General features: G+C 39.6%; 2 protein-coding genes across 4 annotated transcripts in view; both read right to left on the bottom strand.

Moving 5' to 3' along the window:
- IL22 (interleukin 22) overlaps positions 1–4,335 on the bottom strand; it is a 4,896-nt gene extending 561 nt beyond the window's left edge. The window contains exons 1-4 of the mRNA XM_030866934.2: positions 4,150–4,335; positions 3,172–3,237; positions 2,917–3,060; positions 1,927–1,992 (exon numbers count right to left, since the gene is read on the bottom strand). Of these exons, the coding sequence (XP_030722794.1) occupies positions 1,927–1,992; positions 2,917–3,060; positions 3,172–3,237; positions 4,150–4,335 (462 nt within the window). The remainder of the gene's footprint in view (positions 1–1,926; positions 1,993–2,916; positions 3,061–3,171; positions 3,238–4,149) is intronic.
- A 29,154-nt stretch (positions 4,336–33,489) lies between these two features.
- Positions 33,490–62,594, bottom strand: MDM1 (Mdm1 nuclear protein). 3 transcript variants are annotated; one of them, XM_030866349.2, is made up of 15 exons: positions 62,439–62,594; positions 61,274–61,388; positions 57,326–57,690; positions 56,081–56,215; positions 52,097–52,264; positions 50,726–50,829; positions 50,545–50,644; positions 45,658–45,687; positions 45,157–45,332; positions 43,791–44,084; positions 42,651–42,763; positions 42,458–42,555; positions 37,251–37,503; positions 35,570–35,629; positions 33,490–34,330 (listed from the first exon to the last, which is right to left on the bottom strand). In XM_030866349.2, the coding sequence occupies exons 1-15, from the start codon at positions 62,454–62,456 to the stop codon at positions 34,218–34,220; spliced, it is 2,142 nt and encodes a 713-aa protein (XP_030722209.1). In that variant the 5' UTR covers positions 62,457–62,594; the 3' UTR covers positions 33,490–34,217. The 3 variants fall into 3 exon arrangements, with proteins under 3 accessions (XP_030722209.1, XP_030722210.1, XP_030722212.1); XM_030866350.2 differs by lacking the exon at positions 45,658–45,687; XM_030866352.2 differs by lacking the exons at positions 33,490–34,330; positions 35,570–35,629; positions 37,251–37,503; ... (8 more) ...; positions 56,081–56,215; positions 57,326–57,690 and adding an exon at positions 58,079–58,155.
- Between the last annotated feature and the right edge of the window lie 9,495 nt (positions 62,595–72,089).

Raw genomic sequence — 72,089 nt, 5'->3', positions numbered from 1 at the left:
AAAATACCAAATGCATCCTATCCAGTTGCTTTAAGAGTAGAGGGCCAGGTACGACTTCTAACACCCCTTCCAAGCAGCAGGCAAATGAGGCTTTCAAACTCCATGGGTGAGGAAACCCAGGTTCAAGTCCAAACCATCCTCCTCAGAAATTCATCTAATCTATTAAATGTGCTCAAGGTTACCTCAAAGAAAACAACAACCCTAAGTCATCACTGTCATCTAGATCGCGGTCTCCTTTCTCTTCCTGCTTTCTTCCACCATTCCATCTTTCCATACTTCCTTTGACATAAAGCCAAGAGATCATTTTTATATCTCAAAGACTCCCAAGATTATAAAGAATTTTAAAGCTTCTCTTGCCCTACTGTGTGTCATCCGTTCTGCTATAGCCTGCTCTCTGCTTTTACCTCCAGTGACGGAATTACTACCCCCCAAGACAACCCTCCGTTTCAGACAGCGTTGACCAGTTTTCCCTCATGCTGCGATTTGTCTGAATAACATTCCTCTCACTATGCCTTCTGGAGCTGAAGGGAAAAACAAAAGCATAACCACTCTTCCACGTGGCAACCTGTTGCAAACGTGAAAGTCAATTCTCTCAAAATGGATTAAAAGATTTAAAATCTGTTTTCCCACACAGATCACCAGCAGATTTTTCTCTCCCACACTTCACTTTTCTAAAGACAACAAAGTAAGCCGACATGAGGGATTTTTCAAACCAGAAGCGCAAAGTACTTCTTGGCTATAGCATGCTAATATTCAGCCCTCCACGTCTAGCTAATGATTCTATAAAAAGAGAGTTGATCTTCACAATGAAAAACAACAAATCCTTCAGTTATCAAAGGAAGAGCCAGACACGTTCATTAAAGCATGTTCAGGAAGAAAGACTTTTTATAAAAAACATCAAGATGGAAAAAAGGGGGAATTGAGGTTACGCTTGTTCCTGAAAATTCCATCAACTAGAGCCTTCCTGTTTCTGAGGTTTCATTGTACCTGCTTGCCAAATCATCACTTTTGCTGCTACTAATCATACCTCTGGTTTTTGGATGAGTCACAGTTGCTGGCCTGAGCCTTCCACCATTGTTCTTTTCCTCAAATAGGCCACTTGACAGTATCTTTCACTGTCGAAATATACACTAACCTATACCAGATAGATGCTCACTAGGGCATTGTTGAAGGAGGGAGGAGACTAGAAAGGAAGGAAAATGAGAGAGGAAGAAAAGAGCGTTTCCAGCTCAGAGTATCATTTCCCTATAATGAATCCGTTACTAGTATTTTCATTCTATTTGAAACGGTGTAAAAGAAACTGGGGGTTGTTCACTTTTGCTTTTAAGTTAAAATCAATAGATATTGGGTATTATATTATAACAGTTAAATGTAGGTATCAATCATTCCAGAAATTCATCCTATATGCACATCCAGCTCTTTTGTTATGGTTGTTCTGGGTATATTTCTCCAAGTTTTAAATCTTCAAATGAATGACTTCAAAAATTATTTCAAATAAATTTACCCCCAGACACTTTTCTGGTTTTGAACAAATGCTTCTTCAGATTAAATGAATCAGTAGGACTCTTAAATTTCCCTTAGAATTAATGAGACTAAACATAATATCCATTGCTTCTGGCCTGGATGGGATTCAGAAGACCTGCATTCTATTCTGGCTCTGCCAGTGAGTGGCATATGGGGTGATGAGATTAGATGATTTAAGTTCCTAGCCAGTTCTAGAATTCTATGATTTGCAAAATTTGGAAATTGACTTATAAACATATAGACACATCTAAACACATATGCACCTACATAGTCAACCCAATGGCAGGAGAATCAAGTAAAAAGTCATGACATGGGGGGAAAAAAAGGAAAGAAAAGAAAGGAAAGGAAAACAACATTGTCTCTTCTAGCAAATGATTTAGCATTAACAGTTATCAGTAGTACCTTTTTCACTGTGTCCTTCAGATTCTGTACATTTCTCTGGATATTCTGGTTGTCACACTCCATATGCTACAAAATGAAAACCAGAGTAACAATTTTAACACAGCTGTACTGAAGCTTTTTGAACCTCAGCGCCCCTAAATGAGGTAAGTTACATTCACCTGGAATTAATGTGCTTAGCAATTTTGCCCACAATGACCTAGATTTCACCAGTGGCCTAGATTTTCTGAGCTCTTGAATTTCCTTGGACACCAAAGTCCAGTCATTTCTATTACATGGGACCTCACTTCACTTTTGGGAAACCCTACTGAGGTTGAAGTTTGTGGAAAGAGTGGAGTGGTTTATGCAAATCCTGTCAAGAATAAAACCATAATTGCACCTCATCAAAAATGCGTGCTCAGAACAAGAAACATACATAAAGCATCTTATGTGAACAGGGCCCTCCGCAATAAATACTAGGCCCCCTTTGCTCTGCTCACTCCACTCAAATCTTTTTTCATAGTTTTAAATGTTCAGAGGCATCGAGTTCACACACCTCTGATTTTGTCACTTCCCATATCAAAAGCGCAGCAGTCTTCACCCACCCACCACCAAATATTAAATCTTGTTTCCCTCTTTCTCTCTTTCCAGTTCCCTCCCTCCATCAACTTATACTCAGTGGATTCATTTGCACCAACTGGTATTTTTCCTTTCAGCTCCCAACTCCCTTCTCATCTCACATAACCCGAATTGGTTTTTTCCAGGGACAAATAAGCTCCATGTGGTCTTTCAGACCCTGTCCATCACCATCAACTCAAAGTGTGACTCAATTAAAGCAAAAATAAACATTCTGTGATTCCCAATGATTCCTGTAATGGTGTTACTGAGGCACTTCTAACTGCCAGCATGGGAGGGGCAACAAACGAGGGTGGGAAAGAAAAGGGCTCCATGCAGAAGAAAGAGAGAGGGTGGGCACCTGGGAGCGGGTGGACTTAGGTTGGGAAAGGAACTTACGCATTGGCCTAGCTTTTTGTTGAGCCTGGCCAGGAAGGGCACCACCTCCTGCATGTAGGGCTTGAATCTATTGGATTGGGGGAGCAGCACCTCTTCAAGGGCAAAGTTCAGCACCTGCTTCAGCATACAGCAGCGCTCCATCATCTGTTGGTGAAAGTGAAACAGCAGGGCTCATATTAGGCGACATTCAGAAGACCCAACCCATCCTCACCACCGCTCCAAATAACCACAAGTGGCATCATGCCTATGGCTTACCTTGACTCCCTGGAACAGTTTGGTCCCAATGAGACGAACATCTGTGTTGTTATCTGCCAAACTAGCCTGGAAGAGAAGAAAAGACTAAGTGCCTGGACGTCAAGGAGCTAGAAGAAATGTCTGTAAGTAGAGCTGTACTCTATCCCCTCTCCCCAGAGCAGCCACATAAGGACTAAAGAAAGGATTCAGATATGTGCATGAGTTTAAAATAATGCTCAGGTGTTGGGAGGAAGGATAAATGAGGAGTTTGGGATTAACATACACACACTACTATATATAAAGCAGATAACCAACAAGGACCTACTGTATAGCACAGGAAACTACATTTTGTAATAACCTACAAGAGAGAAGAATCTGAAAAAGAATATATATATATATACATACATATATCTGAATCACTGTGCTGTACACCTGAAACTAACACGACATTGTAAATCAACTAGACTTCAATAAATAAATAAGATATGCGGGTATAATGTACAGCATAGGTAATATACCTAATATTTTATAATAACTATAAATCCTTAAAAATTGTGGATCACTGTGCTGTACACCTGAAACTTAAATAATATTGTAAAGCAACTATACCTCAGTTTAAAAAAAAAATGGATTTAAAGCTCCTAGCATAGAGTTCATAACATAGTAAGTGCTCAATAAATGTCATTTTCTTTCTCTTCAAAAAATAAAATAAAGTAAAATAAAATAATGCTTAGAGGAATAAAGGGAAAAATAAATAGTAAGATGAGCTACTAAATGGCTCCTTTCAGGGTAAAACTCAATGTATGCATCCTAAAGGCGTACATTGGAAGATCTCCACAAAGTCTCAGAAGAGACAGAGAATATGATGGCTGGTCTACCAGTAGAGATAAATGTTGGTTTCTTAAAGATCTTAGATGTGCTCTGAAGAAACTTTAAGAACTATTCAGGTTCCAGGTAGATAAGGATGCAAAAGAAAGAGAGAAAGAGTGAGATGAGTACCTCATTAGCCAACGCGAAGGTGCGGTTGGTGATGTAAGGCTGCTGAAAGTTGGCCCTGTCGAGCCTGCACGGTGACACAATGGGCACAGCCGCTCCTCCCTGCACCCACAGGGCCATGAGGAGGAGGCAGCTGGCCGCCAGAGTCCCCATAAGGGAAGCGCTCATAGATTTCTGCCGGGCAGCCATTGTAGACAACACAAACTCGAGCAACTGGTGACTAGGGAAGGAGAACCTGGTATCAAGAGAACAAGAAGCAAAAACAACATAAAGGAAAAAAGTAAGTCTCAAGAAGTGTCACACCCAACAAACAAGCATGCATACCAAGTTTGTTGGAGGACTTACCTGTTGCTTTCAATGATTCTGCTTGTGATGGGAAGGTAGAAGATGCTGCTTTTATAGCGCCCAGGACACCAAATTGTGTGTGTGAAAAATATGACATCAGCAATTATCTAATTTCCAGTGCTGTCTTCTGAGAACTACCTAACCACCATAGGAACCCGCAAAGCACCACTTCCTAGCTTTCCCACCTTGATACGCCAGCATTTCCATAAAACGTCACTTTTAGGGCCCAGAGCATGCTTGTACAAACAAATCCCAGAAATTTTCCAAACCCTACATACTTTTCAAAGAAAACAATTGCTTTGCTTTGTAGGTTCCAGGTTTAGTATAATAGTTTTTGATTTCCTATAGTCAGTGAGTAAGCATTTTGGTCATGAACTCATTTTCCTACCAGCTTCATAGATTCTTATCTCATTGGAGGTGATCAAAAATAAAGCACTTACATCCTCTGCTTTAAAATAAACAGTAATGACAGCTTGAGGATAATTCCATTTTCAAAAAATAATTTTATCTCATTTTTTAAAATATGCTGAGTCCTGAAGAAGACTTACATTTTAAAAATAACAGTATTGGCTAATCTAAGCACTGTTTTCCTCCCGTTCTGTGACTTTTTTTAAGTGATCATAACAATTATACTAGATGCAAATATACCTTAAATGTTTTCATTAAATTATAATCAATATCAGTTTAAGTTTGGAAGTATTAATGCTGAACAATCTGATCGCTATTTTTCTTAACATGCAAGTATTTTAAGAATACAAGCAATTATACTTCGATAAAGATTGAAAAAAAAAGAATATAGTAAATACAGTAGTTCATTGTAAAATTTTACCTGCACTACTTCTAAACAACACACAAGTCTCAAAAAAATTTTCCAAAAACCTTATAACATTTTTTATTATATATATGAAGGTCTAAAGAAGAGAATCTTGCAATTTAGTTATTACATGTAGACTTTATTAAAAATACATTGAGGGCTTCCCTGGTGGCGCAGTGGTTGAGAGTCTGCCTGCCGATGCAGGGGACGCGGGTTCGTGCCCCTGTCCGGGAAGATCCCACATGCTACAGAGCGGCTGGGCCCGTGGGCCATGGCCGCTGAGCCTGCGCGTCCGGAGCCTATGCTCCGCAACGGGAGAGGCCACAACAGTGAGAGGCCCGCGTACAGCAAAAAAAAAAAAAAAAAAAAAAAATACATTGAATTCTATATAATACCTAAAAACTAGACGGAAACCCTCCCAATGGGTGGAGCAGGGAGCAAGTACACTGAACTATTGCTAAGGGGAAGGAATTGTGAATTCGTAGCATATAGTTTGATCATAGTTCTCTTGCACAAACGAGTTCTAGATCAGGACATCAAGAGTGGATATGAATAATTGTAGAAACTTGAGCATTTTGTGAGATGGCACAGTCCTAGGCAAGGATCCACAGTAAAGGCTTAGGACAGCATGAGGACGCTGAGCATTTGGGAAGGTGGTCTTAGGAAAAAGAGAAGGTTAAGGCGGGTAAATAAAAACTAGACCCATTGCCCACGTCTTCTTGTGGTTGTTCATGAGCCCAAGATGAGGAAACTCTTCTTTTCCAATTTCCTGTTAATAAGATATGACCATTTTTGTCCAGATCTCTATATAATTATATTAGCATTAGGGTTAAGAGTTAAGCTCTTAACTCTATGTAGAGTTAAGCCCTATGTATAGAGTTAAGAAATATAATGGATTAAATAGGCTTTTGTTTGTTTACCTGGGAACCTTACAAACATACATAATTTTGTTCCTGGGGAAAATAAGTTCTGATATTATTGAATTATATACTTTTTTTTTTTTTTTTTTTGTGGTACGCGGGCCTCTCACTGTCGTGGCCTCTCCCGTTGCGGAGCACAGGCTCCGGACGCGCAGGCTCAGCGGCCATGGCTCACGGGCCCAGCCGCTCCGCAGCATGTGGGATCTTCCCGGACCAGGGCACGAACCCATGTCCCTTGCATTGGCAGGTGGACTCTCAACCACTGCGCCACCAGGGAAGCCCTGAATTATATGCTTTTGAGGGAAGAGTCTCTCTCTCTCTCTCTCTCTCCCTCTCCCTCTCTCTCTCTCTCTCCCTCCCTCTCTCTCCCTCCCTCCCTCCCTCTCCCTCCCTCCCTCCCTCTCCCTCCCTCCCTCCTTCTCCCTCCCTCCCTCTCTCTCTCTCTCATCTTTGTATCTCCAATACTTAGGACAGTGCAACACATGTAGGAAGGACTTGGTAAGAGCATGTTGAATGAATAAATAGATTAAGTTAAATAATTTACTAAGTATCTTTGGGAATATGCATGGAGATAATTTGGGTACTGCCTTTATAGCACTTCTAACGTTGGGGTTTGACCCAGTACTACTTGCCAGCTTCCTGCATAAGGAATAAATAGCTGTGAAACAAAAATAGAATGCCAGAAATTTGCAAACCAGTCTTTAGTAGCAGTGATACATCTATTATTCATTATATGGCCCTGATGGACAACCGTTAATAAGATAGTGTTAATGGAGCAAAGATCTTAGGTTTTAGTGAACTTGACCAAGCACACTAAGGGGAAAATCTGTTCTAGAGCTGTATGTGGATTTCTAAACAGTCATACAAGGAGTCTCAACAATATTTGCTATTAGGAGAGATTGTAGATACAGCATAAAACGGCTTCTGTGAAAATAGCTAGAGACATCTGTGTGCTAAATAATTTCAGATCATTCATGGGCCTTCTTTGCTGTTGTTTCTTTGTGAATTTTCAGCTCTCTCCCAGAAGCCACCCCGGACAAAGGGCAACCCCAGCGTCCTGCTCCCCAGCCCCAGACAGACTGTACCCACGGTCAATCTTAGCTATTTGCAACAATCTACCTGGTCGAATGCCAGGAAGGGCTAACCAGAGTCCTCTGCCAGAAGTAGCCTTTTTTGTCTCATTCACCACAGCAGCCCCAGCACCCAGAACGGTGCCCGGCACACGACAGGCGATGGATATTCACTGACTGCATGATTACACTCCTTCCCAACCCGTTGGCCGATGCTTGGAAATCCACAATGCATTCCTTTAAAGTATACATCTCTCTAGAAGTAGGACTTTAGGTATCTCAGGTAAAAAGTTCTGTATTCATCATACTCCTCAGTACAACACACATGATCACTGTTCCATACAAGGTTCCTTCTGGGTGGGTGTGCGTGTGTGTGTGTGTGTGTGTGTGTGTGTGTGTGTGTGTGTGATCCTACCCTCATTATTCTCCTTCCCTTTGCACCAGTCACCCACCACCACCTCTAAGCCTGCCATAGACAACTGCTCTAATTTGACATACATTTCTAAATATATATGCATCCTTGTAAAACAACAAGTAGCAAGTGTTGTTTAGTGGCAGGGTGTATTTTTATTTTATAGGAATGGTTCTCTTTCTTAATCTTTCACTTGGCACTGTGGTCTTGCAATCTACTTGCGTTGCTGTGTGTAGCTCCTATTTCTAACGTGACGTGCCATACTGAGTCTCCACATTTTATTTATTTGTCCCCCCTTTGTTGGGCACCTAAACCACTCACAGACATCACAGCACTAAGCAACCCCTTCCAAGTCATTTTAATGGTAATTTTAGAGAATATCTTTGAAACAGTTACCCAGGAGTAGGTCCACTGGGTCATAGAGATAAATTCATTTACTAGATACATCAGATTGCTCTCCAGAAAGGCAGCATTGATTTACTCTCTCACATCAGTGAAGAAAGCTTTCTGCTTTCTTTTTTTTTATTATTATTTTGGGGGTAGGAGTTTATTAATTAATTTATTTATTTATGCTGTGTTGCGTCTTCGTTTCTGTGCGAGGGCTTTCTCTAGTTGTGGCAAGCGGAGGCCACTCTTCATCACGGTGTGCGGGCCTCTCACTATCGCGGCCTCTCTTGTTGTGGAGCACAGGCTCCAGACGCGCAGGCTCAGTAGTTGTGGCTCACAGGCCTAGTTGCTCCGCGGCATGTGGGATCCTCCCAGACCAGGGCTCGAACCCGTGTTCCCTGCATTCCCTGCATTCCCTGCATTAGCAGGCAGGGAAGCCCATTTTCTGCTTTCTTACATCCCCACCCACACTTGGCATCATCCAGCTTTAATGTTACCAGCTTTTGGAGGTTTAAAATGGTATCTCATTGTTGTTGTTTTTTGTTTTTTGTTTTTTTGCAGTACATGGGCCTCTCACTGTTGTGGTCTCTCCCGTTGCGGAGCACAGGCTCCGGACGCGCAGGCTCAGCGGCCATGGCTCACGGGCCCAGCTGCTCCGTGGCATGTAGGATCTTCCTGGACCGTGGCACTAACCCGTGTCCCCTGCACCGGTAGGCGGACTCTCAACCACTGCGCCACCAGGGAAGCCTTCATTGTTGTTTTAATTAGCAGTTTTCATACATTTGCAGCCACTTGGGTTTCCTTTTATGAATTGATTGTTTACATCAATTGCCCATTTTTCTAACGGGCTTTGGTCTTTTATTGTTGTTGTTGATGATGATTTGTAAGAGTATCGTGTATATTTTATATATTATTCTCTTTTTGGTTGTAGGCAACTCTTCTCCCAATTTGTGTCCTGTCTACTAACTTTTTCTACTTGTCCTTTGTTGAACAGAAAATGTAATTTGGATGTCATGTAAAACATTATTTTTCAGTATATGGCTTGTGCTTCTCAAGGCTTTGTGTAAAAATCTCCCTCCATCCCTAGGTCACAAAGATATTCCTCTGTCTTTTCTTTTATTTACCCTATAATTTTGCCTTTCACAATCAGGTTTTTAATGCCTTTGTGTAGATGATGGGAAGTAGGGAATCAGTTTTATTTTTTCCACATAGCAAGCCAGTTTTCCTAACACAGTTTACTAAACAGTGAGTCCTTTATCATATGTGAATTTCCCATTTATAAGTAGCTATCTTTGAGCTCTCTGTTTTGTTACACTGGTTTATTTATTTTTCCCTTTTTGTTCTTGAGCTAGTTCCATACTTTTTATTACTGAGGAGTGTCATTATATCTAGACAGGAAAGTCTACCTTCTTTACTTTTTCAAGGCTGGCTTAACTAACTATTCATGAAATTTTTGTATATATTTTACATAAATTTTATAATAGATTTGTCAAGTTTCTAGAAAAATGCAGCAGAAACTTTAGAATATCATTTAATGTAAAGATTAATTTGGGAAGAATTAGCATCTTTATAACATAAATTCATTCCATCCCAGAGCATTTACCATCTATCTCTCTTCTATGGAAGATTTTCTTTTATACCCTTTGATAGTCTTTCAAAATTGTCTCCCTGAGATCTGGTGTATTTTTTAAATTCCTAGCTACATTATAGTAGAAGTAAGATTTTAAGCTGTTATTTATCACTTTCACCTGGGTGTGAATGAATACCAAGATGGCTTGGAGAAAGAGACTATGTGGGTTACTCATCTCCTGAGAACATAAAAAACATGTACCTTTTTCAACTTCAGTAGAGAGGAGAGGAGAGATAGAGGTACCCAGCAAAGAACAAAGCTAGAGACTGGGGTTTCCAAATGTGAACTTCCTTTACTTTTCACTTCTGCTCAAGTATAACCCTGTCAGTACCCAGGACAACTTCCTACCATGTCCACCCTCCCTCTTAACACCCTGCCCACAAAGACACTTGTCAACCATAGCCACCTTTCTCTCCTTCCTGAGGACTAAATCGTGTGAATCTGTACTTTACCTCATCTTAAAGGGAAGACTATACTCACGGGGATGTGTCATAATATAAATGAGTACAGTTTCCTCTCTAGTAATACCAAGTACTGAAATTGATTTAAATGATAGAAGAAAGCAATATTTATGCAGTTCCTCACTACTCTAGGACATAAACACAGAATTTGACATTGGCTTCTTAATGTCCACCCTCTACTGTCAGATTTTTTTTAACCCATAGATCCATCCCAGTCTCTCTTTCCACTGATTATTTTGGCTAGTAAATAAGTCTTAAAACATCATAATTCACCCTTGCTTATATCACCAGATATTCTAAATCATAGCTAATTGCCTATTATCAGTGAAACTTTTATCCCAACTCTCTAATCAGTTTTAGGATTATTAATGTTTCTCACAGTCATTTGCACAGGTTAAATAGTATTTTAAAACATGACTTTAAAAATTCATATTAAAAACTCTATGTATCTTGGTGCAGTTTAACCAGACCCTCTCAGTCTCTGATAAGAAAATTTGGGGCCATGTGAACTAGACATTTCTTATATTCTCATGACCCTGTTGAACTTGTTAAAATACAACTGATCAAACACAGTTCCAATTCCTAGGTGATTTGGTTTTAAAATATCACAAACGTCAATCCTGAGAAAATGTCCCCTTTCCCTTTTCTTTGTCCTAATTCAAAAGCTGTGTGTGCTATAAATAGGACAGAGCATCACCAATTTAGGTCAGCTGGACAAGATGTCACTCAATCAGTGCAAGTCTGAAATGCAGTATGTTTTAAAAGAAGTACCATTTTGTTATTACCTCCAAATTCTTATAACCAGATAAACTAAGCTAATTTATTTCATTCTGTTTAACAAATATCTGTTTTGTTTCTATTGGAATATTTTACCAAGTAAGGGTTCTTGAACCCATGTTTAATACTTTTTAAAAATACAGTAACAGTTAACGAATTGCATTGTAGTAGCCTTAGGATTAACCTGAAGTGGGCTTACCTTTGAGAGGAAACACTGAAGTACCTAAACACTGATTAGAGAACTGGAATTGAGATTGAACTCATATTAGTAAATTAACATACCTTTAGAGAAATTTGACCTACAGGCCTTTATATGAGTAGGGAGGGAATTAAATGTAAGAACCAGATGGAAATAGTATTGTAATACTTAAAAGCCTAGAAAAGGGAGGAGTTAACAATACATAATAAAGTCATAGACAGCGGGATCATCTATTAGAACATTTAGTTGAATGTGTCCAAGAGGAAATATCTAAGTAGGTTTACCAGGAAATGGAGCAGAGACAAAGAGCTATGCACAGGTTGCTGAATGAGAGAAAAAGGGTAATTTGCTTTATTTATTCATTTCCTCATGCATTTCTTCATTGTAACATCAGCTCCATAAGAGCTCAGGCTCTATCTGACACAGTCCTTAGAACATCCTTTTCTATGTGTTTATTATGGTTTAATAAAAGTTTTCCTAACATTCTTCAGAATCAGTTACACCTTTTCAGCAGTGACCCTGTCCACATTTTTCTCTTACTTGGGCAATAATTTCCAGGGCGGCTTCTGCTCGGTTCTGTACTTCTCAAGAAGTGATCAGTGTCGACCTTCACTATCTGTTCAGAGTTCTCTTCTTAGGTCATGGACAAAACCAGGGCCACACCTTAATTTCTAGAGCTGATCCTACACATCCCAGATTTCGTCTCTTTTCAAGCCTACTCCCTTCCAAGCACGAGAATTCCTACTTCTTTATCTTGACAACTCAATGTATTAATGACTGCCGAATACCTGCCATGTGCCTAATACTGTCTCGGATTTTCAGAGATGCAAAATGACTAAGACATGGCCCTGGCCTCAAGAAGCTTATTAACACAACTGATTCAATAACATTTTTAATTCAACTGCTATGTCCCAGGTACTGGGCTGGACACTAGGGAGGCACAAATGAATAAGGTATATTTCTTTCCTTTGGAGCCCTCAGAGTATAATGGAGACGGTGATCACTCAAAGAGAAAAGTAATGATTCTTGTAGTATTATCCTACAAGTACAAAATAACATTAAATGAATAAAACATGCTACAATGGAATTATAACCATTACAGTAGAGGTGCCTGATTAGAAATTGATACTGGAAACTCATTCAAGACTTCAAGATGTTGAATTTGAGTAAAATTGTTAATACTATCAGTATTTGGATCAGTTTAAAGCATGGAAGAAGGGTTTCCCAACAAGAGGAAATGGCAGGGAAAAGAAACCTTGGAGATGGGGCTGGTGGAAGAGAAATGACTAGTTAGATTAGAATAGAATGATGTGGAGAAGTGATGGCAAAGAAGGGGTGGGGTAGATAGGGTAAGAGCAGCTTACGAGCAGCTTTGAATACCAGCCAGAATAGTCTAGACTTGAGACAATGGGCAATAGAGAGCCATTATGGACAGTTGTGCATGGAAGGGACTTGTATAAAGCAATAACTTAAAAAGACAGCCTGAGAGTTACGGGAAACGTGAATTGGAGAGGCGGAAACTGACATCAAGGAGATGAGCTAGGGGACTGTGACAGCAGCAGCAGGGGAAATTTAGCACTACTGGTGCCGTAAGAAACAATGAAGACGAAGGCCAGAATCCAAATATACCGGCGCCACCAGAGGGTAAGATTTAGACTTAACACTAGTTTGAGTTTGTGACACAAAATATTTTTTGAACACTTCAATTGAGGCAATTCAGTAAAAAAAAAAAAAGCTAATTAAGATGTTTTAGGAACTAGTGATCCTTGAAACATAGTCCCATACACTACTGGTGATCAGTTGAATGATCTGGTAAACAACTAGCACACCCAGAGTGCAGAGATGCCATATGGGGGTCCCTGAGAAGGTGCAGCCACTTAGGAGAAAAAGATAAATGGAATAGGAACCGCTGACTTTGAGGGAAATTTAGGCCAAATTTGAAGGCTTCAGGAAGAATCACCAAACTGCTGCCACTGATTATATCTGCAGCAGCCCAAAGGCTTCTAACCAACTTTCTCCTCATAACTGATTCATGAGCCCAAAGGGTCCCTTCCTGTCCTCAGGGATCACTCCTCCTCCCCCACTCTAGCTGAAATGACAGGTGGGGAACCAACTGAAGCCAAGATCAAATACGCTTCCCCCGTGGAATGGGGTGCAGTGGGGGGAAAGGATAAGAATGAGAATGCTGGGGCCGGGGAGATCGTATGTTTGGAGAGAGGGGTAAAAGGGACTCGGTGGCTCCTGGATTTTGCCCTCATAGAGATGGTCTACGCACCCAAGGCAGAGAACTGCTAGTGAAAACAAAATGATCACTTGGTTGACAAAGATTCTAGTTGCTTTGACAGCTTCTCGACAGAGCCTGAGCAACAGCGTGCAGTAAGACAAAACCCTTCTGCTCATCAGACACTCAATCTGGAGGCAACTGAGTCATGAGAGCTGATTTCTTCAGCTTCAATGTCGACTGCCCTCGTCTCCACACATTCCCAACAGAGAGAAGCACGTGGGAGAGTGGTTTCCGCTGACTTTGACCTAAAGGCAGAACTTTATCCAAAAACATCAAGGACGTCACTAGAGACGTTCCTGCTTGAGGAAGATCTTTGGTGTGACCTTTTTTACTCTATTTCATACAAACACCCAATCACAGTTCACCATTGGTCTCTTCTTCCCATTCCCAATCCTCCAGCCCCACCCAGAATCTCTCTTTTCAGGTTCCATAAGAATTGAGTTAAAATTCTTCAACTTGGCATCATCTTGGTCTCTGAATCTGATTTGTTCTGATAACCATATTCTCAGGCTGTTCTCAGCCAGCCATGAAAATGTGCTCCTGTTGGGCTTTCAGGAACTCCGCCAGATCCTTTGAGGAAAAAAAGGAAGTTTGATGATGTCGGTATAGTTTCTATTGGAAGGAAAAGAGGTGGTTTATATCTGTGGACAGCATAACACTGACTGAGTCACACACATTCTAGTCTTTCTTTCCTTTTCCTCGTTAACAATGGGGTCAATTATTCACATTTCTCAATGACTATTATCTTCAGTTAGAATGGATTTGAAGCAAAACTGTGGAATAAAAGAAGCGTGCTTTGGGACTGTCATCTCTTCCTTTCCACACCATTTCATTCACCATCGTCTCTCTCCTCTCCAGCTCCAACCTCTAGCCCAAACTGTTTTATATGCATACTAAGTGATAAATCATAAAACTAATATCATCCATAATTTTCATCTGTTCCCCCAGATTTTATCTCATTTGATCTTCATAATAACTTGTCAAATTATGTTATTCCAATTCTACAGATAAGAAATATGAGGCTCAGAAAGGACAAATAACTTTCTCCAAGTCAACTGTTACACAATGACAACTTCAGGGCTAATGAAGGGCTTTTTCCATCACCATGCTACCTCATAGTGAAGTGCCAAGCTAAATGCATCTCCAATTATGAGATTTCAAGTATTAGCAATCCAGGCAAAGGAAATACTTGGTCAGCAAAGAAAGTTTTCTGGAATCCATGAAACTATACCACTTCCTCTTCCACTAAGTCACATAGTACCTTGTGTGCACTCCTAACGTGGCACATGTGAATCTGAATTAAAATACCCTGGTTATCTCTCTATCTATCTCCCCAACTAGATGGCTGGCTGCATCACATCAGGGAGCATGGATAGGTCAGTTTTTATGTGCTTCTCCCTGTAATTCCATTAAATACCGTGGTCTGTCTGTCTCTCTCTCTCTCTCTCTCTCTCTCTCTCACACACACACACACACACACACACACACACACACACACACACTACAACACTTTATGTTTTGCCTAGGGATGACCTGAAGTAAAGTGAAAAGAACAAGAAGTGAGGATATGGCTATTCTACATAACATTTAATATGTTACATGATAACTCAAACTGAACATAGAGAGTTTTTTTATGGGAAATCTCCCTCTTACATTAGGAAGAGAGATTGAGAGAGAATGGCAAGGAAAAAGAAGGGGAGTGCCATGGGCACCAAAGGGAGAGGAGGAGCAAACTGCCCACTTCCTTATTTTATGAAGGATAAAGCCGGCACGCACGTGAACCCAGCCTCTCTGTGGTTCATTCTTTGAGCTAAGATCAGACCTGGAAGATTCGCTGAAAGAAGGTCGGGTTGGGAAGGATGCTGTCTCTGTGTCTCCTGAGGGTTATCCAGTTCCTCCTACCACAAGCAGACACACATGCCCCCAGAGTGACCCAACTTCAATGACCACCCAAGTTCACCGCTTTTCTGCTTTCTCCACAGTTGCAAGGCCGTCCTGAGGGCACTCTAGATGAAAAACTGAAACTGTGAGTAATTATTAGTCAAATCCTTTTCACCTGCCTTCACTAATCAAGCTTGTTTTAAGACTTGCATGTCCTCCAAGCGGCTTGTGGCCTAAACAATGGGATGTTTGCCCAAGTGGTTTTCCAGGAACTTGGGGTCAACTGTGTCTAGTAGGAGTTGAGCTGGTTATGACTGGATAGGACCATGGACCCTCCCACTGGGCATGAGCAAGGGTCCCCTTGTGACCTTTTGACCTCAGAGAGCCAAAAACTCTACCCTCAGATGCTGCTGAGTGCCTCCACATTTGAACGTGCAGAGGCCTGGAGCGTAGTTACACCTGCCCAGAACCACAATCACTGCACCTTTTTTCAATCACCTTTCCCCATGCTCCCCACACTCCCCATGCCTCAAACCACCCTGCAGCTTCATTCCTCATCCCATAAATACCCTGAGCCCCTCGCCTTTGGGGAGGTGAATCGGAGACTTGTTCTCCCATCTCCTTGCTTGGCTGCCTTGGGAATAAACCCTCTCTTTGCTGCAAACCTCAGCACCTCAGCATTTTGTCTTGCTGCACCCAAGCAAACAAGCCTGGCTCGGTAACAAACCCACAGTGGCAGCCACGCTCACCTTCTTTACTACACCTGTTCTCCTCCACTCTTCCGCCCTTATGTTGACCCCCAGACTGCTCGGGGTTTCCAACGTTTCCCCCATGGAGGCATAGCCTCAGCAGAAACACGCCATGCCCTGGTCCTTACCTCCTGCCCCAAACCTTATCAAAAATTATTCTGACCTGTATTGCTACTACCCACTGTGACACCAGGTAACTGAGACAATAATGGCTAACTAATCCACACCTAGGCATTAATAGCTAAGAAATTCTACATGCAGATAGGTATTTTTGCAGGATTCTTTAATATCTTAGCTCAAAGGAACAACTGGCGGGAAACTGGTACAAAATGACAGGCTTATAGAGGAAAGAGTTTGGGTATGTGTCTCTGGGCAACTTTCCGTGCCTCTTACGCATGTGTTGGGCTACGCCCTACCCTGACCCCCTGACTTTCTTATAACATTATCATTTCTGTGACCTCTTTGGAAATATTTGTGATTGGCTGCATTCACTGTAATTGAGAACGAGTACAGGGTTTTTTATATTTTCACATAAGATCCCAAAACGTATGATTGCATTTTTGGCACCAGGTTGACCTGGGGGACTTAATAGCACGCTCACTACCAGATAGCCATGAATTAACTCCCCCAGGAGGTCCAGAAAACCTCTTCCAGGGACGCTTCTGAGAACATGTTCTAATATGTTTGCCTATGGGGTTCCCCTGAAGCACCCTGGTGGTTTAGTGTTCTCGACAATGACTTACACAATGAAGGGTATTGAGGGAAAGAACTGGAAGCCAGCATCACTTTACCTCAAGAGCCACAAATGCTTCCTTCTTTCATTTTTCACACCCACAAAAAGAACCGAAACTCTACCTTGATCTTTTGAGATAATCCACTTTCCTAGATGTCTACATTTGTCACACGATGTTGCTAGGTGCTGGCAAAAGCATCATTCATCATCATGAATTAAATTAATTAAATTAATTTGAAATAAAATAAAAGTTCTGACACTCGGATAGAAGTTATGTCCTGAAATCCTGATCTATCCAGAAAGGACTTTTCCATGAGTTTATGAAAAGCCACTTCTCCCCATAAGTCAGTGTCTCACAAGAGCATTTATTGAGTGACTTCTGCATGCCTGACCCTGTGCTGGTCCTCATTATGTAGGAGGAAAGAAACGTAAGGAACACCTCCTTACCTTATATTTGAATCAGTGAGACAAACACAAAGAAGGAGCAATTAGGAAACATGAAAGTAATGGTCAGAACAGTCAGTGTTGACATTAAGTATGATAGAAATTCAGATCAGGGTGAGTGTTGGGCTGCACCCCAGAGGCCTGCAAGCCCTGTGTTTGCCCAGCCTCAAGACCAAAGAAAGAGCCCCCGGAGCCAGTGACAGAGACATCAGTGGTTGAATGGATGGGGGATCTTACTTGTCTGAAGCAAGGTCCTGGAGCGACGCCCCACCGTGTGCGCAGCAGTCTTCGCTATGGGGAGAGGGAAGTTGCCAATTACAGGGGGAATTGACTTCAGGTTGATTTATCGGTTACCAGGGAAACCAGCAGAGGAGCAGACCCCTTACTGCCCTTTCGATAAGCTATCATAGTGGAGCCCTTCTGATCTAAAGTTTAGAACAATCACGAACTGGGGCTGGGGGCAAGTATGTAGGCATTTACTTGTTAGGCTGTATGATTAAGAGAGTTTAGTCTTGTGAGTAGGGTGTGGGTGAAACAGGCACTGGTCGAGCAGGGCATGTACAGACAGCAAGAGAACAGCCATCTTAAATGGCCTGACCATAGTGAGAAACATGTACGTGTGCAAATTTCTTGTTAAAAATGCCTCTTTTTTAAGAAATTTTGCCATCTTCCTTTTTCTACCCCTATTAGAGAAGAGAAAGGAATTTGACCTTCAGGGTTCCAAGTGAAGCTAAAAAGTTATCCTTGCCTGTTCACAATTTCTGCTCTGAGCCACAGTCATAAAAGGAATCTGAATGCAGTATAACAACATGACTTTGGAATAATAGCCTTCTAGGCCAGCAGAGAATCAACCCAAAACACAGGCACTCCCTTGGATGTCCAGGCCCCAAACACTGAGAGAACGAGCCAGAATAATTTGAAATTAGAGAATTCCATTTTAGCAGAGAGTGGAAGTAGTGTAAGAACCGTACACTGCTTTGAGTTGTCATCAACAGAGAATTAATAGAAAGTTATAATCTCTTGACTGGAGGTGGTAGTAAGACTGCATACATTTGTCACAATTCATAGAACTGCACTTCAAAAAAGGATGGATTTTACTATGCATACATTATATCTCAGTAAACCTGATGGAAGAAGAGAAGAAGGAAGGAGGGAAAGAAAGAAGAAAGAAAAAGGATGGGAGGGATTGAGGGAGGAAGGGAGGAAGGAAAGAAGAATTTGGCTAACATTTGTCTCTCGTATCCTAAAATCTAATTGTGTTTGAAAAAATAAAATGGGGCTTACCCAGAGAAGGTATTAATCCCCAATTTTGCCAGTTTCAAGGCAATTGTTTTCTCCTAAATAGACTGTTCAATAATAGAATGGAATGCACTGTCTTATAAAGGAAAAAATTCCTACCACTAGAATGTGGCCAATACTTATTTATATAAAACTTACTCAGCTAGGTGATTTACATAGCCCATTTATGATCTTTAGCATAATCTTCCAAGGGAGGTATTTTACAGATGAGGAAACAGAGACTCAGAGCATTTATGTGACTGCTATTTGGTGACGGAGGTTGGTCCAAGCAGGAGCAGAATATCTTCTTGCACTTGATACATATGCATTGAGTTCCTACCAAGTGTCCATTGCTCTGCTGGGTACATGTTATCACTGTGATAGATCTGGCCCTATCTTCACAGAGAGTACCATCTACCTAATGAAAAACCCCCCAAAAAGGCCATCATCTTACAGTGTGTCAAGTGCTATGGGGGTGGGGTGGGGGGAGAGGGGACAAAAGGAAGCACGAGGAAGACGTACTTTCCCCGGACTAGACAGATATGAAGAAGCGGCATCTAAGCTAAGACCTGATGGCTAAATGAGGAGTTGATGAGGAGGTCGGCAGTGGGAGTGGGATGGGTTGCAGTGGCAGGGAGGGGGCAAGGGTTGAGTTATGGGTGAAGGAAATAACATGTGGGAAGACCTGGAGTTAAGAAGGAAAATAGTGCATTCAAATAACTGAAGTAAGTTCCATATGACTTCAGCGCTATAGGAAGAGTAACAAGACATCTCCCAGAGATGTGCACATGACTCACTCCCTCATCTCCTTCAGGGGTTCTTTCTCTCTCCCTAACTTTAGGAGCAGTTTTTAGTTCACGGAGATTTTCCATGTACCCTCTGACTCCATGCTTAGATTCCCCATTATCAACATCCCACACCAGAGTGGCACATTTGTTACAGCTGATGAACCTCCACTGACACATCGTTATCACCCCAAATTCCTCAGGTGTTTGTTACAAAACTCCTTCTCAGGGAAGCCTCCCCAGCCACCCTGGTGACTGCCAACACCGCCCAACATATATATTCACTCTTTTCTTTTTTTATTAGTCAGCTACTGCTATGTAATAAATTGCCCCAAAACTTAGCACCTTAAAACAACAAACGTTTGTTATCTCATATAATTTCCAAAAGTCTAGCTCAGGGTCATTCATGATTTGTAGTTAAGAGCTAGGCCTGCAGTCCTCTGAAGACTCGACTAGGGCTAGAGAATCCAGTCTCTCTCCCACGACTGCTGTTGAAGTCCTTGAGGTGAGGAATCTGGCACATCATGGATGTCACAGAGGGATTCTTCCATCGGTCGCTGCATTTGAACTCCGGTCGTCTAAGGGACTTTCTGACTCAGGGTGTGGTCCATACTGGCATGGCACAAGCCCTCATCAGCTTCACTGCTGGAGACATGCCCCAGGGTTCCACCTACTGTGGAACTAGTCTCATAATTTGGAAATTATTTGCTGTAAGCAGTTGATAAGTTTTAGCTGTGGGGGGAAATTATGATTCACTGAATTATAAAAGTCTCAGACTTTTACAATATAATCATATCATTAAAGAAAAACGTGTCCCTAAATATGTAAACAAAAGATACACACTAGCCTGGGCTATGTTCTCAGGATGATATGCCATTCCTTTTTTAAAAACCAGGAACAATTGGATAGAGAAGAAACTAAGCTAGAAAACATTTTCCCTAGTGTCATGACAAAACAGAATAATGGCAGCAACAACAATGATTAGCCAAATTTTTAAATGATGTTTTAGACAGCACTGCCATGCTGAGGATGAAGAAAAGCAAAATAGCCCCCAGAATAAAGCTATAAATAAGAAATTTTCCTAGGATTTCCTGTACATTTTTGCATAGCAAAACCAGAAAACTGTAATGTGAAAAGTGAAGGTCTCTTGCAATCCTGCCCTCCAGAAAAATCCTCTTTAACAGCCTGGTGCATAGCCCTCCACATTCTTTTCTATAAATATGCTAACTCAGTTATTCTAATTTTACAAAAATGAGGTCATGCTACACACAGTTTTATATTTTTCTTTTTCTGTTTTATTTTTTAAGGTTCTGCTTAAGTCAATATATACCTTTTCTTAAAAAAAAAGAAGTCCTGCTTAAACCTGTTTATAACCATGTCTAAAAAATTATACCACAGGGAAGAACATTCTCTTTCCTTGGTAGCTCCAGATTATCATCCAACGAATAGGGTATTCGAGTCCCTCAACTCTGTGGTTAGCTTCACCAGGAGGAAAGACAAATCAAAATTTAAATATATGCAAGTCAAAATGATATGGCAATCCCATCTGTAAGTCCTTTCTTTTTTCACGAAAAAAAATCAGTGGCATAGGAACATTTTGCACCATGCAAACGTTATGTAAAAGGTAATGTGTTGCCTACTTTAAAGCTATTTGGAATTGTCTTCAATGCTGGAAATGGTTGTTGCTGCTGAAACTCAAGGAATGAGAGGAAGCGGAGCCAAGCTTAGATGTGTCTCTGAATGCGTAAGAAAGGGAGAGCATTATAAAATTCCAGAAATGTTGGGGGGGCTTGTTTTTGTTTTTTCAAAAAAAAAAATGCAGGCCCTGATGTGGTCAGAGGAACTAAACAGTTCCTCACATGACTTGTGATTCTGTCCATTGGTCAATTAAATATACACCAACTCATCATGCCCTTCAAAATTGGAAGTTCATTTCTTTACTCAGCAAACAGCTGTACCTCACCTCCTCCATGCTGGCATCTGGGCTATTTTCTGAGGATGGTACACAGTTCTTGTCTTCAAGGGGTTTACCTGTGAGACCGGTTTCCCCACCCCACCCCCCAATGCCGGGACTCAGGCCCCCAGGGCCTTTTTTAGCTTGCAAGACCTGTTTTGCCCAAGGCTGTTCCCCAGTCCTTTACCCAGATGGCTGTACTCTTGTCTTCTTGTCTCAGTAGGGTTGCTGGATCATACAGTAATTCTATTTTTAATTTTTTGAGGAAACTCCATACTTTTCCATAACACCTGCACCAATTTGCATTGCCACCAACAGTGCAGGAGGAGTCCCTTTCTCCAGAAGCTCGCCAACACTTGCAGTCTGTTGTCTTTGATAAGTGCTGTTCTGACAGGTGTAAGCAGTTTGACTCCCGCTGCTGTATAATCACCTTGGTTCTTCCATTCTCTCATTCCATTGCTCATGGTAACAGTAATATCTATACCCTAGAGGAGACACAGTAAATACTATACGTGGTGACTAAGAACTGAGCCACTACCCAGAGAAATCACTGCACTGGCATCTCAATGCAGGGGCCTTTATCTGTTACCTTCTGAGACATCTCAAGTTCTAAGAGGCTGGTGCTTTTCTGGGAATCTCATTTAGGGAAATCCAGCCTACTTAATTCCAAGGGTGTTTTTATGACTATTTTGCAATTTTTCAAAGGGGAATCAAATTTAGTAAGACCTTTATTGGAATCAATGCCCTTGACTGGCCTACTTTTGCAAGCAGTTTGGCAATGGTGCATTTTCAGAAATCAGCGTTTGCAATCAACGCGCATGCAAGGATGTTTATCAAGTCCTTAGTGAGATTGATTGAAGTATCAGAAAATGGGGGGAGCCTCCTTTGATCTGGAGAGGCAGAATGGAAAAGGCAGTGGAATGAAAGAGAGTGGCTTCACTGGTTTTGTGCTGAGGCCCAGAACTGGATCAACCTCGCTTTAAACTCCTCCTCTGCCCCCTGCTAGTTGTGAGGGCCTCAGAAATCTGTTGCAGTCAGATTAACTCTGGCATTTAACTATCAGTTGAAATGTCACTGATTTAAGAGAAGGCTGTAGGTGCCCCTTGTCCATTTCTCCACGGCATGGAGAGGAACACACAGGCTTTAGAGTTAAAAGAGCTGGGTTTGGATTCCAACTTATCTCAGCCTCAATTTTCTTACTGGCAGATGGGAGATAAACTCATAAGACCATTCTGAACATTTAATTGAATAACGTAAGCAAAGGACAAGTCACGTAAAACCCATTGATTCCTGTCATTTCGCTTCTAATAATGGCTAGCGTTTACTGCATGTTTGCTGTGTACAGGGCACTGTGTAGGAATCCTCTATGGACCTACTCAATTAATCCTTGAGGGAGGAACAAGGCTTAGAGAAATTCAGTATCTTGCCTAAGAGATGACATCAATATGTCAACGCAGAAAATCTGAACCCAGTCAGTCAAACTCCACAGCTCAGTTGCTTAACCACTGCACCACCCAAGCATTTTCAAAAAGAAATCACAAGTTAATTAATACTGTGTTGCTTTTACTTATCAAACGTTTAGAACTTTTACGAGAAGACTTGGGGAAGTGATTCTCAACCAGTGTATGCAGAAACAACCCAGATAGTATTACGACTTTCTTAAGAGTTCAAGTGGTGTGTATAAAGCTCAGGCTAGACGTCATGGTGCTTAGACGTGCAAAAAAGCCTAGAAGTGCAAAAAACACGGTTTTTCTCTATAATGGAACTTCACTTTCAGGTGGGTGATAGAGTGGAGTCAACTCCAGGTGATCAGAATCAATTAATCCCTCCCACTTATCTATTACATCTGGAGTTATCTCCATGTCCCTGCCCACCAGTGGGAGCAGGGAGGAACCTGGTCCTCTGTGGTCAGCTGTCCATCTTGTATCTACTGAGAGACAGATCTTCCTGACTGATCATTGATCATCAAAGAGCACAGGCTCAGCTCCATTTCAATTGCTTGAGTCCCTCTTGAAAATACAGGACAAATTTGAGCATCTCCCCTGTCCCTCTGTGGCCATGGGAAATTCTGGGATGCTGTCTCATAACCTTTCTGCAAAGACAATACACAGGCCACAGAGTCATTTCTATTTTTTGCTAGACATGGGGTGGACATGAGACAGATTTCCAAAGGTTTCCACCTCGCTGGATACTACCCAGGAAGTGAAGCAGAAGTCCCCTTTCTTCTCAGTAGATTCCAAACTAGTGGTGTGCTGGTAATTGTTTAACAATCGGTTCTCCATGGAGAAAACCTTGATTTGTCACAGTTGCCAATTCTGCAGTGTAAATACTCCTACTGTGGTCGATTCCAAGCTGTCAACACGAGAGCACTGAACATGGAGTTGGGAAGAGATGCCACCATTGGCTCTCATGAGCAGGTACAGCGGCTCCAGCACACCATTGCCCCAAGCTAACAAATGTCCACAATCCTCACTCACTCACTCACTCAACCCAGGGCTCCATCTAGAAGAGTCTCTAGGAGGGGCTCCTCCTCAGGAAACCCCCAACCTCCATCCCCTCTCCTTCCCTTTTCCATCCCCAGTTTGGCCACTTTGAGTCTCTCTCAGGGGCTAAAAACATTCAGTTTTATCTTTTGAAAAAACCCAAAATAAAATAACTCTACTACTCCCATTATTCAATGAAAATATAGGTAATACTAGCTTATGGTCTAGTTAGTGCTGAATTGGGAGAAAAACAGTTTAACAGAAAATACCCGGTTGGGGCGGGGAAGTGGGAAGGATCTATATTTACTATATCAAAATAATAGCTCACTACATTACAGAGAATTTCCTCACCTCCTACACTCCCACCAGCACTGCCTGCCAAGGATTATACCCCCTACCCATTCCCCAGGTGATGCAGGCATGATGTGGGTTTCAGTAGATGCTCAGGCTACAAGCTCAGGTGTGCAAGAAACACAATTTCATTTTTTTCTCGATTATGAAGATTAACTTTTTTTTTTCAGGATGGCAATACGACCAATCAATAAATATAAAATGTATACATTCTTTGACCCCCAAACTTCATGTTTTTTTGATATATACCTGTTATGGGCTGAGCTGTGTTCCTCTCCCCTACCCACCAAAATTTTATATGTTGAAGTCCTAACCCCCAGTACCTGAGGATGTGACTGTATTTGGAAAGAGAGTGTTTTGAGAGGTAATCAAGTTAAAATGAGATAATCTGGGTGGGTCCTAATCCAACATGACTGGTGTCCTCATAAGAAGAGGAGATTGATACACAGGGAGATACCATGTGAAAACATGGGAAGAAGGTGGCCATCTACAAGCCAAGGAGACACACCTCAGAAGAAACCAACCTTGCTGCCAACATGATGTCAGACCTCTGGCCTCCAGGAATGTGAGAAAATTAATTCCTGTTGTTTAAGCCCCCTAGTCTGGGGTAATTTGTTATGGCAGCCCAAGCCAACTGAAAAAGACTTGCACTTTTGACAAGGCAGGTATTTGTGGGACAGGACTCAGACTTGTAGAACTTGACTTCAAGGAATCAGGACAGAGGACAGAAGAACACAGCACTGCAGCAGACACTAGGCACTTCCCTCTACCTACCCCTCCACCTCTTAAGTGCACAGCTTGGCCTGAGGGCTATCTCATCCCTTCTACACAGGAGTTGCCAGAGCATTGATGCTACTGATGCTTATTCACTTTCCTCTCCATCCTGCCTCCTTCAGTCAGTGACTCCTTGGGAACTCCTTCGACCCTCAGCGCTCAGATACGAGCTCCCAGAGTTTTCCCAACTGTGCTGAGCTCCAGTCACCCAGCATGGTAGCTGGTTTAACAATATACCCCTTTACTGGATGTTTCTCTGAATCTCCAGGGTAGGTGCATTGCTGTAGTTGCAGGCTTCCGTGTGAACAGCATCCTCTCTCTTCTCTTTTTTTAAACTTCTCTTTCTAGTCCCATTTGGGTGGGTGGTAGAAAGGAGTCAGAGGAGATAATGTTCGAGGTCCAGACAAAAGGATGCCAATGAGCTGCTGTGCACCTCTTAAGGTTGACCCTCCTTGGCCCTTGGGCCACTGCCCTGACTTCCTGTCTCACTTGCTAATTAAAAATGTTTTAAATGCTAAGTGAGAATAACTTTCATTCCTCCCAGCCTCCCTCATTTCCAATAAAACTGAGCAATTTTAGGAAGTGAAGTAGAAAATAATCATTATAATTTTTGAGTTCTATGTGGCAGCATTAAGTGCTTCAGGTGCACAGAATTACTTAATTTTCACAGTAACAATTTGAAATAACTTATGCTTATTACCCTATTTAACATACTCATCAACTGGAGCTCAGAAATTAGGTAACTTGCCCAGGATCACACAGCTAACAAGTGGCAGAACCAAGATTCCAACATCCTCTCGCCTGACCCAAGAGCATAAGCTCTGTTTAAAACGAATATTTGGGAGTGTTTCTTTTTTCCAGCTTCATTGTAGTCTTGTTACAATTGTTAAAGAAAATCTACTGTAGGAAGACTCGTGGGGATTGCACCATTCACCCAGAGAAAAATATGGTAATATACTCCAACACATTTGACCTTGTGTCCTTGCCGCATCTGGATTTGAGATGGCCTGCAAAGGCCAAGGAAAAAGTGAGTTCTAGAGTAACCGGCACCTTGGAGCCCAGGAAAACCAGAAGGCAGAGACAGGGCAAATGTTCTTTAAAGCAGCTTGATTTGACAGAGGAAAAAAGATGCAAGACTTGTTATTTCTATCTTATTTAGTGTGCATAAAGTAACTGAGGTAGTGTGTTGGTATCATCAGTAACATACATGCAAACACATAGGTACACACACAAACCACTCATACCATATTTTACTGTAACTGATGAATTTGTTATTAGCAACTAGGAAAGAGTTGAACAAAGGGAACCTGACACAGGAAAAAGGAAGACTCGCTGGCTGGTTACGATGCCCTCCAGAGAAGGAAACGGAAATTAATTGTTATAGAAAATTTGAAATCCATGAATCATGAGTGGAAAATGATTTTTCTCCTTATATGGAATTAACAAAAAACCAATATCTAAATGTCTGGTAGATTATTTTGTAACTTGCAACTGTGACTTGTGTTTATCTTAAAGAGACACTAGGATTAACATTGTGCATAGCAGAAAATATCTGTGGAATTTTTGCATGCAGTTTTAATGAATGAATAAATGAATATAGTCACTAAATTTATAAAATAAGGATTGCCAGATTTTTAGGAGCTTCTCTAATCAAAAGTGTTCTGCTTCTAAGGTTTTCTAACATATTATTTAAATAATTAAAGAACTGTATGTGTTGATATTAGTCTTTACTGTCTTTTTTATATTCAAATTATAAACACAAACCTAAATTAAAATTTTTTTAAAATTTTTCTTCTTGGTCCTCACATGTTCATTCTGAATGATGAAAAAAACTGATTATGTTCTTAGAACCTTGACCTGTGATGTTTTTAAAGTCTTGGCAGCTACAATTCACAGTAATTAAAGTGATCAGGCTGGAGTGTTTGTTAATGCCAGGTTATACTCTCAAATTAGTATAGTACTTTGGACGTTTCATCTTTGCAAAATTACAAGTTAAACCTTATTACTGGTTCTTTATGGAACAAAAGTGTGAGTATTGTCATACAAACCTATTTTCAATTTTCTTTGGTTTTTTTCCAGAACCTTAACTGTTTTGACCTGAATAATTTTTAACGGGAACATTAACTGCTAAGGTACTCATTGTGGGCAAAATTTTCCTGGGTGACATGCTCAAAGTCTGACTGTAATTGAATTTATGAGTGTAATGTTTCTACATTTTCCCATAGTGTGTGGCATTTAGGTTAGTTTATATTTCCTTCTTGAAGTTACAAAACTCTGAGTTTTTATTTAATTCATCTCCAAAAAAATAATAACTTGTAGCAAAAGTAGGAAATCTTTGATATTGACTGTGCATTCATTCAGAGACCAACCTTGCCTATCTTTCCTTTCATCAGTAATTATCGTGGGTCCTTTATCTCTGCATGTCTGGCTCATACCTGATAACATCTCCAATTCATGGTTCCTCTAATACACTTTGCATATACCGAGTAATTGATTCCACCTTCTAGAATCGCTGAGTCACAACACTGTAGTCACAGACTTCTTTGCTTTACCACATAACGGAAATAGACAAATCATGTCAGCACCCCTGCCCCAAACTGCCTCTGTGTGAGCTGAATGTAGGTCATCGCACACAGGGCTGTGATGCGAGATGCCACGATTTCAGGATACACTGCCTCTGGCTTTTTTATTTAAATTCAGCCTCTCTAAAACACACCTTTCCCCTACCATTGTTTTAATGAAAATTTGCCTTCAAAATAACAGAACTAACATTTCCAATTGAATTGTAACCGAATCCAGGTTTGGCTATCCACAGCTCATATGCCAATAATTGAGAGGCAAATGTCAGTAGAAAGGAAAGATACTTTAATCAGAAAACCCAGCAATCTGGGGAGATGGTGGACTCATGTCCAGAGACAAATTCCAAAGATTCTGCTCAGCCATGACAGTTTTTAAAGGAAAAAATGGGGGGGGGGGGGCGGGGAAGAATCTCAGTGATTCATCGAGGCAGGAGGTTAGGTTCTATATCATTCTCCATTGAGTGTAGACTAGCTGACTCTCTCTTCAGAAGTTGTCTTACCTGTGTGATCTGCCTGCAGGATTGCTTAGGGGGCTGCTGGGGGTAGAGAGCTAATCATTTTTTAACTGCTTATTTCTTCATTCTTCTTTTTATCTAGGAAAAGAATCAATAGTTTAGGCAAGGCATGGTGTACGTTCAGGAGAGCATAAGTCAGGAGTTAGTTTCAACTGCTTAGTGATCTCATTCCTATAATTAGGTTTTTTTAAGGTTAGAGGGGAATAGAAATGGGCAAACAGGAAAGGGGCAAAGAGCTGCTTTCAATTCCCCACTATCAAGCATCATTCCATTTCCAAGGGATTAAGGGGAAGGTCTATCTTCTGTAACATCTTCATACTGACATAGGGCACCATATTCTCAAGAGTGGAAGATGTCAACCTGGGTCTGTAGCATCTCTTTGCTGACAATTTTAGTTGCCCGCTTACATATATGGGCAGAGCAAGCTACAATTATTTTGATGCCCACAAAGATATAGATTACTATGAGCAGTAATGTTAATCCCATTCTCTTGAGGCCAGTTTCTTGGAACTGTGCTAGCCATAGATTCAGAACTACTCAAGATGAAGAAGCTTATATCATGACTACAGTCTGGTCATCAGGCAGTTTTTTTTTGTTTGTTTTTCTTTCCCTTGGTGGCAGTTATAGTATCTGTAAAACAGCTCAGGAATGTGCATCAGACACTGAGTCTGTGACTCTATTGTCCTAATCATTAACTGCTCAGTTTTGTACTTGGGGGGGAGGGAGGTTCTGCTTGGTTCCAGAATGACATTTCGGTAACATACATGAAACGTCTATACAGACCTTAATCATAAGTTTTGTAGATGAGAAACAAACTCAAAGGGATTTAACCAGCTTACTCCAGGTTGAGTTGGGATTCAACCATAGCTTATTATAACCCCAAAGCCAGTGGTTCCCAAACTACCTGAATATCAGAATCACCTGAGGATGACACATACAGATTCCCGGCTCCATTTCTGGATAATTCTGTGGGTAGATCATGGGTAGTGTCCCTGTATAGTCTAGTATCTGCTATTTGTGGCTTATTTTTATTTTCTAGGTAGACTTCAGCCAAGAAAGGAAATTAAACCAAAGTACTTTATTTTTATAAGCCAAGGAAGATGTGAATGGTTTAATAAATCTCATAGCTTATCTTGAGCTGCTCTTTTCTTCTTCCTGAAATGGATCATTTTCTCTATCAGGCAAATGATATGGAAAGAAAAGCAGAGACTGATGCAGTGGCTGCCATGGTGAGCTTGTATACTGCCTCTGGAGGTAATGGGGAGGAAACTCTAGTCTATAGCATTTGCCAATTTCTGTGGTGTAAATACTCCCACCATTTTCAAAATTGTCAATTTCAAACTACTGATGGTTTAACAACCTGCTCACAAAAGTTCTGAATATTTAACAATTGGCCCAAAAGCCAGCTTCAGGATAGGATACTACTGGGTATAAAATACATAGGGGGGAACTGAACAATTTCCCAACATTATCGATATTGTCCACTACATGGCTCGAATTAGTCGCGTGGTCCGAGTTGGTTGTGACCTCCCCAAACATCATTCTATCTGTTGCTCTCCTGCTCTGACTTCCAAAGGGACCTCGGTGGCCCCGCTCCTCATCTCTCACTCAGTTTCCAAGGACATGCTCTGACATGGGCCTGGGGAGTAATGAAGCCACGGAAGGGACTAGTGGGTAGGGAGCATTTAGTGGAAGAGAAGTGGATGCCGTCTTTAGGAAGACTACTCTTTCTTCTTACCTGCCTTATAGCAGGGGCAGTACAACAGGCGAGCCGCCCTCTGCTTGAGAAAGGCTTCTATCCTTAGCAGGCCTTGCAGGACAAGGTGGGAATGACACATGAAACAGAGTTTAAGGGAGCTTGGCTCTGAATCTGAGAGGACCAAAAAGGGCTGGGTGTTTCTGTGCCTCCACAGGAGAAACACGCATAAGGCCAAGTCAGAGTACAGGATCAACATTAGCGAAGATACCATAGTGAAGATACCACTGGCTTGATTTTAATCCATGAGTTAGGCTAGAGGGGCAGGCTGGTTTCCCAGGCAGGGCACAACCCTAGCTCATCCAATGACAGAGACTGTTCTTTTGCCTGGAGTAGCCTTTGTGCCACTGACTCATCTTAGGAAACAGTGACGCTGGCAGTTTGACAAAGACTGGGCCCTGAGCACGCTATCGTGACTAATGCCACCACATGGAAAAGGACCAAAAACATATTCCCAAACCAAATGTAAATGATTCTAAGATCACTTACCGTTTTAGATGATTTGTTCCTTAGGTAAACTTCCAGAAGTTGTGATATTTTGGGGGTGTCTACAACTGCAACGAAGGTACATAATCCATCCTTGAGCTCCCTGAGTAGCCAACTGCAACACTACTTATATGAGAACAAACTTTTTTTGAATGTTAACTCACTTTTACTCTGGTTCAGTCCATTTGTACAATAACTCATTGCCCATATACTCTTTTTCCCGACTAGACATAAAGACGTTTAATTTATCTTCTAAGATGACAAAGTTAAATTAACTCCCAAATGAATCAACCAGAGAGAAATGAATCACAGTAGGACTCACAATTTTAGTATAAACACTCTAGAGCAGGCAGCGTGGGTAGATTTCAAGTAAAAAGACCTAGATTTACTCCACCAGCTGTCAAGTCTTGGTCCAGTCATTTAACCTAAGAGGGTTTTCCCATCGGTAAAACCAGGATATTTATACTTAAATCTCATGGTAACATTTCCTGCCATGTACTAAGCATGTTTATCATGTTCTTTGCCCTTAATCCTCAAAATCATCCTTTAAGAGTGCTTAACTTGGAGTTCAGACTCCCACACAGAGATTGAGATGAGATCCAACATGAACATGCCTTCCCATACACGTGTATGAAATTGAATTGAACAAAGTCTCCCATATATGTGTGTTTGTGCATTTTTATCTGGGTTCTCAGCCAGGGACACATGAGAATCTCAGGATCTGGGGTGAAGATGGGGGTAAGGAAGAACAGAGGCAGTAGGTGTGCTACTTCCATTGTGATCCTGACATTTGCTCCCCTGTCTAGTTTGTGAGATACCAATTTTGACAAAGCGACCAAACCACCAGTTTATAACAGTGATTTGGGTGTGTACCATATACGTAAAGTAGAAGTTATATTAAAGATGAATAAAAATGGAATTACCTAGGATTTTCCAGAGAAATTAAAGCACATGTCTACAAAGATTTGCACACAGATATCAAATATTCATTATAATCCGAAACTGCAAATAACCCAAAGGTCCACTGTGAATGAGTGGATTAAAAGGAAACATAGGTGCCCAACACATAGATGACTCTCAAAAACATTCTGAGTGAAAGTCATATATAAAAGTTCCATTTATATAAAATTCTGTGGGACTTCCCTGGTGACACAGTGGTTAAGAATCCGCCTGCCAATGCAGGGGACATGGGTTCAATCCCTGGTCTGGGAAGATCCCACATGCCGCGGAGCAACTAAGCCCGTGCGCCACAACTACGGAGCCTGCGCTCGAGAGCCCAGGAGCCACAACTACTGAGCTCACATGCCACAACTACTGAAGCTCACGAGCCTAGAGCCCGTGCTCCACAACGAGAAGCCACCGCGGTGAGAAGCCCGTGCACCGCAATGAAGAGTAGCCCCTGCTCTCCGCAACTAGAGAAAGCCCACGCAGCAACAAAGAGCCAACACAGTCAAAAATAAATAAATAATAAAATTCTTGTAAACTAATTTATACTGACAGAAAACAGATTAGTGATTGCCTTGGGGACCAGGGGTGGAGGGATGGACTGAACTGCAAAGGGAAATGAGGAAACTTTTTCCATGATGGAAATACAATGTATCTTGGTTGTGGTGTTGGTTTCACGATGTACACATTTTTTCCAAACTCATTGAGCTGCAAAATGTTTAATAACTGCAGATTGTACATAAGTATGCCTTAATAAAATTGATATAAAATTGAATTAACAACTCCAACTCCTAGATGCCAGCAAATCTCATGGAGCATTTCTCGTGTAATTAAAACCACTCACCAACTCAAATGCATGTCCTTTGAGTTGCTCTTTTAGGGAGAATGATGAAATAGTACTGATCCCTCAGCACTTTTCTCTTCCTTGGGCCTCTGAATAGGGCTTTTAAGAGGCAGTCAGAAGTATACTGCAAAGCTAAAGTGTCATGCGGAGGCTGGGGTAATGACCTCAGCCTCATGATAACCATACCCTAATCCATCTTAACACCTGATAGACCAAGTTCATGTGGTCTGACTTATCCAAAGGGTATATCCAGATTCTACACTCTGTGGCTTAGGTAAAACAGACTGTGTGTTATGCACAATTCCCTGCAAGCAAGCTATAATTCCTCTCTTTACTGTAGATCACTGGTCAGCCATTGAAAACTCTATGCTAACCAACTAAACTAACAAGCTTTTTAGAAAGAACACAATGATACATCTAAGCTTCCAGAGAAATAATGTTTCAAATTTATTTTACAATATGCCTCAGTACACATTTGTATAGAAGCCAAGATGATCTGTGTTCTGTGTTCTCAAATCCAATTATACACTAATTTCTAGTTTTTATTTCCATCTTTAGTGCCTTAGTTTTTAAATTAACAAACGTTTTTAAAAGGTCTGTGAAATGTAAGCAAATACTTTGCATGACCACAGTTCTTTATAACCTCATGGTAACATAAGATCTTTAAGACTTATTGTGAATCAGTGATTTGCAAAAACACTCGACCAAATTAAGCACTTTAGAACAGACTGTTCACTTGCTTTCTAACCAATAGGCATGAATATTCTGTGTATCATCTTCAGTACCTTCTATCTATTGTAAATATTTTATGAAATCCATACTTTTTAGAAAATTAAGTTTATCATGACCTGCAAGATAAAGAGTAAGACCACAGAACATGTCCTAAGAGTAAAGAAGTATAGTCAAAAAGTTTGTGTTAGGGACTTCCCTGGTGGCACAGTGGTTAAGAATCTGCCTGCCAATGCAGGGGACATGGGTTCCAGCCCTGGTCCACATGCCACATGCCACGGAGCAACTAAGCCCATGCGCCACAACTACTGAGCCTGCACTCTAGAGCCCATGAGCCACAACTACTGAAGCCTGCACGCCTAGAGCCCGTGCCCTGCAACAAGAGAAGTCACCGCAATGAGAAGCCCGTGCACCGCATCGAAGAGTAGCCCCTGCTCACTGCAACTAGAGAAAGCCCACGTGCAGCAATGACCCAGTGCAGCCAAAAATAAATATGTTAAAAACAAAAATTCTTAAAAAAAAAAGTTTGTGTTAAATTTTTAAAAAATGAGTTTGCCTTGGAAATTCTACATTTTTCCTACATTTGTGCAAAAACATTGTGGACTCAGTTTTGCTGCATTTGGACCAAGCTGCAAAAGAAGTATGATATGTTTAAGTTGTTGTGAGTAGAATGTTTTTAAAAAATAATTATTTGTTCCAGATAATAACTTTCTAGAGAAGCCAAACCCTTGAAACCCTTGAAACAAACAGAACTGAAACACTTGATCAATTTTTATTTCAAAATGTCTACAAAGTTATAATTCTCCATTTTACAAATAATTTTTCAAAATTCAGACATTATTCAAATGTAAGCCAAAGTCCTTATACAAACAGAATACACACAAAGATCAAAAATATACATATTCTCTCAGCAAACTTTGTTACATAAATAAGTATATACAAAAGCTGGTATTTTCAATCTAAAGAACAATTATTTTAACACTGTAACCATATACAGAAGGTACTAAAATAAAAATAAACACCACAGCAAAAGTTAAAGGAACAACAAACTCATTTTATGACATCTACAACTGTAAACATACATAAAGCCAATCTTGGGGGGAATGTATACTTCACACTTATATCTTAATTTTTACTTCACTTTATTCATTTTTAAGAATATTCTCTGGATAGGTGAAATTCACAATTCTACCAGCTACCCCTGACACCTAATACAAGTTAGAACATGTGAAGAACTATATACTCTATGTCTTTGTACTTTGGGACAGATGCAAAACGAATTCTTCAAAAGTTAAATTTTTATGAACCTATGTTAAAAATTTTCCAAGTAAATTGAATTGGCTATTGAAAAATCAAACAATTCTTTTTAGGTAGGAAATGTTAGAAAAAAATCCAAACACTTGTAGTCTTAACACAGTAAAGCAATAAAGAAGATTATGCCAGTGGTTCCCCTAGATAAAAACAATTTAACTAGGTGTATGTCTAATTATGTTTTGCCCCAGAAATTCTCCTTCCTTCTCTGAGCTCGTGACAGAGTTTGAAAAGCCCGGAGACTAGAAGCTGCAGAGCGAGCAGAAATCTCCGACAATCTGTCCTCATCTGCAACGAAAGAATTATATTCAGTGCAAAAAATATGTCTTATAAAAATACTATGTTTCAAAACATTAACAGCAAATTAAAAGCATCAAGCTTTGTAATGTCAATATTGACTCTGTCAGAAACCAGTAATCTATTAAAATACAAGATATCAACATTTTTAGGATAGTTCATAGTAATTTTCCAAGTTTATCATATTTAGAAATCAAACATTTTAATGTTAAATGAGCATTCTGTTTCCTTCCTGAAATCCCACTATGTCATTACCTAAACACTTGGCCTGTGATTTCAGTATTACTCGGAAACAGTTCATCATCATATTGTCTCGTCCTACTTTAAAAAGCACAGCTGTTTGAGCAGAACTTTAATGTTTTAAAAATGAAACGCCATACCTTAACATGGTACTCACATCACATTTCTAAAATAATTTCACTTAATGTAGAAATAATGTCTGACTTTAATATGCTACCCTTCATTATTAGTGAAATTCCACAATCGGAGCAAGTAAATCTCTTATCAAGTTATTTGTAAACACTGTTCTTCCATTAAAAAGAAAACAGAACTGGATTCAAAGTGTCCAGATATTGGCATTTCAAAACATAGCAACTTGATTTCCAGCTCACTGAATTCTGAAAAAAGTCTCAAACTTCCTAAGAGAAAACCTTTAATGTGTGTGAAGCTATAATACATAAAGTATTAATTCAAATTTAATTTCAAATTCAAAATTTATAAATTTAGTAATTTCATACTTCTTAGGGTGCATTTAAAATAGTAATTTCAATTGTTCAACACTGAGAATTCAAAATTCCTCCTGCCACTATTAGAAGCAAATGAATTTGTCAAAACGAAAGAAAAAAAATTCATTTTCCCTAATTATATATATTTTAAGAATATACAGACATATGAAAAAAATGATGGATATAATGCTAGGCTGAATTCCTGAGCCACCAGCTACCCAGGCTGTAAAACAGAGTACTGACCTTAGGTGTGATGCTAGGCACAATCTCTTGCCAACTGTTTGTTTTAAAAAAGATTCTTCAAGGCTTATTTTCCAGTTTACTCATTTATAAAATGGGGATAATTTCACCCTCTTCACAGGGTTTCAAGGTTCTAATGAAATGACATCTGTGGAAGTACTTTGTAAACTATAAAGTGCTAACCAAATGTAAGATCATACTATTATGAACTACTATATAATAAAACATTATACTTTTATCTTGTGTTCTTTGACTATTAAAATACCTTCATCATTAAAGGCTTCTTGCTGGGGTAACTGGAAATTGTTCATCCTTGATTTTCCCACTTAAAAAAAAAAAAAAGCCAGAAGAAATTATCCTTCAAAGCCACCCAACAGTGTATCTTATTTATAGTCAACTCTAAGTGAAGGTAGGCTGTCAGAAAATTTATTAATTTTATAACTTTAATAGAAATTACTGCCAAAGGGCCATTCATTAATTCATAATGTACTTAGCAAATATGTAAACAAACAATGGATAATCTCCTGGGATTCTTTTCAGTGAAAATACTGATCTATTCTAACTTTAAAGAAATACAGTAAGCTTCTCTTTAAAGATGGCAGCTGGACTACACACATCTACAAAAGTGATATAAACCCACAGGACAGCGAAAATGGGAAGCAAGAAAACAGCAACAAAATTTTGGAAAGTGGGAAGCAAATGGAAGGGCAGTGAGTATGTGGTCATCATAGCCAAGTGAGCTGAATCCTTAGCAGCAGAGGAGGGATACCAAGAAGCAACCAATTTGCTCCCCTGATGGCTGGGGTTTTGGGAGTTCTGAGTACCACTGAGAGTTGGAGCGAAGGTAAAACTGAGTCAGGAATCTAGTTGAAAGTCTTTCTACAAAAGTCTGCCAGATCCTTCTTCAAATTTGTACAGCAGGGTAACTCTCCCAAAAGAGGAATGGAGGTCTCATTGCTGGAGAAGGTTTATCAGAGCTACTTTGACTGAAGGACACCGGATTCAACTGGGGGCACATATTCAAAATAGGGGTATTATATATATCATTTATCTCCTCAAACAGATAAAACATGCCATCCATGAAATAAGAACTGGATGCTGTATAAAAGGAGTATGTAGTGTTTAAAAAATCTTAGAAATTAAAAATATAGCAAAATATCATTTAAAAACTCAAGTAGAAGATAAAAATTAGTGACCCTTTCAAATTAAAACAAAAAGACAGACATGGAAAATAGGAGAGGTAAGATAAGAAAATATCATGTTCAACACGTCCAACATCTGAAAAATAGTAGTGCTGGAAGGAAGAAATAGAAAGTGGAGGGGAAGAAATCACTGACTAAATAACTTGAGAAAATTTCCCAGAACTGAGGAACATGACTTTTCAGATTGAAAAGGTCTAGTGAGTACTAGCAAAATGAATGAAAAGGGACCCACTATAAAACTTCAGAGCACTGGGTATAAAGAGAAGATGCCAAGAGCTGCCAGGAAAAAAAAGAAAGCCACATACAAAAGATCAAAAATAAAAAGAGCTTCAGACTTCTCAGTCATAATAGTGGACGTTAGAAAACAGCAGAGCAACACCTAATAAAACCAAAGGAAAGTATTTTATGACCTTGAATTCTACAACCAGGCAACATTTGGTAATGTCTGAAGACATCTTTGGTTGTCACGCCTGGGGAAGAGGTGCTATGGCACTTAGTGAGTTGCCTGGATGTTTATGGGAAAGAACATGAGAGACACCTCACACTTAGACCAAAGTGAACTTGGGTACAGCACAACTGAGTGTTCCAGAGATGAGATTTTTTTCTATTTAAAGAAATCTATTACATTAACTAAAAAACTAAATAACACAACTTATTAATACATAGTATATACTCAGAGCCTTTGTATCTATCAGTATAACACTTTCATTTTAATAGACAAAAAACTAAAATCCAAGTAATTACCATTATGCTGAAATTCTGGATCTCTCAGGGAGCCCTGAATTCGACGAGAAGGATGCCAGTAGGATGGGGCACAGGGTGGAGATGGAGACTGCCCAGGTGTGTTAGTTGGATTTTCTGGAATTTTTGAAACTGGAAGAGTTGTCTCAGCAAATTTGGGGATATTGGGTTCAGAATCTTCCCTCAAAGGCAAGGGATCAATTGTTTTTAGACCAGCAGCTGGAGAAGTCAGGAGGGGTATAGCACGACTTTCTTTCTAAATGACAAAAACAAAACAAAATACGTATATGCGAGTGTACATATATAAACAAAACAAACATTTAAACACACAAAAGTATATAACCATAAAAGCAGTAGGAAAAAATATGGGGAAAATTTATGTAACCTCCATGTGGGGAAGGTTTTATAAGCCTAACAACCGATATAGATAAAGATATTTAGCTAAGTAAAAACAAAAGATATGTAAATATTTAAAAAATGAAAGAAAAATGACAAACTTGGGGAAAATATACAACTTACTGGACGGACAATGAATTATTATCACTGTTACATAAATATTTCTTTAAAAGTAGTAAGATAAACCTAATTTAAAGGTAGAAAAAGGATACATGTCAGCAATTCATATACATACAAATTACAAATAGCAAACATATTCCACACCTCACTGATAATCAAATAATTACAAAATAAAAGCAATGACATAGTAATTTTTCACTTACCAAATTACAAAGATAAATTAAAACAAACAAACTATAATACCCTGAGCTGACAAGGATGCAGAAAACTGGCACTCTTATCCAGTGTTACTGGTAGGACAACCTTCCAGGGGAGCTGGCAAGATAGCAAAAACCTTAATACTGTGGCTCTTTGACCACACAATTAATACTTAGGGAGTATTTACATAAAAATAGGTAACAACAATATGAACAAAAATGCAGGTAAAGAATGGATTTCTTTAGAGCATTTTTTCAAAATAAAGTAAAACTAAGAAATAACAACAATAGGCATCTAGTTTTAAAAAATACATTTCAACAATGAGCATCTAGTTAAAAAAAAAACTATAGTATAACTACAGATCGTACATCATATCACAATTAAAAGTCAGATTATAAATTAATGGTATGGAAGTATGTTCACAATACATTGCTAGGTGAGAAAAATGTATTATGAAAACTTATCTACAGTATAATAAACAAATACACTATATATCTAAACTCAAATTCAACAACGGATGTTTCTGAACAGTAGGTATGAATTACCTTCTTTTTTTGTTTGCTCAGTATTTTCTATTTTTCCACAATGATAGTATATCATGAATAGAAAAGTCCCTGTATAATTTTACTTTTTAGGAGAATGTAAACAAGTAAAATCAAATATAGCCCCAAACTTTCCTGATCATTCCTTGTAATTGTTGCCTTTAGTTATTAACTTTGAGTTTATCAATGTAATGTTCAAAACATTGCTTTCTGACCTTAGGCATCATTTTCTGCAATTAGAGGGCTTATTGCTTCAAAGGGGAGATAGCCTGGGGTCTCATCCAAAAAACAAATATTTTTAAATCAAGATCTAAGATAAAATCACAAATTTTCCACTTGCTTCCCTTTTTTTTTTTTTTTTTGTTTTTGCGGTACGCGGGCCTCTCACTGTTGTGGCCTCTCCCTGTTGTGGCCTCTCCTGTTGCGGAGCACAGGCTCCAGACACGCAAGCTCAGCAGCCATGGCTCACGGGCCCAGCCGCTCTGCGGCATGTGGGATCTTCCCAGACCGGGGCATGAACCCGTGTCCCCTGCACTGGCAGGCGGACTCTCAACCACTGCACCACCAGGGAAGCCCCTGCTTCCCTTTTTAATTACAAAGATCTCTTATGAAAATCGTTCTTTTGGTTTTTTCTTTTTGTATACATATATGTAGAATTTGGAACTTCTGTCAAATTGGTTTCATTACTGTTAAAACCTGAATTAAATCTATAGAATATTTGTAATACATGGGGTTCCCAGGTTTAATTTGACTTTATGATCTGTTCTTGAACCTAAAAGCCTCCTTATTGGCCTCACTGCTTCTACTCTCCCCCAGTATAGCCCATTCTCCACTGAGTAGCCAGAGTGATTTTAGTTATCAAGTGTATCAGAGATCTATATCTGCTTTACTGCTTAAAATCCTCCAAGAGCTTCCCAGTGCCATTAGAAGAACATCCCACTCCTTACCCAGCTCCCTTGCCCACTCCCTTTCCACCCTCATTCCCACCCTCTCCCCTGCTTTCTCCAGGCTCCAGTCACACAGACCTCTTCACTCTCGATGAAACGCTCACTGTTGTTCACCTGCACTTGCTGTTCCTTCTACCTGGAAAACAATCTCCAGCCCAGATCTCTGCATGGGCACCTCCCTCATCAGCCAGGTCTTGCTAAAATGTCACCTCCTCAGAGGTGCCTGTCCTGATGACCCAAACTAAAGCAGTCTCACCCACCTCTTGGAGGTCATTTTCAGTTTTATTTAATTGATAGCACTTACTACTATCTAAAATTCTTTTTTAAAAAATCATTTGTCTACTTCTCCCAATGAAAATGTAAGTTCCACGATCGCAGGAATTTTATCTTGATTACCAATGAATCCCCAGATCCCAGAACAGTGTTTGATACATAGTAAGAGCACAGTAAATTCTGAACTGAGTGAATGAAAACGAAACTCCTGATATTCCCCTCCAAAGATGGCTTTCGTGCAGAGTTCTCTTAGTGCGTGGCACTCTCCATCAATCCTGCTGGGCAAGCCAGAAACCTAGAAGTCATTATCCAACCCAGCTCCAGGCCTTGACATTGTTCCCCTTACACAATTCTTCAGTTTCACTCACGTCTATGCCCACCCTCTTTAGTCCAAGCTATCACAGCTCCTATCAGGACTACTGCAATGGGCTCTCAAAGGTATCCACAGTCCACTCTTGCCTTCCACGGCAGCCAGAGAGATCTTGCAAAACATAAATCAATCACAACACTCTCATATTTAAAATATTTCAGTCGTTTTCCATTTTACTTGAGATGAAAGAAATTCTCAATATTGCTGTCTCTTCCAGCCTCATCGTGCTCCTGCTCCCTGCCACACACTGCACTGGTCTTTGTTTCCTAAAACTCTATGTCCATGGGACTTCCCTGGCGGTCCAGTGGTTAAGACTTCACCTTCCAATGCAGGGGGTGTGGGTTCGATCCCTGGTCAGGGAGCTAAGATCCCACATGCCTCGTGGCCAAAAAACCAAAATATAAAACAGAAGCAATATTGTAACAAATTCAATAAAGACTTAAAAAAAATGGTCCACATCAAAAATAAAAACAAAAAAATATGCCCTTTCTCTCCACGGGACTGTGGCATATGCTATGCTTCTCCTCCCCTCCCTTTTTACCTGGTTAACTCTTCTTCTTCCTCTATATCTCAACTCAATTATGACTTCTTCAAAGAAGCATCCTTGACTTTCAAGAAGCTTCCTGATCTCCATGACTAGGTCAATTCCTTCCAGGACAGCACTATATACTTCTTTGAAACTATTATTAGTTTTAATTTTACTTTTTTGGGGGTGTGATTCTCACAAGACTGTAGGTTCAACAAAATCATGTACCATGTCTATTTTTGCTCATTATCACAACCACAGCATCTAGCATGTAAGTAAATGGATAAGAAACATCTGCTGAATGAAGTGAGCTAACATACACTTGGGTTTTTAATATCATTTTTAAAATGTACAGATGGTACTTGACTATCAAACCAATATCATGAGAATTCTACTCTCAAGTCTTGTGAGACAGTGTTGTTTAGGGGTTAAAAATGTGGGCTCTGAGAACAGACTGCCTGGGGACAAATCCTACTCCACCATTATGAAGACTGAACAAATTAACACATGTAAAGTACTTAGCACGGAGCCTAGAACATAGTAAGTGCTCAGTAAATGCTAGCTATTATGATCATCCCCACAGAAGTTCCCCAAATTGCTGCTGCCCCACAACACTCCCACAATTCAAGGTGAAAATATTTCTGGATAATATAATATAGTCTTCCTAATTCCTATGGTAAAAAAGAAGAGATACAGAATGATATTAACCAAGGGCAACTGAATGACAGGGATAATTCACTGCAAACTGAATGACTTACAGATTTAATGTTATTATAATAGTAGCTTCTGTAAGAAAACAAAGGAAAAAAATGACTGTGTTCAGTGAGTTTAATGACTCCTCTGCCTACCAGCAACCAAGGGGTAGACAATGGAAAATAACCAAATCTAGCTCCTGGTACAGCTACTGCTATGATCCAAATGACCATCACCTCTTGCCTGGATATTGTAACTGACTAACCAGTTTCAGGCCCTTGCTCTTGCACCCCTACTGTCTATTCCCAATACAGTTGCCAGAGTGACCTTGGAAAAACCCAAGTCAAATCATATCACTCCTCTGCCCCTCTAAAGGCTTTCCATTTCATTCAGAATAAAATTCAAAGTCTTTGCTATGACCTATAAGGCCCTACACAATTGAGTTCCTCATTATGCCTCTGACCTCATTGCCCATCCTGTTCTCCCTTTCTTGCTCTCAGCTCCACTCCTGCCTGTTCCTCAAAGAATCAGGTACCTTCTCACCTGGAGGACTTTGCACTTGCTATTCTTTTTGCCTGGAATGCCTTCCTAGATATGCATATGGGTCAGTCCTTCACCTGCTTCAGATTCTGCTCAAATGTTACCCTCTCAGTGAGAACTTCCCTCGCCACTTCCTACTCACTTCCCCTGCTTTATTTTTCTCCTTAGTTCTTATCACTATCTAAAATACTATGCATTTTACCTAGTTATCCTGTTTATTGTCTCTCTCCTCCACTAGAATGTAAGTTCAGTGAGGGCCAGGATTTTTACCTGCTCCTTTCACTGCTACATCTCTAGTGTTAAATCAGCATCTGGAACATAGCTGGAACAAAACTGCCACAGAAGATGCTCAATCAATAGTATTGCTTTTCTCCTCTCTCTTCCTGTTGTCACTACTGACAAAAATTGAAAGTATAGCAGAAATACAGTGCCACTACCCAAAAAAACAATTCAATGCCTTTGCCTTCTGAAAGTAAGTTAAGAGCATCATCTCCATATATGATAGGCAGAATTTTCTAAAATCGGAACCTCTCATTCACTTATTGCATGTGACTAAAATAATCACTTCCTGAAGAGATGTTTTTCTCCAAAATATAAATATTTACCTTCCTAAAAGTTTCTAAGCCATCCTGAGAGGACATTCTTTTTCTCTGTTCTGCAACTGAAGGCTTCATTTTAGATGGAGACACTAAAACAGCACCACCTAGAAAAATGCAAAAGATGTTATATTTTGATTAAACTAAATTATCATGTAGAGAAAGCAGGTGAAATAAGAACTGCACAGTGTTTGCCTGTTACCAACAGCTGGAGTGGTAAGATCGTGATGAGTCCTCTGGATTCCACCAAGTTCTCTTAGCTTCGGAGTAGGAAGCCTGCCTCCTTTTCCTGAGGACACAGAAGACGACTCCGACCTACAAATTAAAACAATTATGAAGCATGTCCTCCAGAAAATATAATAAAAAAATACTTTGCCATCATTATGCAATTAAACTATAGACCTATAAGAGAAGGCCATTTTGTCTCTGAAAAAAATAAACAAATCTACGCACAGTTAAGAGTAACTGAATATTGGAAGAGTTAAGATCACTGCAAGTCAGCAACACACCAGAGAATTCTTCCATTATATCAGAACCTAACTTCCATATTAGCTGCAAAACTCACGAATGAATGCTAAGGGCATTGGACTATGGACAAAAAAATACCATAACCAATGGCAGAGAACCACTCCCCAAAGCATTCTGCATATAAATCAATGGAAATTAGCTATTTGCAGAAATCACTTATTTTATTAAAAAAAAATTTTTTAACATCTTTATTGGAGTATAATTGCTTTACAATGGTGTGTTAGTTTCTGCTTTATAACAAAGTGAATCAGCTATACATATACATATGTTCCCATATCTCTTCCCTCCTGCATCTCCCTCCCACCCTCCCTATCCCACCCCTCTAGGTGGAAACAAAGCACCAAGCTGATCTCCCTGTGCTATGCAGCTGCTTCCCACTAGCTATCTATTTTACATTTGGTAGGAAATCACTTATTTTAATATTACAAAACATCTTTTCTTTCTTTTTGGTAGTATAACCATCTGATAGTAAAGAATATCAGTTATTTTCTTCAAGTCACAAAGTCATACTTCCAGAGATATCTAGCAAATCATAATTAGGAGAATATAAATGAAAATAACCCTAACTACTTCCTCCCCAAGTAGCTCAATGTTCAAGTGTTCAACTACCAAGTAGTGGTGACTCAAATACCTGAGTGAATCAAATTATATAAACCATAAAGAAATGCCTATTTCGTGACATTAAAGTAAAATCTGCTCTTTATTAGTCATAAAACCAAAGTATAAACCACTATAATTAATTAGTGACAAAACGAAATACATATTAACTGTGAACAATAATGCGTCTATATACTGATTAATTTAAAACGCTCACCCTTCTTTTATTTTGTCTGCTTTAGATTTTTCCTGTACTTCCAACTTCTCTAGCTCTACCACATTAACCTGCTTGTCCCTTTCCTCCTCTTCCTCCTCCTCTCTTGGCTGTTTCTGTGTGTCTTCAGTGGTGTTCTCTGCATCCCAAGCCAGACGCCTTCTAACAGGTATGGGAGCATCTGACACACCCAATTTCTCTGTGGTAGTTTTCTGGGGCTGTTCTTCCAAGATAGGTCTTTTTTCTTCTAGTTTTGTAGAAGGATATTTCTGCAAAGTCTTATGGCTTGTAGGATCTCTGCATAACAAAAATAAGTTTTATTTTAAATTGAGTAGTTTGAGGTTTCTAATTGATACTTATTTTAATAAGTCCGTCATTGCCTTCCATCGTTCACAACTCTGTTTCCCACTGATATTGCCTTGCCCAGATACTGAAGAAAAAAAATCGAATTAAGAGTTCATTTTACAATAGAAGTTAAAGTTACAATCTATTAAAATATTCCAAAATAAATTATATTTATCTCCTTCTACTCCTCCCATCACACATATATGCCTGCACCACTGCTGATAAAACTCACATGTATCTCTCGAGTGGCCTCTGCATACATAAACTAGGACCCCCTCACATGGTCTAACTTGTTCAGTTACTCAATTAGGGTTTGTGCACAAACTCATGTGTACTTATGGATCAAATAAGCTGATTCCAATTTTATATTTTAGATATATTAATCTTTTCAAGTCACTGTTAACAGATTTTGTGATGAACTTTTAAAATCAGATGTCACATAATTAGAATTTATAGTTAATTTGGTATGTATGGCTACACTAATACACTATAAAAACCAAAAACTATTTTATTTGCTACAAATCGATGTGCTATTCCTCTTAGAAACAGTTTAATTGTGTTCACTTTAAAACCCAAAATAGCAGAGAATTCTTCCATAGAATCGGGGTGGAAGTTCCATATTAACCACAAAAATCCATTAATGAATGATAATGGAAATGTACTAATAGATAATATTCTCTAAGTTTTTATTATTGTTACCTTTTTCTTTTTGTTTTACTTTTTAAAGTTTTTTACGTCTACTGTATAGTCATCCCTAGTCTACTCTTAATTGCTAAGAAGGAATTTTATAAAATCCAATCTTCCAGATTTAAATTATGTATTATTTCTACCCAAGCGTGTAAAGCAAGTATGTATAGCTTTACTTTTCACAGAGAATAAACTAAAAATAATGAAATGTAATAAGTGGCTGGTATATTTCCATTAGACTAGACGACTTTTGAGTCTTCATATCATTTTCCTATGTAATTCCATGATCTACATAATCTATAACATACTTTTCCACCATCCACAAATAACATCTCACCCAGCAAGATCTAGTGCTCTAATGTTGCTACTAATGGTTCCTTCTGAGCTCGTGGTCGAGGAGACATCCCAACAGCGGTTGTTTTCAGACAGAATCTGATTCAGATGGTCCCGAGAAAAATGAGTTCCCTGAACTCGTTTCCTATAAAACTCAGCCTTCTCTCGGAGTTCTTTAACCTATGCAGGAGAGTTGAGATATCATGTATCATTGTAAATGCTCCTTTGCAAATATCACCAAGTAGCATATCCAAGACATTGTACAAATACAGCCAGAGACCAAGGAGAAAGAAAGGCAAAAGTAGCCACATATACTATGTGCATTTTTAAGCAGAAATTAAAACAGTCAAGCTGATGCACAGTGCAGTTATTTTACTTCAGGCCAGCAGGCAGGGAGAAATTTGCAGCAGCTAAGAAAAATATCGACACCTACTTCTTACTTCAACTGAAATTACACAAGTACTCTATGCATTATTACAGATTTAAAAACTCAAAAGCAACCAACCTCCGCATACCACATGGCATTTAGAGAACCCTAGGGGAGGAATACAGAAACATACTTAATGACAGGTTAATGCCATAATCGAATATTAATGGGAATCACTGAAATACCTTATTATTTTTCCTTCTAAATATATACCAAACTTGTCAATCAATTTTTTTTTAGTATTTTCAGTAGCATTTAATTCAGTAACCAAGATACTTTAACATTGCCTTGAAAATCAACCACGTTCTTCCATGGGTGGAATGCTGTCCGCAACAAGGTAACCTAATTACTATTTCCCCACCTCTGGAAGAGTACTGACATGCCAGAAACCCCTAGCCCCAGTCTTTACTTCTGGGCTTATATACACCTGCTGCTACTACTACAGAAGCTCCACTGAGAGAGTCATGAGGCTTTCCTCTCCACATTCCTCAACATTCCCTTGTAATCAGCAAAACCAGTATTAAATACATAATTTAAAAGAATATCCCACAAAATAATAACTGCAATATATTCGACAAAGCAACAGGATACCAAAAAAAACTTCTGATGAACTACTGATATAAGGTGACTTGAATTCCCTAATATGCAAATAACATATTTTCACGTGAAAAGGAGTCTTTTATACTCATTGAAACCCTTTCATTTTATACATCATACTGCCACCTTCTGGCTTCCCTGAATACAATTCCACAATGTAAAAAAATTAAGTTGCAGCTTAAAAGTTTTGAATAATCTGCTTAAAATAATTTATTCTCAAAAAACTGTATAATTTTTTCCTATCATAAATACAAATATTAGCCTTAAAAGGATACCTGGATACTGTCTGCTAAAATCGCTTTTCTCATATTATGTAACAACCTAAATGGGAAAAGAATAGATACATGTGTATGTATAACTGAATCACTTTGCTGTACAACTGAAATTATCACAAAATTGTTAAGCAACTATACTCTAATATAAAATAAAAAGTTAAAAAAATAAAAGCAAAGAAAAAAACTGCTTTTCTCTCACTTAAAGGCAAAAAAGCAAATAATGAAAATTGGCATTGCAAAAGCAACTGGAGAAACATATCCTCAGCTCCTTAAGGAAATACTACTGATGCAGAGAGATGCAAGTGCTACATCTCTAGGGAATCAGACAAAGCAAAGGACAGTGCCTGCCAGGGCAAAAGAAAACACATAATCCCAAAAGAGTCCTACTGCTCTAATGAACCAAACCTGAAACATTCCTAAAAGATAATTCAAAATATTGTTTTCTTCACTGTTAAAAAAATTAAGCCATGTTCATTTACCATTTTTTCAACTCTTATACTTTAAAGAAAATTACTAATAATGGTTTTTGCATTTAATAGGTATTGAGTCTGTTGAACTCTTAACCAGTGTATTCTGAATGCATGGGAAGCTTGTAATAAAGTGCCTTGATATAATCCGGATTTTATTTCTAATAAGTACCCCCATGCTTCAAATGTGTCATGGTCACTCCATCACCTACATGATAACATCTTCATGCCTTAGGATCACTTCCTCCCCCCTGGGTTCTCAAAGCCCTTGGTGCATATCCCCACTAGTACTTATTTCATTCTTCTGGAATTATTGCTTGTGTCATTCTTCCCCATTAACCTATGAACTCCTTGAGGTGAGGGAGAATGTAGCCTTTCAACATTGATTCCACAACCTGTCCTGAGTATGGACTAAGCACTAGGCCTGAGCTAGACGGCTGGTAGCAAAGATAAGCAAGAAAGTTCCTGCACTCAATGTGCTCACAATCTGGTAGAGCAGGCCGATCTCCTCGTATATGATAAATCATTATCATAATATTGGTACGATCTATGCCATAATAAACAAATGAGATATAAACTGAAGGAGTGGTTTCAAAAGGGGGTCCTACCAGTCCTGCACTGTGTGTAAGGTGGAGCAGGAAGGAGCCGCAAAGAAGGCTGCATTCTATCCATACGGGAGGACCTCACTGATTGATGAATGAGAGGATGGACGAACATCCCCTCCATGTACACAGTGACCTAGTTTTATCTGACATCAACTTTTTTTAAAGAAGGGAGGGGAGATACAGAAATTCTGTAAAACTTTATTCAGTTCTATTTGTTACTGACATTCAAAACTCAATGTTTTAAATTGACTTTATCAGCAATCTTTGTTAATAATCTTAGTACTGTTATATTTCACAAATACATGATTTTAAACTTCTGTAGTCCTAAACTCAGATGAAAAAATAGGACGCTGATATTTCCAAAGTAAGGTGTTCTACTAGAAAGAGAAAAAAAAATCAATGGTGTGAACTCAGTATTAAAAACAATCCCTACAGCCAAAAAAAGGAGCTACTAAAAATGATATGAATAAACCATGCCTAACTCAGTTAAAGCCACACACACACCCCTTTTCAGGTCAAGTAACACCATCAGGTTACATAATATTAAATGCTATAAGTAGAACGTTTTCCTTTCTGGATTTCTTTTCCCAAATTAAGAATTCAACTAAGTTGTTTAAAATTTATATGTGAAAAATTCAAACTCAGAAAACTGGGGAATAAAATACTCCTTTTCCCAAAATCATCCCCTGAAAATGAAGAGTCATCTTATACCTAAAAGTCCTTACAGTGTCTGTCAAATTACAGAATGTCTCAATGTGGCACTTCATCTTGAAACAAAGTCCTATTTCTGGAAGACACATTAGAAAAAAATTATCTCAACCAATGCAGTTGGGAGGATTAGAAGACTACCTAACAATCAGGAAAAAAAGACATTTAACACAGATCCAGTAGTTATTCTGAGGATTGGACTTAACAGTTGCAGTTGCTGATTATTATTAAAAAACAGCCTTCAAGCGAGCATTAGGAATAGAGCCACTGGTTATAGTATAGAGATAACAAATATACAACCACTGGACAAATAAAATCAACTACCCTAATGTTATGTGAATAGGAACTTGGGACACAGGATAAAATACCTAGTGACTAGACTATAAATAGATTTAAAAAGTACAATATCTCAAAGAAGAAAGAGGGAAATGAAGATGATACATGGACTAGAAAACTGTAACATGATTCAAAGTGCGTTAATATTCTAATGATAAAAAAGTCGCTGATGTCCAAATGCATTTGACGAGTGTGAATAATATTCCATGAAATGTTAGGAGTAGGAAAATGAGGGAGTACCTTATACGTAGGTACCTCAAAATCAGCCACATACAGTAAGTATCTTCCAGGGAAAAAAATGTAAGATATAAGAAAATATGGCCCATATTAAATGTCTATGACCTGATCGACTAAAACTATTAGCACTATCAGTGATTGCTAACCTCATAACTAAAAATTCTTATTCTTTTCTAACTCCAATTTGTTTTTTTGAATGATTTTGACCATGAAGTTAAGGCAAACTATTCTACTAATTTAAACATTTTCAACCACCTATAGCAATTAATAAAACAAACCTTCAGAGAAGTCACATTACCAAGATATTATAATAGGAAATCTTAAAGACCGATCTTAAATTAACAACAAAAACAAAAATGTTCTCTTCCACAAGGGCAGGATAAGGACTGTCACATTATCACGACTCCAGACATAACAGTCCTCTGAGTCCATTAAATGTTTACATCTGAGGCCTAAATACCAACTCATCTTAGTTCAAAGAAGTCTCAGACTAAGTGATAATCTTTCCAAAACAAGGAGCTTCTCATGAACCCAACCTAGCAAAGTACCGGAACACGACAGGGCAGTGGCTGACACCTACCAACTGGCCACACACGCCCTCTATGGCCACACTCTGCTCCTGCCTTTGCCTGGGGTTTTCTCCCATTCCCCGTCAGACTCCTCAGGCACAGAGATCCTCACGGAGGTCTGGCATGGTCAGAAACTGCTCAAGAATTCAAAACTGACTCAATTCCTTTCTTCTGTCATGGCTGCTTTCAATGTTCTCATTTTTAACTTGATTTCACCAAGGTGAGTATAGGAATTTTGCCCCCAGTAATATTCGGTTGGCCGAAAAGTTCGTTCGGGTTTTCTGTGACATCGTATGGAAAAACCTGAACGAACTTTTTGGCCAACCCAATATCGTCACCAGGACATAGGTCTGGGAGCTGCCAGAGCCAAGAACCAGAAGCTCAAAGTGTCAGAGGCTGATTACACATAATTGTTAGCCATGGTTTAAAGTATGGAGCTAAATAAGATTCATTCCCCATCCAAATTATCCCTCTCTTTATAATGTCTAATCCAAAATGTTCTCATTTAGCTTATTCACACAGAAAGGGGAGCAAACCATCAAGATGTAGTTTAAAAGATGCTAACTACACAATAACCAAAAAAGCTCCACCGTTTATCCTTTGGCTATAAGAAGCTAGTACTAAACTAGCACTCACCAATTCTAGAATTACCCTTTTCTTCCAACCTTTCTTTAGGATCCTCAGAATTTCTCCCATATGTCAGGGTATCCCAACACTAGAACTCAAACCTCTATCAACACAGGCCACTCCTTCCTTGTGCTTGCAGACTGCACTATTAGTACATGCTAACAGGGCACGTCAGTCAGATAAACTAATCTTGAAAAATTAATCAATCTTGAATTGAGAGAGGTCTGAAGGTTATAAAATAATCAAATCTATAATGCTACAATTCTATAAACTGACTTCATTAACATAAATATTTGATTTTAAAAACATTTTTAACTTTAAAGACCTTATAATAATACTAATCTCTAAGTTAGTATTTTTAAAAAAACTAAACACACTGATAAACTATATCCTCATACATACAATTGAAGTTCCTGATACTTTTAGTGCTATTACCGCATCATACATTTTCATACTGTCATCTCTATTACTAGGTGAAACTATTGTGAAATCAAACTGATACAGTGCCAAAGAACATGTGGGCTTCCTGAGCTTATACACTCACCTGATTTGGTATGTTTTCCTTCACACGTGTCCAAGTCCCAGCTTTATAAAAATATTGGGCTGGGCTCAGAAATTTTGCTCTATATTCAGAATTCACCTTCCTAACAGAAATGAAATGAGAGTAAATATTTCACCATGTTGATCATCTAAATACCATGATATTTTTCTTACAAAATACATACCCAAGCCTTTGATGTCTCCAAGGAGTAAGTTTCTTTTTAGGCTGGTTTAAGTCTTTTGATTCCATCTCTGCTTCTAATTTTAAAGGATCATCTGTTTTATTATACTAAAATGAAAATAATTTTAACTTTTTATGCTCAATTTATGTTATACATTAAAGTGAAAACACAGGTGTTGTAAAGTATAGCTGGATACTGAATTACAATTCTGTTTTTAAAAGTAAGCTTTAACTACTAAAGATAACATAGAAATCATAAAAAATCAACAAGCAAGTTTTGAAACTAGTATATCTGGTTAGTTTCTTGAAGTATATAGCTCAGGATATGGTTTCATTTTCTAACAATAAAAATTTTAGATACTTGGCTAGGAAAAAGTTTTAATTAACAAACATCTAAATAAATAAACTTTATGTTAACGACCTATTGAACACTGGTCTTACATTTTCCCTTGATATTCTAAGTTTACATTTAATTGTTACTCATTGGGACCTTCCACTTAATTATTGTAAGTTAGCACACAGCTTTACTGAATAACTTAATTCTTTTTTTTTCAAGAACATCATAGGTCCAACAAGTATATATATTATTAAACATATACATCATATATAATATATATGTATGACTTATATATATGCATATATAATTTTTATATATGTATATTTATATATATATAAATTATTTTACTTTTAGTCATATAATTTTTATTCTTAGAACCCATAACATTTCAGGTATGACATTCCAGGAGATCAAAAAATAGGACTTACCCCTGATTTACCTATAATTTACAAAAATTTTAACCTGATGCTGTAACTGAAACAGCTGTAATTTCACACAGAGAAGTACGTTTGTATATACCAAGGTAAATCGTGTGAATTATACTGGCTATAATTTGGCATATTAAAGCTATGGTTTAAAATACATGTGTGGATGTGTGTTTCTATCTGATTTCCACTATTTAATTTAAAGTATGTGTTTCCATCACCACTGTAACCCCTGGAGCTCACATTACTATAAGGACAATCATTTGATATTAGACATAGCAGACTTACCTGCTGTATTGCTAAGCATATGCTGCACTGTATTACATTTAATTATTTAGATCTGTCTCCCCACTGACCCAAGAACTGCTTAGGGCTTAGTGTAGTTATCATTGTATTCTCAGTACCTACCTGGTGCCTGGTTTCTACCAGGTGCTAGATGAACATTTGACATTTAGTGAATAAATAAACAAATTAGTGAACTAGCTAAAAACAAAATCTCAAATGGTGATAAGTAAAAGGAAATTTGTAAAGTTCCAAATGGTGGTAAGTAAAAGAAAACGTGGAGAGTTTCAATTCATGAGGATTTTATTTTGTTTAAAGAGCTGACAAATACCTTCTTTTCAGGAGATATTGTTTCAAAATTTCCGTTCTCCTTCAAATGATTTCTTTGTTTTGGTTCTTTCACTGGAGATAAACCCTTAAAATTTCTTTTGTATTCAGTTTCATGGATGAATGAGTTACCTTTGAATTGTGGAACGAATTTGCTTTTATTGTGGAAAACCTTAAAAAAAAATTACTTTAGTTTAGTTTTTTGTTAAATATACAGAACTTCTTCAATTGCTTAAAAAATTTCACATATGAAGTTGAATCATAGGATACAAAAAAGGGAAAATTATATACGACTGTAATTTCATTTCACATGTCTAATTAACATCCATTGCAACAAAAGCAAAAACAAATGGGATTGCATCAAACTAAAAAACTTCTGTACAGAAAACAATCAACAGAGTGAAGAGACAGCATATTGAGTGGGAGAAAATATCTGCATTCATCTCATAAGGGGTCAATATTTAAAATATTTAAGGAACTCAACTCAACAGCAAGAAAACAACCCAATTAAAAAATGGGCAAAGAGGCATAAAAACAGACATATAGATCAATGGAACAGAATAAGGAGTCCAGAAATAAGCTCACATGTATATGGTCAATTAACTTATGACAAAGGAGCCAAGAACATACAATGGCGAAAGGGTCTCTTCAATAAATGGTGTTGAGAAAATTGGACAGCTACACACAAAAGAATGAAAATGGACCACTGTCTTGTGCCATACATAAAAATTAACTCAAAATGGATTAAAGACTTGAATGTAAGCCCTGAAACAATAAAACTGCTGGAAGAAATCATAGGCTAAGATCCTTGACATGGGTCTTGATGATGGTTTTTTGGATTTGACACCAAAAACAAAGGCAACCAAAGCAAAAATAAACAAGTGGGACTACATCAAACCAAGACACAATATTTTCAAATCATATATCTGATAAAGAGTTAATATTCAAAATAATAAAGAACTCATAAAACTCAATTAAAAAAAAGCAATCTGATTAAAAATGGGCAAAGGAACTTTTTTCCAAAGAAGACATACAAATGGCCAACAGGTACACGAACAGGTGCTCAACATCACTAATCATCAAGGAATAAACCAACATCAGTGAGATTTCACCTCACATGTTAGAATGGCTATTATCAAAAATACAAATGGTAACAAGTGTTGGCAAGGATGCAGAGAAAAGGGAACCCCGGTCCACCGTTGGTGGGAATGTAAATTGATATGGCCATTATGGAAAGCAGTATAGAGGGTCCTCAAAAAATTTAAAATAGATCCAGCAACCCCACTTCTAGGTATATATCCAAGGGAAATGAAATCAGTATCTCAAAAGATACCTACACTCCCATGTTCATTATAGCATTATTCACAGTAGCCAAGATATGGAATCAGTCTAAGTGTCCATGGACAGATGAATGGATAAAGAAAATGTATTATTATTCAGCCTTAAAAAAAAAATCCTCTCACTTGCAACAACATGCATGAACCTGGAGAACATATGCTAAGTGAAATGAGCCAGGCACAGAAAGACAAATACTGCATTATATGATCCCACTTATATGTGGAATCTAAAGGAACTCATAGAAGCAGCAAATAGAATGGTGGTTGCCAGGGGCCAGGGACCAGGGGGTGGGAGAAATGGGGAGATGCTGGTCAAAGGGTACAAAGTTTCAATTATGCAGGATAAATAATTATGGAGATCTGAAGTACAGCATGTATGTAGTTAACAATACTGTATTATGTACTTAAAATTTGCTAAAAGGATAGATCTTAAGTATTCTCACCACACACACAAAAAATGGTAACTACATGAGGTGATAGATGTGTTGATTAGCTTGATTGTGGTAATCATTTCAGAATGAATACATATGTCAAAACTTCACATCGTACATCATAAATATATAATTTTTTGTCAATTAGAGCTCAGTAAAGCTGGAGAGAAAATCCAAAGGTCAACTTTCTCTACTCATTACTATGTTTTGAATAATAGTTATTGTAATCAAATAATGCTTAAGCCAAAAGAAATAATGAACCATATCTTTTCTCCCCCAAGTTCCCCACCCCCCTATTAGTTTGGTAGTGAGAATAGTAAAATAGGCAGATTTTAATAATAAGAAAATACACATTAGCTTTACAAAGCAACTCTGTTGTCAGCTCTGCAGGGTTTTTTTCCTCCTTGACATGAATTTTTTTTCCTCCTACAACAATAAAAAAGTCTTAACGTTTTGAATATCTGACATATGCATTTGCTCAAGTTTTTTCCTTTGCTTATTTTTAGCTTAAAGCAAGGAAAAAAAGAGGTAATTTTCATGTCTCTATTTTTAAATGTTTTCTTTTATCCTTAATATTTCATAATATGGTTTCCATTTCATGGTCTATTACCACTGATTACAGAGAAAGCAAATAGAAAGGATATGGAGTTCAAATAAGGTACATTATTGCTTCACAACGCTGCATAATACACCTTCATACAGATCACAACCAAACAGTATATCTTTTTAAGTACAGTATAACCTCAAGGACTCTTCTGCCAAAAATTGTTCTGACTCTTTTACATATTAATATAAGACATCCTTTCAGAAAACAGGTGTCTGATAAAACAGAACGGAACAGCTCCTTTAGAGGTTCCCTATCAACAAGCTTTGAAAGTTTCTGTCACAGAGCTCTTCAATCCACAGACCCGAAAACTGATATGCTTTCAACTAACAAAGAGCATTTGCTTCCAAAAAAAATTCTCTGAAACCCTCACTAATGAAAGCAATAAAGCTAGTAGTGAAGGTATTGCTAGTGATTTATTTTATGTTATACTTCTGATACTATCAAAAGAACGTTTCTACATAATGCTTTCACTGAAGTATGCAGAAGTTGTCAATAGGGCTTTGATTTGAATCACCTCTACCTTAAAGGTAAGATATTCTACAAAAATTGAACAGTCATGATTTTTAGGCTGTAAGTAATTTTGTAGGTACACTTTCTATCCAACAACACTTGTGAGCCAGCAAAAGAAGTACTGATTCTATTCACTAGGTTTATAAAGGGTATGTATTGATTTATGTTATTTTATGTGTTCCTAAAATGTTATATAAATTTCAGTTTTTTAAAAACTGAATAACAAGTAAGCAAGCCTAAAGCTGCTACAATTTGTAGGATAACACTGGTACTATCTTAGTGTAAGATGACATGTTATTGTCTTGCTGAATCTAATTATCCTCTTGGTCCTTATGGGTGTATAAAGTATATAGGTGAGTGAGAAAGAAAAGACTAAGCTGTCATGAGCCTTTGGGGATATTCTAAATGGAAGTATTTCCTACCTAAGCCTAGGAGTATGGTTAAGAACATAAATGAGCTAAGAACTGTATGGAGAATTCTAGTAGTAAAACAACAGAGTATATATTAGTAATGGTAGTCTAATACTAAAATTGTGTGAGGATACAATGAAACCTAATATCACATTTAGTTACCATTATAGCTTTTGAATTTATAAATATAGTTAAACTGACAATTCCTATCACTGCTCATTTGATATAAGGACAAAATTATATATCTTGCATCACTTTCAACCTATTTTGTACTTATTAAAATAAATATCCAATGCAGTTACACCTTTCTTAGAAGACAGAAAACATGCAATATATTAGTCAACAAAATTCAACATTTCAGAATACAATCAATTTAACAATTTTTTAATAAATAAAAAAAATTCACAGCATGCAAAAACTTACCAGTCCTCAAGTTTTCATTACCCTGTCTCATATTTAGTATATGTGATGGATCTGGCAACAATGATCATCAGTAGCCTAGGACAGTATAATATTACTACTATAAATCAGAAGTAATAGGATGATTTTAGCAAAACTCTCATTTTCACGTTTCTAGAACCCACCTTCAGGCCTTCTTAAGTATCTAATTTCTTTCAGTTCTTAGTTCTATGTAAATCTGCAACACTAGATTAGATGATATTCCTCAAAAATGTATTGCATCCATTAAACTACCTGATTGGCTGCAAAAGCTGAAGTAGTTTCTTTAGGGGTCTTCCAAACAAACTGCCTTTGATATTCAGAATTTCTCAAGACATTATGTGAAGGAACAACAGTCAGTCCAGCTTTTTTCTGTAGAAGTCTATCCAACTGTTAGGGAAAAAAAAAATCCAACTCAAAGTTATTAAAAATTTCTATTCAAACTTTTTCTTTTTTTTAACTGTGGTAAAAAACATAGAACATAAAACTCTACCCTCTTAACAAATTCTTAAGTGCACAGTAAGGTATCATTAACTATATGCACATCGTCATACAGAAACCTTTCTTTAATTGTTAGTCTTCCTTTAAATTGTGAAACTCTTTAAAATTCCCTTAATACCGTCAAGGAATTATTGTGCATCCCAGCAAAAGATAACATTTCTCTCATTGCTTCTCGGCCTTTTGGCTAAGATCAAGTGTAGATAACATTTCTCAGTCCCTTCCTACCAATTATGCATAAGTGAATATATTACTAAGAAACAACAGCACATTACCTTGTCCACAGCTTGCTTTGGGGACACCCCTTCCCCTGCCCACCAGACTTACATGTCACCTTCCTTGATTCCCATGCCCCCTGGTCTTCCAACACTTCTAAATGCCTCTCCGTGGTTCCAGTCAGCGGTGGACATGAGATGGGGAGGAAGCAGTAGAGTGGAGAAAAATGGGGAAGCAGTGAGGCGTCTGCACGGGTCCCTGCAGCCTCTGCTTATGTGCTCGCAGGGACCTGCCGCAGGCCAGCTGGGACATAAGAGAGCAGAACTGCAAGATCTTTTGAGATCTAGCCAGACCTCTCCTTCCTTTTGCATTTTGTCAATTGAGACTCTGTTTTTTCTGCTAGTACACAATAAGAAATTGAAAAGGGCCTAGGTATAAGTCAGCTCACCATCCCTGCCAGAGGTAATGGCCTACTCCCTTTCTCTGTCTCAACTTGATCTGTCCCTTAGGACTCAGGTGCTGATATATGATAAATAAAATCCAGAGGCAGGCTGTGTACCCAACGAAGGGATATCTTAGTAAAACCAGTACAAAATGGCAACTATTAAGAAGAGAACTAAGTCATAATAACTAAAGTCAACAGCCTCTTATCAACTCTTCTACAGACACTGGACAAGAAAACAAATAATGGAAAAATTGAAGCACAAAATGTAATATTACTGAAATGATGATGAAATTTACAAAGAATTCTATGCTTCTGAAAGGAAATACAGTGAATATACCTACCCCACCATCTATGTTTTCTGAAAGAAGCTTGGTAGAATGTTCCAGCTCCACATTTTCATTAACTGGTACATGATTTGCTACTATAGCCTCCTTATTTTCCACAATTTCTGAAGCCCCTTCAGCTCTGGAGTCTGCAGAGTGAGATCTGGTTCTCTTGGGAACCCTGGAGGCGTCTAGTGCAAGAACCCTTTCTTGGTTAACATCTTCTTTTTGTTCTGGTTCTGGTGTTCTGGGGGCTTCGGGTTCTGGTGATACAACCACAGCGTTCTCTGAGGTAGCTCCATTCCACTCAAGAGATTTTGAAATCTGTGGGTCATGGTGAGGGACTCTTCTTTTGGAAATAAAACTTGGCTCTTTTGTGATTCCTACAAAATATAATATACAAAAATAGCAGATACCAAAGCATCAAGCTACAAAGACAACTTTTAATCACATGTATGAGAGGAGAAATGGAATTTAAAATTCAGTTGAGATACACAATATCCTTCCAGTTACGGGATTAAAAAAAGTACAGTTTTTCCACATAATATCTTTAATTTTGTTTTAAAGAAATATTAAACGTTTGACCATAATTTTTAAATTGAGGTCACAATGTTCGAGTTATCCTAAGACAAGTTGCTAGAATCACAACGTGATGGACCTGGCAAGCCAGGTGGAATGTGTTGCCTCCGTTTCTAATTACTTTCCTGTGCTACTTTACAGAACAAAGGGCCCTGGTGCTGTCAAAATTTGGAACTTTTCACAAAGCTTCTCTTATGTACAGCAGACCAAGATGAGAAGGGGTGAGATGTCATTATGCTGGATCTTAGTTCTACATTTGCCTTGAGTTCCTGAGAAGTAAAGAGAATGAACCCTTTTGACAAGACCTAAGATACTATTTCTCTATATTTCTGTCTGGCAAGCAAATGTCCAAAAACTTAACCTTCTACCCAGGTAAGAGAAGCTCTGTGGAATGACAGTCACTGAGATACTGCCCTAGTTTGGAGCCATTCTTTAAAAAGAAAGAAGACAGTGCAGGGTGGGGTAGAGAAGAAAGATTAAGAATGGAAGAGAAGGGAAGGTAGACAGACAACCTGGCATTAGGTAAAACCAGAGTCCTTTAGCCTCTATCATGGATGTTCTGGCCATCAAACCCAGGGTCCCCACCCTTACAAGTCTGCCCTAGACCATGGTCTCCAAACTGGGTGCATATATATCTGGAGGCACAGAAAGACATTCTGTGGGGGGGCAGGAGCAGAAATGGGCAGCTTAAGGGAATCACTTTCCAGATCCTAACTTCCATGTGTGCTACTTCCTGACAGCCTAAGGGCTGCATCTGCCATCTGTAGTTTCCTTTCTCACCACTCCCTTCATAATCACCCTCTTCCCACTTCATACAAGAAAGACACGCCTCTCAACCACCCTATGGAATAAAAAAATTGTCATAGGTGGGGAGGACAAACAAAGGAACAATTCAAGAAAGCACAACTCCTGAGGAAGAGTATTTGACAGAAAGCAACAAAGGCAGAGATTAGAAATAACAAAAGAACAGTGCATTATTTTATCCAGCACAACACCTTTTCCATCTACCTATCTTAGAATTAAAATTCAGGATGTAAGACAGTCATTATGTGAAATGCATATATGCATATTAATGCATTTATGTGGACCAAAAAATAAAGTCAGACTTTTTTCTCACAGAATAATTCTAATTTACATGATTAGTTTTCTAGTGAGGACTGACTTTACCAATTAAATGATGAACATTTACCATAAACTGAGCTCAATCGCTAGCTCCAAAATTTTAACAAAAGACATGTAAAACATATACACAATATTCAATATGCTAGAAATCATATCCTTTGAAACTATTCATTACACTTTTGATAAAAAAGAACTTAAATATCAACTTTAAAATGTGAACAGAGATAAGAGTTTCTAAATTCTTTTAGCGGGTATGAAAGCACAAAAGCTTGAAGACCACTGCCCCAGACTTCTCTCTTTAACACAGAGCAGGGCTGCTGGAAGAAGAGCAAAATGAAAAGAGAAGATTCTCAAGTGGTCCACCCTTGTCTCCTAGCATGGTGGAAAATACACTATGAGGAAAAATAAGCACAGAACGCCCAGCCAGCCTTCGGTAACACCGCTGCTGTTCTTTCCTGGCCCCCACCTCCCTTTCTGAGCAACCTAGAGTTCTCACTCTGCCCCTCCCCCTTACCTCCCTGTTAACAGGCCTCCCCCTAGACCATTCCTTCCTAACAAGGTACCATACTCCAAAGTGGCTCTGCTCCCGCAGTCTCATTTCATCACCCCTACCCTCACATGTAGCTGATCCAAGCTAAAATGTTACATGGGGGCAACTATGTGGTTAACCAATGCCCCGTGTCATAACATCCCCCAAGGCCCTCAGTGGGCTAGCTACATTTTGAGAGATTTATGTTGGGATTCTTAATCTAATGGAGCCTCGAATCTGTGGAGTTTCTGGTCATTCGGAGAGGATTATGAGCACCACCCTGCCCAAGATGCAGTGACACCCAGTCTTTGAAGCCAGGCTCTGGGCAAAGGGTCCTGACAATTCAGAGGAATCCTAAAAGAACCACCCACTCTCATCCACTTTTCCCTTTGTTCTCCAAACCTAATCCTGGAAACACTCTCATCTTACTAATTTCCCAGGCTTGCCACCCCACATGTAAGTCTTTCTTCTCCTGGCTTCAAACATCTAAGTTGGAGGAACTTATATACTACACATCTGGCACTCTCACACATGTCACGGGTTGGGCACCAAGCACTCATCTGTATATATGCACCTAGCCCTTAAGAGGAACATCTCATTTCATCCCTCCTAGGAATCCTGTGCAATGGGCTTCCCAACTCCCACTTGGTGAAACAGGCCCAATTTGCCCGAAGTCACACAGCAAATGTGGATTCAAACCCAGGTTTATTCATTCATTCAAAAATGAAGTTTAATAAACTCCAGAGTATGCCAAGGCCCTGTGTCATGTACTAAGCAGGAACAAGGTGGTGAAGACAGACAGAGCCCTGCTCTCAGAGATCTTATGTTCTAGTGAGGGAGAATTAAGCAAGCAGGTTGAATGGAATCAGTCTGTCTCTTTCCCCTTCTACCACACTCTGGGAAACCTTAGCCGAGGGTTCTAACTTCCCTGAGATACAGGGAGGAAGCATGTGTGATGACAAGAACATGGCCTCTGAACTCACAGGCTTTGAACAACACAGACTTGATTTCAAATCATGGTTCTGTCATTTATGAGTGTGAACCTTGGGCAAACTGCTTTATCTATCTAAGCTTCCATTCCTCAAGACCTTGGGAGTACCCCTCCCCACACTTGTCCACACTCAGCTTTCATGTCTCAGCTCCAATATCACTTCAAATAAGCCTTTCCTGACCACTGATTCTAAAGTGTATTCCCTCCAACCCACCCCTCCTTCCAGTTATCTATCACACCAGCCTACAATTTTATATAACAACCTGAAATCCCCTGGTTTATTTATTGAGTTACTTGTTTACTGTTTTCCCCACAGTTAAGGGTCTTTGTCTGGTTCAAAGTTATATCCCTAGAAGAGAGGAATAGTCATGGCCTACAGTAAACCCTCAATAAGTATTTGTTAAACAAACGAGTAAATCAACCAGGCCAACTGAACAATGCTTCACAAATTTTTTTCTTTTTTTTTGTGTGGTACGCGGGCCTCTCACTGTTGTGGCCTCTCCCGTTGCGGAGCACAGGCTCCGGACGCGCAGGCTCAGCGGCCATGGCCCATGGGCCCAGCCGCTCCGTGGCATGTGGGATCCTCCCGGACCGTGGCACGAACCTGTGTCCCCTGCATCGGCAGGCGGACCCCCAACCACTGAGCCACCAGGGAAGCCCACTTCACAAATTTTTAATAAATCATTTTGCAAACTTGACCCCGAGGTTTATTCAACTTATAATGACTACTAGCTGTTCAACTTACCTAATTGATCTGATCTAAGTCCAGCCCATGGGTACCTTCTCCCCAATGAGGAATTACAGGACTCTGACAAATATGACTTTTTCCACAGAAAGTTTCTCTGGTATTCACTCAACCCCTGTAATGCAAAGTACAATTTGAGTAAAACGTAAGTAATGAAAGTTGTTTTAAGGTAGACATCAGTAAAAATCATTTCTGAACCTCTAAAAAGAGTTGAAAGACTTAAGACTGATAATTAAACATAGAAGAGGTCCTTAATAATAGCTCCCAACATTGACCCAGCCCTGTGCTACCAGTTCATAGTGTTATATCCTTTAATCCTCACAACCACTTGAGAGAGATGTTACAAGGATTCTGAGGCTCAGAGTGGCTACCCTTTTGCTGGTTGTCTGATTCAAAGCCTGAGGTCTTGTCTGATAATGGGTGGCAATCTAAATCCTCATCACTATAATTATCCTAACTAACGAAGTTCTCACCAAGTACACAATATAATATAATATGCCTAATCCCTTTAGAAGTTTTGTAAAGTCAACCAAGAAAAGCCAAATTCCCTCCCATTCTGGATGCAAACCCTCAAGATAAAAGAAGACAGTCAGGGCTTGTGGAACACTGTGGTCAACTGTTATGTTGAAGGGTGCTTGACCATGACAGCTACCAGCTACCTGGAACTATTAACAAACCTTAAACAAATGCACAATTGTGAAGAATGTGTATTTCTTATACCCTGTCTTTATCTTGTCAGGGTACCATTTCTCAAGCCTTTAAAAGACATAATACACTTTAAAGTTTTAAAGGGAAGGGGTGTTAAAAGCTAAGCTGTGATGTGGTCCACAGGTGTCCCAATCTGAAGCCACCGTAGTTCCCATTATAAAGTGCCCTCCATCTACACGCCTCTGAGCTCTCCCCGCCCCCACCCACCCAAATAAATCCACCTCAAACCATCTAACTATTCCACTCGGCAACTCGGAAGTGAGTGTGAGCGGAGAGGGGGCTAGGTAAGAGGACAAGAGCAGCATCCTCTACGATGGTTACAGGCAGGATCGGGAGCTGACAGGCTCAGCAGGGCCGAGGGGCGCGGCCCAGGAAGCCAGTGAGGCTCCGGCGCCCTGCACCCGCCCTGTCCCAGCTCCCCCCATCAGGCTTCGGCCCCCGGGGACCCCGGCCTCACCTTGAAGCGCACCGGCATGTCGCCCGGCGCTGGAGCCCCAGTCACTCCGACAGTTAATGAGACAAAAAGCCCGGAGGGGGCGGGGCGACAACAGGAGGTTCCCTAGCAAAAGCCTCGGCCCAGCGTCCCCGACTACGCGCCGGCGCACTCCGCGCTTGTCTCCTTGAGCCGTGTCGCTCTGCCTTTCCCCGCCCATTCTGAAGACTGAAAACCAGTAGAGACTCGGAGAGCCCCGCACCGTCATTAAGAGTCGACCAATCAGTGCTGGAAAGGAGAACGCCCGCCTCCCCAGCCAAATCCCGGGGATTGATAGAGATGGCGGGCGGAAGGCCGGCCAATGAGGCTCCCGGGCCCGGAGTGGGCGGGGCCCCGCGGGAGCTTCGTCCTGAGGAGAGCTCGACGGCGTCTGCTTTGTCGCGTCCTGCGCACCAATGGGTCTGCGTGCCGCTGGGATTCGTGAGTCGCCGGCCTCGCTGGACCCAGGTTCTTCACGTCATAAAACAGGAAGGTGTGTTTTTAGTTCCAACATGTATGACAGAACGGAGTGTTTCTTTGTCTGAAATGAAAATATTCAGGTCTGTTCTTTAGAATATCAATTCCTGCCACCGACAACCGTGCTACACTATTTACTGTCACGTCAAAAGGAAGAGGCCAGAAAATAAATATGGCTTACAGGCCAAAAAACTTTTTTACTGAATCTTGATAGACAAACTGCTGACTTCCCAGTGATGTTCTTGCCTCCCACAGCCCCCACCCCACCCCGCCTCCGCCCCAAAAGATGTACATGTAGCTCCTAGATTAGGAAACTTTCGTTAATGATGCTTGTGAGTCTCAGCTTCCAAGGTTTCAGCCTTGTCTCTCCTCTCACCCTTTTTAAAAATAAAATTCCACTTGAATTTTACAGATTTTTGCCATCATCAGTATATCTTGAGATTCTACCATTGACAGAACACTGTGCTGACCCTGGCGATGGAAAAGTCATAAATTGTCCAGATAGTTCTCTAATATGCTTGGGGAGAATGAACATATATTTATTCAATACTATTGTACAATGTATCATGTGCTAAATTTCCAAATGAGAGGTATGAATGATAAACGAATTGGAGGAAGGAGTCATCCCCAAGGTCAGAGATGGTTAGAAAAAGCCTTAGGAAGAAATATTCAGACTTAGCCTTGAAGTTTAGAAGAATTGAAATAAGTAAAGAGGAAAATGGGACAATCAAAGGGCAGATGTCTGAATGGAATGCTGCCAGGCTTTTTCCAGAACAATGAATGCAGTTTCGTTTTACTTCTGTCATTTGTTGACTGAAGAAAAGGATACCCTCTTTTAAACTTTCAAATATTATTAATCCTTTCTGCAGAGGCTTGTCTTCTGAATCCTAATTGATGTCTCAGTTCTTCTTCATCATCACTAAGATACTTAAAATTTCATTTGAAGGAGCCATCTGATATATGAAACAAAGAGAATATTAAATTAGTCCCTATGCAGCCATGCATCCAGAGGGCCCTTGATAAATGTTAATTGGTGATGACAGCATCTCTGTCGTGTAAATTAAGAATGGCACAAACACACAGTGGAACATAAAACAAAAGTCCTCTGCAGGAAAGCAGCCCAGATCTTACAGGATAGGAAAGACACAGATCTGGTTGTACACAAAGCTTTGTTACCACATAATGCTAAGGTGAAATCAGTAGAAGTAAGTATACAGAATGTAGCCTGTCTACCAAACAAGGGCAATGATAACTATAGTTGAGCTCTGCTGAGCAGGGAACAAATGTCAAGAAAACCAAACAGCAGATGGTAAAAAATGACTTAGTCACAACCTGAGTTTGCTGAGATGTATTATAAGGACTCAAGGAAGACGAATAGTTTACTTTGTTATTTTTAAGAAAAGCCTATTTCAGTTTATGAGCCAAAGATGTAGAAATGAAAAGAGCGACAGTGTTGCTAAAGGAGAGTTTTGTGGCCTGTGTTTTACCAGCTCCTAACACTCTCCACTACTGTAGGCAGCAGACCCGGTACCCCACAAAGTTCCACCCAAGTGTTCTGGAGAGTGCCTAGGAAGTGTCTCATATGTGCTTACAGCTACCACATATAGTTTGCCCAGCAGCACTGCCACTTCTTCCAATAGCCACACATCTCTAGGTGTCACTCTTCTTGCTGGCCACCAACATTTCCTGTGGCCTGAGTTACCACAGGCGCAGCATGGAACCTCCTTGGGCTATTCAACCCTGGCGGGAATCTGTGGCAAATCACCTCCATACATTTTTTGTGTTACCCTCTATTGAATGAGTACCAAAGTGTCTTACAGAGCTTTTCCACTTGTATTTTAGCCTTCCTTCTCTCCAAAGGACTCAAGGTGAAGTCCATTGGGTGTGGGCCAGAAAGTAATTCCTCAAATGATGGATCGAATTCCTTGAGATGAGGGTGTCACAACTGGCTCCCTCTTCCCTTTCTTTTTTTTTTTTTTTTTTTTGCGGTACGCGGGCCTCTCGCTGCTGTGGCCTCTCCCGTTACGGAGCACAGGCTCCGGACGCGCAGGCTCAGCGGCCACGGCTCACGGGCCCAGCCGCTCCGCGGCATGTGGGATCTTCCCGGACCGGGGCACGAACCCGTGTCCCCTGCATCGGCAGGCGGACTCTCAACCACTGCGCCACCAGGGAAGCCCCCTCTTCCCTTTCTTGATTTCTCTGTTTCTCATGCAAATAGATTTCTGTTTATTGCCTGTGAGAGACAAACTGATACAACCTCTATAAAAGGCAATTTGGCAGTGCTTTTCACCCAGCAATTCCACTTTTGTAAGTTATCTTACACATATACGTGCCCAAATATGAAAAACCAATTCATTTAATGTTGTTGACTGCATTGTTTATAGTAACAGAAGTTGGAAGCAACTTAAATGTCCATCTGCAGCGTACTAGTTAAATACATGATGGTTCCTCCAGGGACCAGAGCAGGAACAGGCGGTGCAGCAGGTCCAGACGGCAGTGCAGGCTGCTCTGTTCCTTTGGGCTTTCTGACCCAGCAGATGTCAAGTACACACTATATCCTTCAGGGTGCGGTAGGGAAAACAGAAACTACCAGAAGCATTTCAACAGAGAAAACTTAATATGAGCGATTGGTTAGCTGTTGGAGAACTTTAAAAAGCTAAATGGAGAAAGAGAGCATAGTAATTCCAAGAAGCGGCTCATACCCTGGGTCTGGAAGAACAGAGGGAAAATGTTGAGGTTACTCGAGCACAGCTCCAGGCTGGCTGGAGACACCTCATGGGAGTTGGTCAGACCTCTGAGAAGGAATCACTGCCTAGTGGTGCTGGTGCCTCTGAGGGGACAAAATGAGGCTGCCCCCCAAAAAAGAAAAGGGAGGCAGAAGGGAAGGGAATGAGGAGACTGCAACCAACTGGCACCATGGAGGTAAAGGTCATCGCTAAGGGGCTGCAGAGAGGAAAAGTTAGTAAAAGAGAGCATTCCTGTCTCTAGAGTCTGTCTTAGCACACTTAACAGGGAGCTAGCAGGATCCAAGGGGTCTGCAGATTCCAAAGGGTGAGACTAGAATTGAGACAATAGCTTATTAACTTGAACACCCCCATGCAACCCTTAAAAAGAAAGAAGCATTTCCTTGAGCTAACATGGAATGATTCCCCCCTCTCCTCCTGCCAAAAAAAAAGGCAAGTTGTAGAAGAGCTTGTGTAGTATACCGTCAGCTGGGATAAAAGACAGACAAAAAAAAGAAAAATGATGTTATGATGGCATCATTCACAGACATTTTTACCCTGAGTCTAACTACATTAGCAGCAGCTATGAAGATGAGCATTTTATTCATAGTTTCTAATACATGGAAATTTTGTGGTATTGATAGTTATTAAGGCTGTCCTATTTAAAATGACGCTTTCCATTGACCCGTTCTAGAGTCACTTTGATTTATATATATCCCAATAGGGCTGTTGCTTCTTTTAGAGACAAAAACATATCAAAATCGTTTAAAGCAACTTTTATTTGTTCTTGAAGTGTAAATATACTTCTCACTCTATTAAAAACAGAAAGTCGATCGCTTCACAAATCTAACAATTTCCCATCATTTTCTTGGTAAGAATTGAAAGATTGGAGAATTTGTATTTGCCTCTAATTATATTTTCATTTAACAAACAAAAATATGTTATCTATAAGCAAAACACTTATACAGATAACAAAGTTGAAGAAAGAAGGTACAGTGAGTAACACACAGCCTCTGCCTTCAAATGTGATTGCAATCAGATGAGGGAACAGACGCGTACACAAAGAACACAGGAAATGATAGAGAGAAGGAAGCAAAGAAGGGGCTAAATGTGAGCACCCTGGTATTCTGAAGATGCTTTTAAATCTAGAGCCAGCAAGTTTGATCTAAGCCTGGGGACTAAAGAGCAGACAGGATAAGGCAGCTGCTTTTAAATTCCATCCTGGGAAACACCTGACCTAGGTGACCTTTCACTTTCTCTTTTGTTATGCCCCCAGGTAGCTGAATCCAGGCCAGAGATCAGGAAGATTTTAACGAACACTTGCTCAAGATTCTTTCCCCAAAAGGTAAATTACTTGCTGTCTGTTGTCTCTCTTTTTTTCCCTTACTGCTTCAGAAATAAGAGTAAAGCTGGTTTAGAAATCACCGTTTTAGCAACATGGTGATACGTCATCCTTGCGTTTGCATGTGTATAATTTACTCTGAAATATTTTACAAGGTAACTGAAATTCCGGTTTCCAGGCTCAGCAATGCTCTGGCACTTGTAACTTCCCCTCAGGTCACACTTATATGGTCTTCCCTTGGTAAATCTTGAGTTCAGCCTTTGCCAAAAAGCAATCAGTCTGACCAATGCTTTCTTTGGCGTTTTTCCATAGGTAATAACTGCCTTTTCCTCATATGAATGAATTTCTGATTGCACAACTGAAAAAAAAAGTGAGAAAATTAAGTCAATGGATTCTGTCTTGGAAGCAAAATTTCTGGCATTTCACATTAATGTCAGTAAGAAACAAATAAACAGGGTCTGTGATTAAGACTTGCCAATGAGCCAAGTGCAGTTTGCCCTCCAGACTTTTAGCCCCCATGCCTTTGTTGACAAAGAAGTGTCTGGCTTTTGAATCAGTGCGGCACCTTTTGGAGGGACTCTAGCTTCTCCTGACAGCACAGACTTTTGTGTGTGTGTGAGGCTGTGGGACTCCTTGCCATACAAGGCTATAGTGAGTAAAGTAATTCTCAGTAAGGCATAAACCACTGCAAGCCTTACATACCATAATAATGTTGTGTCTCCATGCAACAAGACACAGAACAATATTGGGGGCACAAAATCCCTTTCATTTTAAGCCCTTCACTGTTGAAGATTCTGTTATCTAAGAATTACCTTCCCTTTTCTTCACTGAATATTCATTGTCTTAAATCACCACCCCTACAGATTTTTCTAGAGTTGCTAACTCGGCAGATTTGGAAGCTTTAATTCTCTCACCACTTAAAACCAGATGTCATGTCTTAAGGTCAGATCAGAGGACACTACCCACCTGCCTTCCTAAGACCCTTGTAAATATCTACTCTATGCCAAAATAAATTTTGAAATGTTCTTTTATCACATAGTTGTGTATATACACCTTAATAACTGCAGATCAAGACCAAATAGCTCTTATTATTCCTTCTGAAATCACTGTTTTTTCCATTAGCATTGCTATATCAAATATCATAAGGGACCAAGAATTTTTCAGAACATAAATCAGTTTTCCTCTCCTTAGTTGACTTATAATTGTTGGTTCCCTTAAGAAATTTTTATTTGAATTTTGCTGAAGCCATGAGTTCATAAAATCTTAGTACTACGTTGTTAATCCTTTACTCTCAACTTCTGTTAATTGAATTAATGATGTTTGACAGTGTAGAGAGTGATATGCCCAGTTGTGAAATACACTGAATGTATGAATTTAAAGAAGTTGTTTTCAGTATCATTGAGCATATGCCTATGAAATAAGTTTTAGGACTAATGCTTGTTTTAGTTAATCATAACTGTGGTAGATACTGAGGCTGACTCATTCCAAATCCATTCCAACTTCCTTCTCATGTCCTGCAGAAGCTAGAAAGCTAAAAATCCCTTTGACCCTAGATGCCTTTGCAGCTGAAGTTCAGGTGTAACCTACATTCTGATGACAAGAAGCACTTACATAAAATGAATTAGATGGAAGAAAGGCAAAGCACAGGCATCTACCATGATGGTGTAAATCATGGCAATAACAGCAGCAGCCTGGTTCTGAGTTAGCAGCTTCCTAATTACAGGAGAAGTGACAGGGTTCTGGAACCAGAGCTTGTAACAGTGCCTTGTCAACTTAGCAGGGAGTTTCCTGGTTTGACAACTTCATGACTTTAGTGACTCTGTCATGTAACATGGCCCCAGAGTCTCCTTCTTCAGACTTCCCAGTGATTCTGTAAGCTACTCATATCAATCATCTATTGCCACAATAATGCTGTATAACAAACATTCCTAAATGCAGCAGCTTAAAACAGTAACCATTATTATTGCATGAATCTCTTGGTTAGCTGGCCAGTTCTACTGGTCCAGGTTGAGTTTGGCTGATCTTACTGAGCTTGCTCACGTGTTTGTGGTGTGAGAGCTGATGGGCTAACTAGAGGCTGACTGGTCTCAGATGGCCTCAGCTAGGACAACTCATCAGTGTTCCATGTGGGCCCTCATCTTCCAGCAAGCTAGCCTGGATAGAGATCCAAGAGGAAGAGCAAGGTGTGCAAGGCCTCTTGAGGATTAGGTTTACAAACAGCACACCATTTCTGCCACATTCCATAGGCCAAAGCAAGAGTCAAGGGGTAAGGAAATAGACTCAATCCCTTGATGTGAGGAGTTACAAACTCACATGGTAAAGGAGGAATGAAAAATTGGGGCCATTATTGCAATAAATCTGTGTCAACACTGAATACTCTGAAAATACCCTTTCTGTTTTGAATTGCTAGAGTAAATTATGTTCTCTGCAGTTTAACTCTGACTTGCACAGTGGTGGGTTAGACGCTCTCATTTACCTCCAGTCCCTCTTAAAACTCTAAAAACTGACAATAAATGAGGAAAACAGGTACAAACTGGTACGGTCAAAGAGAAAGGCAGAGGCAACAATGGCAAAATAGAGATAGCAACACATACTGGCCATATAGAGAGCAGTCTGTGGCAGACTGGGTTCTCTGGGAAGCAGACCCCGGGATGTAGTTGCATGTGCTGAATGTTTGTTAGTGAAGGCCCTGGGGGTCCATAGCTGTGGAGGGAGAGCAAGGGAGCAGGAGTGAGCAGAAGTCAAGATGCAAGGCGGGCCTGACCACAGCCTCAGGCAACCCCCTGGGGAGTCCAGAACTAACATGGCCTGTCAGAGTTGTTCTGCGTTGGGCCATAATAGGCTTCCCTAGGAAGGGCATGGCCTTGGGCAAGGTGGCTGTCTGCAGTGAAGGTGATCCCTAAGGGGGATGATAGCAGAGAGCACAGCCAGTAGCAGCAGGATTTGGACAGCGCATCGTTGTAAGCATCTTCCTACTGCGCAGTCAGTGTTCCCAACTAGTAGCATATATTTGAAGCCATAGACCAAAAAACCTCTGTTCCCATTGGGAGCTAGTCTCAGTGCAACCATTAGAGTCTTAGGCCCCAAACCTTCAGGAGTGAAGATGGGTACCTGTCAGCACTAGTGCCCTTCATTTCAGGCACTAGGCCTGAATTTCGCTGTGCCCTTTCATTCCCTCTGCTGGTCTCCTCAACGTTACCGTGTGGCATGGTGTTATAATGGGCCTCTGCAGAAGACCATCCGTAGCCTTGTATTTCCAGAGATTCTGGTAGAGTTGTTGCCAAGCAAACAATTAGGAGAGCTGGATCCAAGGGCCAGCAGGACATCCTGCTGATGGGAATTGGACAAAAGGCAAAAGAAGGATGGGAATCGGAGCTGAGACGAGCACAGGAACCCCCACTCTAGAAGGGAGCAAGGAAAACAGAAACTAGACCTGAGCATCTGGGCCCAGAACTTGTCTTTCTACCTATAGGTGTCTAAAACACAGTATTAAGGAAAATTGTCAATATTGGTGAGCCAAAAAGAGAAAAAATACTGGCTCCCTAAAATTAATTCCAATTAAAGTCATTTATAAATTGGCTACTACCATACATGTCATCAAGTGTGTGCTCAGTAAATTAATTGGAAAGCTAAACTCTGCAATTATTGAAATATGGATGGTCATTAGGGTTTTTTACTACTTCCTTGTGATCCAAGGCTCACACCATAGCACAAGAGAACACATGAGCCAGAGGGCAGCTTCATTCTCTTCTGATGAGAGAAAACTCTGTGGAACAAATCCATGTTTCAAACAAATGTTCTTTTTACAATGTAAGCCACTTTGTTATTATAGTTGTGCTGTTCTCTTGATCATGGGCTTTTATTATTAAGAAAGTAAGTGTCTGTTTCCAAAATGTGTTTCACCTTAGCCAAATGCAGTAAGGTATGTGCAAACACTTTGTGAATTGAAAAGTGTTATAGAAGCGTGAGCAGTTCTTGTTATTAGGTATTAAGAATGGTCTCCTTTTATAGGACTCCTCGTATTTGCTGTTCCTAAACAGTGGAACTCACATGGTTTAACAATCTTTCTTTTTTCTTTTCTTATTGAGGTATAATTGACATATAACATTATATTAGCTTCAAGTGCACAACATAATGATTTGATATTTGTATATACTGCAAGACGATCACCACAATAAGTTAACATCTATTCTCATACATACTTACAAAAATTATTTTCTTTTGATGAGGACTTTTAAGATCTACTCTTATCAGCTTTCAAATTGCAATATAGTATTGTCAATTATAGTTGCTATACTGTACATTACATCCCCATGACTTACTTATTTTATAACTGGAAGTTTGTACCTTTGCCCCCCTTCACCCATTTCTTTCTTTTTCTTTTAATTAATTAATTTATTTATTTATTATTTTTGGCTGTGTTGGGTCTTTGTTGCTGCACGCGGGCTTCTCTAGTTGCAGCAAGCGGGGGCTACTCTTTATTGTGGTGCGTGGGCTTCTCATTGCAGTGGCTTCTCTTGTTGTGGAGCACAGGCTCTAGGTGCGCGGGCTTCAGTAGTTCTGGCACACAGGCTCAGTAGTTGTGGCTCGCAGGCTCTAGAGTGCAGGCTCAGTAGTCGTGGCACACAGCCTTAGTTGTTCTGCGGCATGTGGAATCTTCCTGGACCAGAGCTCAAACCCGTGTCCCCTGCATTGGCAGGTGGATTCTTAACCACTGCGCCACCAGGGAAGTCCCACCCATTTCCAACATCATTAATCTGTTAGTCTCAAGTTTATTATGAACATACGTTTTCTGATTAGTGTTATTATTGTCTAATATTTATTGAGTGCTTGCTACATCTCTTAGGACTGTATATACTATATCAGAATGGTTCTGTCAGGAAAACAGAGCCACTGTAAGTGGTATAGGCAATGTGGCAAAGGAAGGGAATACATATGGGGAAGAAAAGTTCCTGTAGGAATTTTAAAAGGAGAGAATCAATAGCTTTTACTTTAGTTGTGAAGAGAGGGCTATTGGATTGTCAAGTCTCAGGGTTGGAAATGGTCCTTAAAATCTGGTCACTAGTCTGGCCCTTGAGATAGATGCATAGTATT

Source organism: Globicephala melas, chromosome 10, assembly GCF_963455315.2.
Source record: "Globicephala melas chromosome 10, mGloMel1.2, whole genome shotgun sequence".
Taxonomy (NCBI): domain Eukaryota; kingdom Metazoa; phylum Chordata; class Mammalia; order Artiodactyla; family Delphinidae; genus Globicephala; species Globicephala melas.
Note: the sequence above shows the minus strand (reverse complement) of the source record. Positions and strands in the feature narration are given on the sequence as shown.

What these genes read in the sequence shown, in the direction of transcription:
- MDM1 (XM_030866349.2), bottom strand. An exon ending in CAGAAAACATAGATGGTGGG is followed by an intron (nt 56,216 to 57,325) that starts GTAGGTATATTC and finishes TTTCCCTAACAG; the next exon opens with TTGGATAGACTTCTACAGAA. An exon ending in TGGAGACATCAAAGGCTTGG is followed by an intron (nt 50,645 to 50,725) that starts GTATGTATTTTG and finishes CATTTCTGTTAG; the next exon opens with GAAGGTGAATTCTGAATATA.